At 39.7% G+C, this 72089-nt stretch overlaps 4 protein-coding genes across 4 annotated transcripts in view; 1 reads left to right on the top strand and 3 right to left on the bottom strand.

The window, feature by feature from the left end:
• Positions 1-11908, top strand: part of LOC147482060 (rhomboid protein-like protein) — a 13139-nt gene extending 1231 nt beyond the window's left edge. The window contains exons 3-8 of the mRNA XM_086576391.1: positions 9191-9251; positions 9378-9544; positions 10280-10394; positions 10506-10708; positions 10810-10947; positions 11580-11908. Of these exons, the coding sequence (XP_086432517.1) occupies positions 9191-9251; positions 9378-9544; positions 10280-10394; positions 10506-10708; positions 10810-10947; positions 11580-11685 (790 nt within the window). The 3' untranslated portion in view covers positions 11686-11908. The remainder of the gene's footprint in view (positions 1-9190; positions 9252-9377; positions 9545-10279; positions 10395-10505; positions 10709-10809; positions 10948-11579) is intronic.
• A 4835-nt stretch (positions 11909-16743) lies between these two features.
• LOC147482059 (mitochondrial import inner membrane translocase subunit TIM17-1-like) lies at positions 16744-17749 on the bottom strand. The gene has a single exon (XM_086578390.1). The coding sequence runs from the start codon at positions 17535-17537 to the stop codon at positions 16908-16910; it is 630 nt and encodes a 209-aa protein (XP_086434516.1). The 5' UTR covers positions 17538-17749; the 3' UTR covers positions 16744-16907.
• A 1502-nt stretch (positions 17750-19251) lies between these two features.
• On the bottom strand, positions 19252-46977 carry BGAL8 (beta-galactosidase 8). The gene is made up of 19 exons (XM_086576531.1): positions 46508-46977; positions 46317-46412; positions 46124-46236; positions 45978-46044; positions 45789-45881; positions 45553-45696; positions 45306-45394; positions 45063-45168; positions 44877-44964; positions 44516-44634; positions 23801-23965; positions 22403-22599; positions 22186-22295; positions 21862-21971; positions 21512-21625; positions 21208-21309; positions 20412-20623; positions 19999-20335; positions 19252-19623 (listed from the first exon to the last, which is right to left on the bottom strand). The coding sequence occupies exons 1-19, from the start codon at positions 46670-46672 to the stop codon at positions 19516-19518; spliced, it is 2535 nt and encodes an 844-aa protein (XP_086432657.1). The 5' UTR covers positions 46673-46977; the 3' UTR covers positions 19252-19515.
• Positions 46978-49934: 2957 nt separating this feature from the next.
• On the bottom strand, positions 49935-67512 carry LOC147482057 (uncharacterized). The gene is made up of 12 exons (XM_086576532.1): positions 67360-67512; positions 67038-67278; positions 66622-66963; positions 66406-66514; positions 66217-66310; positions 57706-57793; positions 57116-57199; positions 52274-52370; positions 52116-52203; positions 51918-52023; positions 51742-51834; positions 49935-50668 (listed from the first exon to the last, which is right to left on the bottom strand). Exons 2-12 carry the CDS (start codon positions 67236-67238, stop codon positions 50249-50251), a joined length of 1722 nt encoding a protein of 573 aa, XP_086432658.1. The 5' UTR covers positions 67239-67278; positions 67360-67512; the 3' UTR covers positions 49935-50248.
• Between the last annotated feature and the right edge of the window lie 4577 nt (positions 67513-72089).

Below are 72089 nucleotides of genomic sequence, written 5' to 3'. Positions count from 1 at the left end.
TGATTGGAGAGATGGCAAGCTATTCAGGTTAACTTCTTTCGGGAAATTTTGGAAACCCAAGAATTGTAGATAGTGTTGTTGTTCGAAAGTGGATTGGTGGTGACAAGTCTTTTACTGCTGGATCAATGTAGGAGCTATTAGAAGCCAAGAGAATTGCGGATCTTCAAATAACTTCATTTAATACCCCTCATAAGAAGGTGTGGTATTCCAAAGTCCTATCTACAGTATGTTTTTTCATGTGGACATTGGTTTTGGGGAGAACATTGACAGTTGAAATTCGGAAAAAAATATAGTACGGTTTTGGTTAATAGTTGTGCTCTTTGTCTTCTGGAGGGCGAGACATTTAGCATTTTTTTTTATTGACTAGCCAGTTTCGTGGGGTGTTTGGAGATTGTTCCTTGATTCACTCAGATCTAATTAGATGATGTCAGGTTTGCAGTAATTTATTGCCTTGCCAATTGGAAGTATGAATTTTTTTTGCTAATATAACTGCAAATCAGAAGAATTTCGGAACTATCTTCGGAATGAGGATATGACTCCTGGAGATGGTTTCGAATTTCTTTGGAGGTTTTCAAGAACCTGAATGTATTTACTATAACTTTTCTCCATTGAAAAATTCTTTACTAGGGCATCCTCTGGAGGTCATGTATCAGTTTTGTTAGTGGTGTATCTGAAAAGTGCTTCGCTTTGCTCTTTCCAGTGAGATATATTTCTGTGAGTTCTGTCCATTGCCGGTAATTAGAAACCTTTCCCATTTGACAGTAGTCATACCAGTAGAAAAAAACATTAGGGTTCTCAAACCCGATGTGTAGGGAACTACTTCTTCACATTCTCTACCATCTTAAAGATTATAATGGACAAACAAGAATTGCTAGATGTCAGCTAATCAAAATGCCTATCTTTTCTTTTCTTTTTCTATGCGAATGTAATGGAGGATATCTAATCCTTATGTATCTATCTTTAGTTATATTAATACAATTATACTTTACCGATAAAAAAAAATGTCTCTCCCGTGCTTTACGCATTTTGACTGTTGTAGGTTCAATATTCTTGTGCTATAATAGAGAGAGCAATAAAGAAACCAACAAGAAGAGAGAGAGAGAGAGATGTGTAGGGAACTACTTCTTCACATTCTCTACCATCTTAAAGATTATAATGGACTAACAAGAATTGCTAGATGTCAGCTAATCAAAATGCCTATCTTTTCTTTTCTTTTTCTATGCGTATGTAATGGAGGATATCTCATCCTTATGTATCTATCTTTAGTTATATTAATAAAATTATACTTTACCGATCAAAAAAAAATGAGAGAGAGAGAGAGAGAGAGAGAGAGAGAGCTAAATCAGTCTCTAACCCTAGCACTTACTTTATAATCAATTTAAAGAGAGGCAAATAGTAAAATAGCCTTTGGTAGTTACCAAGGGCGGATGCAGGAATTAAAATCAGGGTGGGCTGTACGAAGCATGGTGCAAACTCTTTGTTTATATTTTTGCATATATAGCTGTTAGAGCCTAAAGGGCATCTCCGGAGGGGATTTAGGGGGGCCACTGGCCCAGCTTGCCCCAAGGTATATCTTAGTAATGGGAAATGTGAACTTGGGAGAGTCATAGTGTGAGCAAAACTATGGTTACAGTGACCTTGGGAGGTCTGTTGGAATCCACAAGACTGCAGGGTCAATGCACTACAAAAAGAACTTCAAAGTCACAGTGGATGTATGTCTTAATAATGGGAGATGTTTTATGATGATAGTTGTGTATGGAAGTGGTGGGCTCAAGGAGAGGAAGAGTAATGTTTATAGACTGGTCTTGTAGAATCCAGTCACTGTGGATACTTCTGGGAGACTTTAACTCAATAATGAACTCACAAGAGAGGATGGGAGGGGACATGTATTCAGCCACATCACTTTGCAGAAATGTTACAGTGTATTACTATGTCCAACCTGACTGATCTCAGGTACAAAGGGAACCATTTAACATGGACTAATGAGCAAGAAGGCAGAATTTGTAGCAAGCTAGACAGGGGTTTGGTAAATGCAGAATTGATACAAGCATACTCTGAATATGAAGCTGAGTTCATGGACCCTGGGGCTACATCATACCACTCACCAATGGCTGTCTACTCAATGGTGCAAAAGAATCAGAAAAATAGAGCTTATAGTTTCTTTAACTTCTGAACTTGGCGGTGGATTTATGGTGGCTGCCTTTATCCAAAAATAAGAAAAAATAAATAAAAATTATGGTGTCTGTTGCAAAAGCTTGGGAAATTCCTATAGTGGGAAATCTGAGAGGTTAAAGAGGCCTTGATAAATGGAATAAGAACAAATTTGGAAGGGTGAATGAAAGGTAAAAGCTAGAATGATTGGTCAAAACAAACACCAAATTTCAGTTACCCCCTTTCAATCCAATTTTTAAGTATAATCACAAACTTTCTTCAAGTTTCTGGTTTCTGCAGGAAGCAATTTCCTTGAAATGACAAAACAAATAATAAATTTTCCTTTTAAACCATTCCATATGATCCATCACCTTTTTCAGTGCTGGATGAAACCTCACTTATATGTAGTGTTGTAGCTCTCTTCTAGGGCAGGTAATCGAGTCGGGTTCACCCGATATCCGGCGCAATCGAATCTAAAAATGTCGGGCTTGGTTATCGAAAAGTAGCTGAAGACATAATCGGGTTAGGAAATAGTGGAGGTGATCCGATTGGGCATCGGATCGGGTTTGGATAATACTTGTTACACATGATCCCTTTTCCACATGCCTAAGAGTGTTGTCGCTAAATTGGAGGCTATTATTAGAAATTTTCTTTGGGATGACAGTGAGGAGAGGCATAAGTTTCATTTGGTTAGTTGGGAGAAGGTGTGTCATTCCAGACAGGAAGATGGTTTAGGTATTAGAAGTTTACGAGAGTTTAATCTTGCTTTGCTAGGTAAATGGCTTTGGAGGTTCGGGGAGGAAAGGGAGAGCCTTTGGAGGAAAGTTATTGTGTCTAGGTTTGGAGAACATGGTTTGGGGTGGAAGAGTGGTCATGTGGCCATACCTTATGGTTGTGGTATTTGGAAAGGCGTTCAGAGAGTGGGAGAGGCGTTCTACAAACATATTAGATTTGCTTTAGGCAAAGGTGATAGCATCCGTTTTTGGGAGGATATATGGCTAGACGAGAGGCCTCTGTCACACGTTTTCCCTAGATTATATGTCGTTTTTTACTTAAGGATGCCAGTTCGATCATTCAAGAGGGGACACAATGGTTTTATTGCTTGGGACCTGGGTATTCATATTGCTCTCTCTGATAGGGATATAGTGAGTGTGGCTGCTCTCACGATGATGTTAGACTCTATTCCTGCCGGGAGACCGGACAGAGATAAGAGGCTTTGGTTTATTGACAAGAAAGGGAGATTTTCTTCTAGATCTTTTTACTTTAAGCTTCGTTCACTAATCTCCTGTTATGATCTTAATGCCCTTCCTAAATTTCCTAGTCATATTATCTGGGGTTCTAAAGTTCCGTCAAAAGTTGCCTTTTTTGTTTGGTGTGCATCTCTTGGTAAAATCTTGACTATTGACAATTTTAGAAAAAGACGTGTCAAAGAAGTTCTTGTCAACTTTTGTCCGTTGTGTTTAAGGGATGGGGAGTCTGTGAATCATATTCTTTTGCTTTGTCCTTTTTCATGACGGGTTTGGTGTCATTTTATTCTAGAGTCAGTGGTTTCTCGGGTTTGTCCGGTTTCGGTGATGATGTTATTAGCCTCATTGGACTTGAGAGTCCACTATGAGAAGGGGAGACGACTCTGGAGCATGTTGCCTTTTGCGATTCTGTGGGGCATTTGGTTGGAGAGGAATCAGAGACACTTTGAGGGAGCAACAACGCCTATGGAGAAAGTTGTGCTTGCAATCAAAGCTCTTTTATGTTTCTGGTCAAAGGTGCATATTGAGACACGAGACATACCTTTTGAGGCGTTTGTATTTCGATGGGAGTCCATAATGAGATGATCGGGATAAGAAACTTGTCACTTTATGTTTTTTCATTTCTTTTCTTTTATATAATGGAGGATTTCTCATCCTTATGTATTTATCTTTAATTATATTAATAAAATTATACTTTACCGATAAAAAAAAAACAATTTAAGATAGTGGTAAGGTTAGTATTGTAAAATTTGAACTTGAACACCTCTTTGAGATCTGTAGAGTGACGTGTCTTGAGATCTATAGAGTTGTTCTCACTTCTTTGAAGCCCTTATTTAGGCGATTTATGGTTGTTAGTTGGAATTTCTTAACATCTCTTTTCTTGATCTGAAAATCAACAATGAAATCCAGCAGTATTTCCACTTCTAAATCACATACTTATCTTTGAAGAAAAATCTCTGCTTTTATATTCTTCTTCATTTTCTCTATTTTCCCATATAGATCTAATGAAGATATGCAAAGGAAATTGCTTCCAAACTTTCTCTTTGTTGAAATTGTACATTTATATTGCTATACACTTTTGGTTTTTGTGATTTAATAACAAAATTTTAGGGATTTTGTGGAGATGAAAGACAGATATTGGTTTCAGTTTTGATTCGGTATGGAATATGTGAACTGGGTCGGGTTTGATTTTGGATTCAGATGTGCAAAAATCATTCTGGTTCGGAATTGGCTATACCTCAACCCGTGGCTTGAATGTCTTAGTCTCTTCATTCCTTTGATTTTTGACAACAAATTCAAACTGTTCCAGGTGGACATCTCTTTAGATGTTGTCAGAGTTCTAAGGGACACCCTAAGTCTTTTAGGATGTTTCTATTATGTATACCCTTTTCTGTTTTCTTATAAATAGATGTGTCAGAGAAGACCAAAACTAATTAAGGCTGTATAGTCTTTTCTCCTCTTTCTCCTGATTATTTTATTATTAATATTTATTAATTTAATTTTTCTCTTTTATATTCAATAGCCTAATTATAATTTTACTATAGCTAACCAGGTTGGAATTGTAAAAGACGCTATTGCGTTGCTTGCAGTACGTTGTGAACTTGTGATCATAGTTCATGATTTCAAACGGAATATCGGAATTCCGTTGAATATTTTATTTCGGTTTTTCGAAAAAACAAAACAGAATCGGAACGATATGTTTTGATATGTAGAGAGTGGCAATTTTGGTAAATATTTGGAAAACTGACGAAAATACTCTGAAATTTCATTAAACCCGAACTAATGTAGATTGAAGTGGCGGAAGCAACACTTAATCAAAATTTACACTTTATAAAACCCTAAGAGTCTCACATTTATTGATAATCACTTAATAGTTCATAAACACAAACACAACTAAACAACTCTAAGGAACCTTAACTATAAGCCCTTTATTTATATTAAACCTAGAAACAATAAACCAATAGTAACACGACATGTGTCAACAACCAAAATAGAATAACTAAACTAGTGGGCTCTCGACTTGGACTTGAGTTATAGGCGCACGCCTATAATATATGGAGACATAGGTGTGTCTTCAAAACAACAAACTCATGTTCTACATCACAAACTTTCCGGCGAAAATGGGATTACCACCACCGAAACAAAGATTCTCTACACCAACAACCACCTGATTTAACGAATTCTAACTGAAACCCTAGCTTTATGAACTTGTAAAAAACTAATAATGAAGAAGAAGATAATTGATGGAAAAGAGATCCAAAATAACATATTCCCCATTGAAATCATCCAATGATCCCACAAATATACATGTCATACTTATCACATAGCTCATGACATGCAAACTAATAGGACAGTACTCAAGTTGACAACCCACACCACTGATCCCAAGCCTAGTTGCCAGTAGGTTGCTTTCTCTGTTGCACAGGTACTTCATATTTTGTGTCGTGTTGGCGTGGCGGGCACCGACACACGACTCATATTCGACATCGACACTTTGAAATAAAGAGGTGGAGGAAAATGTAACTTCAATAAGATATGACTCAAATAAACATAAAATATTATAATTGAAATCCTGTGACTATTAACTCTTACATAAATTTTCTACAACCTTCTTGTCACATAACTTTTTCAACAAAAAATATTAAAATTCGATCATATATTAGCCGTTTCCCCGAATCTGATTGTTTAGACCATGCCGTGTCCGAATCTCCATACCAGTGTCTAAATCCAACACGGCAACACTCATACCCGTAGCCATGCAACACAGTTTACTCTGATGTTGGGAAAATTTAACAACTGCAAGTACATTAAGTACAGCCATGGACGAGAGAATCATTCCTCTAGAGCCCATATGTTATGCTACAAGTGGAACAGAGGTAGAGGCTGTTACTGGAACGGATGGAAGCAATAAAATGACGTAAATGTACAATAGGAGGTAGGTTCACTATTCCAACTTTTTTTTTTATCGGTAAAATGTGATGTGTGTGTGTATATATATATATATAATCATAAAGTCAAACTTCGTAGGATGAGATATCCCACTCATATACAACAAAAGGAAAAACAAATACAAAAGCGATACTAGAAAAAGTTACAACTGTGAGAGAAAACTAAAGCAAAAGGATGCAATCATGCATGGCCAAGCAAGGAACCCCATATGAACATAAAGTCCCCGAACGATGTATCTGTCCACTCCTCCCAAGACTTCGACCATATAAAGACGAATCCCTTGGTTGCTACAATCACCTGTGCCACTATTCCAACTTCATAGGTCTGGCTTGTCCTGCAACCTCAACCTTCAAAGTATTTCATTTTTACATTGGAGCAGCAGTTATGCCCCATAAGTTTTTCTTAAAGAAGTCTTATTCGTCCATGTTTTCCCTTTCACAGTAGGAATTAGCAAACCACCTGTTATTAAATTATAAAATACATCCAGTTCCGATCCGAATTATAATTGGATTAGTCGGACATTGGAATTTCGGAAATCGGAGCTTGAAAATTGTTTCCAAATTCAGAAAATTTTTGGATTGGATTTTGGAAGAATCAGAAGTTCGGAATAAAGTGGCACCCTACTCCTATTCTGTGTGCTTGGCTCAACTAGCTACTGGGAGGTTCAAACTTAATGCTGATGGGTCTGTGGGACAAAGGCCACTCAGGCATTGGTGGAGTTATTAGGGATAGGATGGGAGTGTGTGTGTGTGTGTGTGCTGGCTTACACTAGATACAACTCTAATGTATTAGTGATTTATCAAGAACTCCTAGGCATTATGGAGGGACTTCATGTTTGCAAACTGAAGTAGTACGAAGGGGTTTCTGTACAAGCTATCAAAAGAGTGGAGAAACCCCCCTGATTCTACATGAATGTGTTAGAAGCAATATTTCAATTGATTTCTTCATTTGAATATATTGAGTTTAAACATGTATATAGGGAGACTAAAAAGGCTGCGGATTAAACCTCCCTGCACTTGAGTGGTTGTAATAGTACTAGCCATATGATGATGGTCTATTATCCTTAAAATTGAGTAATATTGTGTTGGAGGATAGACTGGATACTATATATCAGAGGTTTATTAACAACCGAAAGCTAAAGATGCTGTAATCCTACTTAAAGTTCAAAAAAAAAAAAAAATTGGAAGGTTGGTTCCACGAGAAACTTTGCAGATTGGGAAGTGAATTCCATTTGGTAGTGGTTGGTGCTGGCAATGGGAGTTTGAACCTCCCTTGATTTATTCTGCAGTAAGGAAACTGTGTCAAGTCAAGAGAGGGATTGGATCAAGTTGCACTACGCCCCCTAATATTTTGGAAGATTTGTTCCTTTAGAAACTTCGGTGATTTGGAAGTGGATTCTATTCGATTGTGATCGGTGGCTGCTAATACTATCCCGTTTACTTAAGATGTCTTACTTCATCTTAAGATGTAGAACTTGGGCCTGAAAAAGGATAACTCTAGATATATTACTTCATTCTTAACCATCTATTGGGTTCCGACAACCATCTTTTGGGGTCATGTCCGCTTTTAAATAGCTTTCTTTACCTGGACATTCCAAAAATGAAAGATTATTTTTTTCCTATGTACAAAGCCAATGATGCTGCTACAGTTTCTACATCTGCGATATTACTTGGAGCATGTGTTCAGTTATCTGAAGGTTTGGTTGTTGCTGGTCCAGTAACCAAATTTGATATGGAACAAGAGACTCATTATGCTTTTTGCTTCACTTGAGCTCTTCTCTTCGCAGTTATGAAGCATGGACTCTGACATGGTACGACCCGACACAGACACGCGGATACAGCAATTTTTAGAAAATAAGGATACAGATAGATGGACACCTTTAAAAAAAAATCTGAATACATGTATAGAATTGAAAATTAACATTTCAGAAAATAGGAACGAGCTAGGTTACATGGACACACCATATTTTGAAAAAAATCCGTGTCGGACACATATTGCATGTAATTTACCTCGAATTTTGATATTTTGCCGTGTCCGACAATTCGTATCCGTGTCCGATACGGCGTGTCAATGTAACCTAGGGAACGAGGAAGAAGTTCAGGAAAATGAGTAATGAGAGAGAACAGAGATAGATTGAAGACTTACCAAGCTGAGAGATGGAGACGTGCTGCTGGTGTTTGGTGATTGAGGACAGTAAGTCAGGAATGAGGAGATGAAGAATTGGAAGAGAGTGGAGATGAACAGGAGAGCTGCTTTGTGTTGTAAACACTTTGTTTGCACGAGTGAATAATACCCTTAATGGGTCCTATTCTGTTTTAATCTTTTATTGTATATATCTCTTAAAACAAACATGCTCATGTCACGGGTGTATCCCAAACGTCTCCCCAGTGTGTCCAAAATTATAAAATGTATTAAATAAATTGGATACTCCAAATGGAGTACCTGACACATGTCCAAGGCGTATCCGTGTCGGATACAGATTCTTTGCGTTTGCTCAGTATCTGTGGTTCATAGCTTGACAGTGTAGAAAGGTCCTTGAACCCTTTCTGTATCCGTGGTTCATAATTTGACAGTGTAGAAAGATTCTTTGTCTCTACTGTCTAGATTTTGCATTTGGATAAAAATAGCTTTCTCTCACGTATACGTAGTTATGAACATATTGTTTTTGCTCATATCAGCAAATAATAACTTGTTTGTATGCGTGCAAAGATGCTCAGAGCCTCAGACACATTTAAGACAATATTTTTAGAATTATAGTAAAGATGTTTTACTATATCTTTAATCCCTACCATTTCATGTGCTATACTGCTTGAAAGTTAGTTTATTTGCAATTGATTGTGTAGGACAATTCCATTTGCTTGGAACCTCATAACAGCTGGATACATTGAGCAATCACTTATTGGGGTATGTATGTCTCGACTTATGAATATTGCAATTGTAGTCAGTTCTTTATATCTTTCAGCTGAAGTTTTGGTTATTATTATATGATTTCATTTATGATAGAACCCGATTGTTCATTTTTCTTTCCAGATGGTTACAAGCACACTTGGTCTTCTATTCATGGGAAGGCTGCTTGAACCCATATGGGGTTCTAGGGAATTCTTGAAGTTTATCCTTGTTGTCAACTTTCTTACTTCTGTTTGTGTTTTTGTCACTGCTATTGCCCTTTACTACATCACGATGCAGGAAACTTACCTGTAAGTCTTGTGCTCCATAAAATAGTTATTTGGCAGGTTTCATTGTTCTGATACCATTTCTTGTCTCGTGATTATAGGTAGTATTTGATACTAATGTTTTTCATTTTTCACAACATTTTCTAGATCTTCAAAAAGGCTTACTTAGTGTTACTGGATTTGTATGTTTGTTCATCAGTTATGTTTTAAAAACTGCATATCTGAGTTATGAAACTTTCAAGATCGGCTGACGAATAGACCCTTTAAGATTGGCTGAAGAATTACTTGATCTTGAAAGTTTTGACATGAACCACAAATATTACTTAATCTTTGGCTGAAATGGATCTACATGACGTGAAAATTTCACATTTGATCACTGATCTGACCATCGTTACACTGCATTATCACATGTCTGACAGAGTGACAGGAAGACCTAAAGCATAACAACTGGAATTGCAAAAAAAAAAAGAAAAAAGAAAGAAAGAAAAGTTCCACAATGCAGATGACCTGACAATATGAGGCAGGGAGCTCTCATCTTATCTCTTTAGAGGGTGTCCATTCGGGTCATCACTTCGTTAACTCCTTTGCAAAAATAATGTACTAAACTTTTCTCATATAAACTCAGATGGAGAAATGTTGAATTCGTTTTGCCAAAATAGAAATCGCTCTGATATGTGTCGCTATACTTTGATATATTGTTTAATACACTTTGGAAGATAACCTCTTATCGTTCTGATTTCCCCCCTTCTTTTTTGTTAGTTACATGCCTCTTTCTGGATTTTATGGAGTCCTTTTAGGATTCCTGGTGGGCATCAAGCAAATTTTACCAGATCAAGAATTTTCTATATTTCCTCAGTTAAAAATAAAAACAATGGTATGATGTATTGTGGCTTTTGTCAAACTTACTACCATTAAATCTGATTCTGTCAGATACATCATAAGAGAGTCCAATGCTTGACTTGGTTCTAATGTCTGTACAATGCAGTGGATGCCATCTCTCATGTTACTTTTGGCAATAGCCGTTAGCTTCTTTAGCACAGAAGCAGCGTCCAATCTTCCAACTTTAACATTTGGCACGTATATGAGTTGGATTTACCTACGGTATCTCCAGAGTAAACCAGAAACAGCGCTTAGGGGAGACCCAAGTGATGAGTTTGCTTTCTCTACATTCTTCCCCACTTTTTTGCGGTAATGTGCATCATATGATACTTATGTTTCATTATCGATCTCCTATCTTTACCAAGCCTCGATTTCTCATGGGTCATGCTTCTTTCCTTTGAAATTTTCAGACCACTTATTGATCCCGTTGCATCAGTATTTGATCGGCTGCTCTGTGGAAGATCCAGATTTTCTGATGACGCCAATGGGTATACCTTGGGTAGTGCTCCCTTACCTGGTTCTGACCCTGTTGAAGCATCCAGGAGGAGGCAAGTTTTTGAAGATTTATTACTATGTGGTATTCACAATATTGTTTAGTTAATGGCCATTTTCTTTTCTATTACGGGTCTCACCCCAAATCATCTTATCACTGGTTTTACCAAGTGAATACTCAGACACAACTGAAACAATTGTCTTTTTACTAGAAAACGAAACAAAACTTAATCCTGTTGAAGCATCCAGGAGGACGCAAGTTTTTTAAGATTTATTACTGGTATACACAATATTGTTTGATTAATGACTTAATGGCCATCTTCTGGTCTGTTCCGGGTCTCACCCCCAAAGAATCTTATCAGTGGTTTTACCAAGTGAATGCTTAGACACAACTGAAACAATTGTCTTTTTACTAGAAAAGAAACAAACCCCCAACACACAGACAGCCTCTGAACAGCATGTGAGCATGTCACGATCATAATCCGTAGCCACATAGGTCAGTAGTTCTATGCTGTGACCTTCATAGAGCTTCTTTGGCCCTGTGTTATTTTTACCTCTCCAGAATGATTATGTGGATCAATATAATAGTTTAAGCCTTAAATTACATACAGAGAGCAGCAGAGTACATAAATCAAGGCCAAACACAGTTGAAGTTAGAAGATTTAATGGTGGCTTTTGTAAATTGCAGGGAAAGGGGAGCACGGGCTCTGGAAGAAAGATTAGCGTCAGAGAAGTTGGTGCCAGGCTCAAACACAGAAGAACTGTCACATAGCGATGCAGCAGACAATGTTTGATTACTCGTGAACTTACCCCTGATAGACCTTTGTAATGTTTTTAGAGCACGGCAGTTTGCAGTTCCGGGAAGATTTTTTGTTCTTGTTTGGGGCGGGCCATGGTTTAAATATCTTTATGTAACATTATCAAATGTGTCGGTGTCCTACACTCCTACATATATGGAAAGAATCTATGGTTATCTGATTTCGTATATAGAAATACTTAAAAACGAAACTTTCTTGATGTTTGTCTGGCAATTTGATTTTGGGAAAACAAATATGTACGGTAAAGTTTCACAAATATCAACAGGACAATTTTTCTACAAAATCTGTACTGGAATTGTATTGCCACGTCAGTAGGTTAACTAATAACCACAAGGAAAAGGCAGTACACAATCTCAAATTGAAAAGAGATTTGCAATTCCGAATAAGTATGTGGTATATCTACAGGAATCGAAGTAAAGGAACTGGAACATGACATATTATGTATTGATTCTACTAATTAGGTTAATATTATAAAGTAAAGTTGAAATTTACGGAACATAATGACGTCTAGAATCTTTTCGAATTGCCTAAAAGATACAAGAAAGTTTGTTGAGTCTAGTTTCAATACTAAACTTGGCAATATTAAAAGACATAAAGCTAGATTTGTTCTAAAGATTTCACCAAAATGGAAGGTGTTAACTATGATATAAGTAATTATATGTATCCTAAAAGGACTCTATATAGAATCATCATGGTTAGGTGGCTCATTTTAATTTTGAGTTACACCAAATCTATGTAAAACCGCTTTTCTTAATAAAATTTATGTAAATATTGCAAACTTAATAGTCATATTATGAAATAAAACAAATTTCCCATAGTGATAGCTTATATCATTATTTCCTTCGGTTGCATATACTTGAAGGTCAATGGGAGTTAGTTTATAATTTCAGTGTTGTATGACTTTGACATTTACGCTAACCAACTGTAATTATGGTTTATTGTACAAAAGTAAGAATATTGAAGAAGCAAATTATGGAGTTGTCTCAAAAAACATATCTTGGTTTTTTATTTTTTATTTTTATTTTTTTATTTATATTAAATTGTTCAGCTAAACGTACTTTATATGAATATGTGACTATCTGCTCACATTTATGATGATTTATCACATAATCATGATTGAATGTTCAAACTCAGATCAAGCAAATTATATTGTTATTGCTTAGTTTGTGGTTTGCTTTGAGGCCACAATTTATGATTTCTAGGGTGTACTTTATTTTAGATCTTAGATTAGTTGTTAACATTACCCAAGATTTAGGTGTAAGACTGAATTTGGAGAAATTTTATGAATTGCATAAACATTGAGTGTCTATAGATGATATTAGTACCAACTTATGATAATTGATCAATGAACCATTCAGTTTATATCAAACACTATAATGAAATGTCGACAATATGAGTATTTGGTAAAACCCATGATGTTGTAATGGTTAATTGGATTGATATTTTATATTTATTTCATCGGACACCTAAAGAGCTCAATTATTATGTTTTTGTCATTCATGTGTCACTAGTGGGAGTACGTACTTATATTATGAATGAAACAGAATATTATTGTTGGACACTAATAGGCAATGAAATTTTTGCCTAATTTCTCACTTATAGATCATATTAAACAAGTTGCTAGTGACATGGTGCACGGAAGGAAAGGTGTCGCACACGTACATAATTGGCATAATACCGTTATAACTCACATTAGTAATTTGTTTAATAATGATATTATGATAACCAAATTATATAAAGACATGTATTGGATATATTTTCAAAATGCGATCGCAATTATGTTGTTTTATTGTTAACCCACACGAGTCATTTTATAAAATAATTAAAATAATTATTTAGTTTTGTCATATATACTAAGTGGGAGAATGTAAGATATGATATAATAGTCCAAAGATCACTGTATCATATCCTCCATAAAGTGGTCAACAAGACAAAACTTTATAAATTTTCGGTTTCTTAATTGATGACGTGGGTACTCCTTAAGTAAATATCTTATTACTCAACATGCCTTATTATGGGGATTAAGATAAGAACGTTATATTTTCTATTCCACCTATTATGGGGAGATAAAAAAGACTTAGAAGATTAACCACCGCCCTCTCTCTATCCTTTATAAAAGAGTGCGTAGAGAAACCCTATATTTCAACACTACACGTATTAACACATTAAAAAATATAAAGACTTGAAAGAGAAATGGTGTTTTACTATTCATTATCGGATTCAACATGTTTCCTAGTTCCTGAACATAAAACTATATATGGATCAAGATATGTATTTTGATATATAAATTATGTTGTGAAAATACATGTGATTCTAGGTCCTAAATAAAAATTTACCTCTGGTATCATAGCCATATTATTTTAGAACTATGGTGATGTGTAAACATGAAGTCTTAAAATTATTTAATAAGTAACTACTCACCACTTAATCCATGTTCTCACTTTCTTATTTATGAAAGCTTAATATGATCAAAATAAAACAAAGGCAGTATTGTTCCTAATACTATTACGTTAGACGAGATGGGTTGTTTAGTTCTTGTGTTCCTAAACATATAGTAGGTAATACTGATATCGACGTGTCATAAGAACGTCAGCTAGAGAACTTTGTAATAGGCATACCATTGATCTTAAATTTTAATCGTTAGAGAAAATAAATGCAATTCAAACTGTGCTCTAATACCAGATGTAAACTTTTATTTAGGATCTAGAATCACATTTATTTTCACAACATAAAATAGGAAACTAGAAAACGTGTTGAATCCAATAATGAATAGTAAAATACCGTTTATCTTCCAAGCATTTATATTCTTTAATGTGTTAATTGTTGTAGTGTTGAAATATAGGGTTTCTCCACTCTTTTATAAAGGATGGAGAGAGGACGGTGGTTAATCTTCTAAATCTTTTTATCTCCCCTTACCTATAATAGGTGGAATAGAAAATGTAACATTCTTCTCTTAATTAGCCAATGCAAATAATGCATGTGAGTAATATAATATTTACTTAAGAAGTAACCCACCCCATCAATTAAAAATTTATGAAGTTTTGTCTTGTTGACCACTTTATGGATGATATGATATAAGATACAATGGTCTTTAGACTATTATATCATATCTTACAGTTCTCTCAATACTCAATACTGGAGATAACTTTAATATACCAGTTGCTACATTTCAAAACATAAAACCCCGTTACAAGCGTATAGCTCATAAAAAAAAAAGACTCAAGTTTACCAATTTGAAGTGAGGATGATATTCATGTTGAGGAGGAAAACAGCGCAGATTCCCTAGGAAGTTTATATTAAATCATGTACAAGAATTATGTGTGTGTAATGTCAAAGAAGTGTCTTGATCGTGGCTTGAGCATGTATGATTGTGTCCCAGAAGTGTGCACGAGAACAAAAAGGGATATGAATTAACACCACTCCACTTAGAGAAGCTTCTTTGTTTGGACAACTCTTTTTCGAAACTCGATATCTATGGTGTGTTACCAGCCAACTTCTGGCCCTGGCAAGGCCTTAACACTTAGATCCTCTGGCAGAAACCTTCTCTAAACTCTCTTCAGAGCACTCCTAAGAAGCTTCCCAACCACTCCTGTTCCCTTTTGAGATCGTTGTGCACTTGTGCTATAGAGCTGGGGAACACATGGCTTCCGCAGTCTATCCAAACCCATTGAAGATCTCAACAACCTGAGGAAGATATTATAATTTCAGCTTCAGTTGGACATGCTCTCATACGCTAAATAGACCTTGGATTTTAACATTGAAAATTGCCCCCACTCAGCTGGGGTAGATGATTGGATCAAAGTTAAAAATTAAATGGGTAGAAAAGAGGTTGGCAGGCATGAGCACGGATTTTCAAATGGGGAACAGAGAGACTGAGAGTATAGGATGATGGAGGGACGAATAAGGTGGAAAGTGAAGGTAGACAATGCAGCAAGAGTGCAATGCAATGCTCAAAGAGATCATGGCAAAACGACAAATTCTCTGCTCTACTGCTCTTAAACTAATCAATGAATGAAGACCTCAGTGGTCTTGCTACGCCTCAGAAAACTGCAAACATAAAAGCAGCAGGAGAAGAGAGTAGAGCTATCGCTTGCAAGATAATCCAAGACCAACAGTCCTGACGAGTGTACAGAGATTGAGAAAAGTGGTAGCCCCTACCCTTTGAGAACCGAGGCTTCTTTCTTAGGGTGACTTGGAAGTGGAAGTAAGCACAGAAGATGAACAGGACTAGGGTATGAGACAGAGTAATGCGGATTGCCGAAGGTGTGTAGAAACTATAAAAGTTGGTAAATGTACAAATTGTGAAGCAATGAAACTTAAAACTAATGCTTGTGGTATGCAGGCTAGAAATGCCAAAAAAGAAGAAGCCAAACTCAACTCTTACAAGGAAAAAAAAAAACAGAAAATGCAGGAGGGAAGGAAAAAAATGTGGGATGGGGGGTGACTTACTACAATCTTGGAGTACGAAAATTGACAACGCAGGATAAGCTTATGCGATGGGGGGTAATACCGGAGCCTATGTGTGTTTGTGCATCAACTATCTTGTCAGACTCAGTCATGTACTCATACGTATCAAGACCCTACCAAACTTACAGAGATGTACCCTTTATGCAATATGATTCATACTATCAATTATATTACCATAATAAGCCAACAACATACTACTGGATCTTACTACCTTGGAGCGGAAGCACCCGCTAATGTCACCTATACTCCACATATTTCTCTATTATCTCCAACATTTGCAGCTCATCTTCCTTCGCTTTTTAGTTCTTTTCCACTGTCACCCTTGCATTGGCAACCTTGGTGTTTCCAATTCCTGGCTATCAATGCAAGGGAGTCACACTTTTCATACACTTCCACAGCTCCCAATGTTTTCATACCGTTACCATATAGTCCATATATATGGACTCAATACATTATGTCATTCTAAGATAAACCAAAACATAGACTAAGAACAATATGTAGAAAGGATACATAACAATTAGTCAATTAGCTCGTTAAGAACAACAAATTCATTTAATAAATTTAATCTTAATAAACAAACAAGTTAGCTCTGATTAATTTCATATGCATTGTGTTTTATCTTTTTTCCTATATTGTTACAATCACTACAAAATTTAAAGACCTTGTACTTAAAATACATAAAAACTTCAACTTTAAAACAAATCTTACCCCAGACGCTATTTCCTCAATTTCTAATCGAAAGAAGGAATAGGCACCACTGGTAAATCACACTCCAAAATCCCAGTCACACTTTCACTACTAGCATTCTCTTCCTTCTTTCCACCGCGAAATAATCTCCCAAACCAAGTAGAACCTCCTTGTTCCAAAGACGAAGAATCATTAGCCTCTTCCAAAGCAAACTGTGGCTCCCCTATACTTCCACCAAGACCACCACTATTATTCCTCATATTTTCCTCCATATCAATCCTCTTTTGCTCTTCTTGCAGCTGAGTCACAAAGCTATTAACAGCAATATTAACACCTTCAATCAAAGCAAGAAAAACTCCACCTACAACAGCACTTCCACACATAGGACGAAGACCACGACGAAGTTGAACAAAGGCACCAGTAGCAGCAGCAATGATAGAGTTATAATGGTCTTCCTTTTCACGTAAAAACACCATGTAACAGTCAAAACAGAAAACAAACCACCCCAAACTGAAACCACCTGTCCGTGGGGCGTTTATACGCATGTTTTGGAAAGCACCACTCATGCGATAACCGTTTGGAGGGTTTTTCATGCCTTTGAAGTAATGGAATATGCTACCACTGTACCCATTGCAAAAGCACCTCCACAGTCGTCTAGTATTCTGTCTGGACATGGTTGTCTATCTGTTTCATTCCTACTGCTCCCTCCCACCATTGTTTTCTCTATTGCAAACTCTTGAGTTTTGAGGTGCTGTCTGAAACAGAGGTTTATATATAACTTTACTTGACAAAAGAGTTTTAGAAGAAAAGGTTATGGGCCCAGAGGTTGGGTGGGGTAGGGAAGAAGTATAGGCCCGGCCCATGATTCAGTCATGCGCTCATGCCCCATCTCTAGGGATGTCCATTCTGCCCGAAATTCGAACCCTGCCCGAGCCCGACAAAATAAAACCCGAACCCGCGAAATACATAGGGTCGGGTTTGTCCCTATCTCTACGGATAATTTGGCCCTAAACCGGATTAAAGGGTTTAGGAAAACCATATCCGCACAAAACCCAACCCAAAACCCAGGTTATATAGGTAAAAATGCCCGACCAAAACCCAACCCGAACTGCGGACCATAATTCCCAACAACTATATTTTCATTTATTATCTATTTATCTTCAACAAACTTTTTTTAGTGCTTTTGCCATTCTATTTACTTTTGGTCTTCAAGACAAATTACCTTTGACCGACTTCTTTTTCCTCCAACAACTCTTGATTTTAAAATTTAAAAGACACCTCCTCAAAATCTTTCTAAATGCCAAATCTCGGATTTAACCGAAACTCCCAAAAGCCATCAATCTTATTTAATCAATCAGTCGATTCACACCACCACAAGAAGTCGAAACTCCCAAAACCATCAATCTTAATCAACTGCAACGGTTTGGTCTACTTTTTTTTTTTTCAAAAAATGCAAACAATGTGTTTTGAATCTTCACGATTGTTGGGTGGCTTTTACGATGTTAAAGTTAAACAGATCAAATCCAATAAAAGAAGAATTAAACTCTTTCTTTTTATTTCATATATTTCGGGTTTTACCATACCCCAAACCCGAACCCGAACCCGACGGGTACCGAATATAGGGTTAGGGTAGGGTTTGGTCACATGCATCCAACAAAAATAACCCAAACCCGACCAGAAAGTAAATAATAGGGTCCGGGCCCGTAACCCGATACCGCTCAAAAACCGAAAAATCGGGTTCGGGCCGGTAAAATTCGCTTGGACATCCCTACCCATCTCTACACTATATGATAGCCGGATCTTTAGGAAGAAAATTTCTCAACCGAACTGTGTATTTATAATCTCTTTATTTTATGATTTTAGAACCACCTCTTTTAATTATTCTAATCAACTCCCTCGATTTTTAAACAATTTACCAAAAACTCTCTCATTTTATTGAAATTAGAATTAGCTTCATATTATTTAAAATAATTTAGAAAACCTCATTCACGTCACTCAAATTATTTTTAACCCCTCCTAATGTTTTTATATTATTTTTTAGATTATAACTAGAATTCAAAAAATCATACTATCAGGCACGGTTCGCATACTCGTATCAGTATAATAACACATTGAGAGGTCTTTTCCATTTCGGCCTACGTGTCCTGTTCTTTTTCTTCCGAACGAGTGATAAACTGATATCTAGGTGAAATGTTTCACCTTGAAATCAACTGGGACTAAAGTCACCAGTTTTTCACTTCTGCATTGCACAACCATTTTCCAACAAAACTAGTGACTATAGTCACAAACCCCCTTTATTCACCTGCATTGCAAATGCTTTTAGCGATAAGGTTTAAGGAGTCAGATTTTGGGAATCAGCTGATAATTGTTGTTTCTGTTTAGAGATGGTGCAGGTGGAAGTATATATTTCACAATCATATTTTGATGATTCAAGTTGCGTAGCACTGGCGGTTTGGCACATCATAACAGATTTTAATTAGACATTTTTAATGCACTATTATACACTTCCAATCGTCGCCACTTGTGGTGTAAGGCTGTGTACATCTGACCCAGACTTAACTGCTAGGAGCCTCGTGCACTCTCCCTAAACCTTTATTCACTTCTTAGGGGCACTGAGCACTGCTTCGCTTATAATCCAACTAGCAAGAATTGTTATGTACACATTGCTTCTACTGCCAGGCTCTTTGGCACTCCCGTACACGGATCTCCAAAAGTAGAGATAGATACTCCAACGCTGCATCTTCTTAATCCAATGCAAGCCTGTCAGATTTCAGCTCATTAGAATAATAAATGATATTACTAAAGAAGGCACTGAAGCCATACTAGTGAACAAAATGTTCACTCCAGGAAACAAAACATGCGTCACTCATATAGTCATATGAACAACTTAACAGCATGTGGGCTCACAGACCATAGATCAAACAAGCATATATCCTAGTTATTTAGAAGTTCTTGCATTAAGCGAACTATTGTACAAATATATAATGTAAAATAAGAGAAATACATGTTCTTCCAAGATGTGACCATTGAAGATTGTGACCATCTCCAATTTAAGAGGCCATAGAGATAAAGGTGAGCTATTAGTGTGAAAAATAGAAAGCTGACTAAGATCAAGAGTAAAAAACCAAATGGTACCTCCTCAACAATAGCATGAGCACTTGTGCTGTTGCACCGCCCATGACTGAAAGTCCCACATGTACCACGAGGAGTTCCAAAACTAGCAAACTTGATCGCAGAAATTATTTGATCCGCTGATGAACACTCAAGTTGAACAGTTGGCTCTGATCTCCTTCCTATCTTTATGTCTGACTCCCACATGTCAAGAGAAGGTGGATGCAACTCCGACACATGCGAGCACAAGCTTCCTGCCTGTCGTGTACCAAAAGATATCTGAGTGGGATCCCCACCTAGCTCCTCAAACAACACCAGAACGTTACCACTTGGTTTGACCCATGAACGGGGAACGTGATACCTGTGACATTAACGGGGCAATAACTAAGATTGCCAGAAGAACGTTCACGGGAAAGTTCAAAGGAAAAAGCTCTCACAGTTTCTGAGATGGTTTTCCACAATTCTTGAGGCATTTGCTTGCACTATAAGCACCTCTGTAATTGCAGGAATCAGTGCAACCAGTCTGGGGAGAGATGTAAGTTGGCCAGTAACGACCAATGCTCTGCCCATTCACCCAAGCCACGCCTTTACTCATTCCCGTTAAGTCTAGGGCAACTGGTTCATTGCCTTCAGGAGCATCAAAGTTCGCCTGCAATATCAAGTTTATGACGGTAGCATTACAAGTGTAACCCTAACATGGCTCTCAGTGTAAGCCTAGATGTCAAGCACATGCATCCAACAGCAAAAAGAGACGACTACTTGGACCATTTTGTTTTCTTTAATTAGTATGCTCAATGTATTAGACACTCATAGAATACTTAGTTGATACCACTACATACTATCCGATAACTCTAGCCACACCTGACCATTGTACGATTTTCTAACTTTGTAATGTTTTAAGTTTTAACATACCATTTCTTTCATGACTAAGACCCATGTAACAAAGTGTATAATCCTAACAAAAGAGGTCTTAAAGAGAACAGATAGACGTTATTTTTTTATTTTATACCTGTTGGAGGTAAATTATGCAAAAGGGATCACAAAATTACGAGACCATGAAAATTGAAGTGTGTCGAACGTCAAGATCTATAGGAGGATAGGTACTGGTGTACTTCATTTTGAATGAAGAAGGAGACCATATGGAAGTGAGTATACAGTTGTACTTCAATGGAAGAACTTGACTTTTATCTCCAAAATTCTTAAGTAGAGATCAAGACTTGAGCTATTATTTACCTTGTACCATTTCAAGGGTTGGTTCTTGGGCAAGGTTGAAAGTGAGACCCACTGAGTAGAACTTCCATCAGAAAAACCTGAGTCTTCACCTTGCAACCCAATCTGCATTTCAGAAACTTCATATGAGGGAAGAGGCAGTATTTAGAAAACATGACATCATGTGCTGCTTCATTTCTCTCTCATTTTTTTTGAGTACTAATTTTGTATGCATTGAAGGACTGCAACTATGACATCATGTGCGAATTTTCTAGAAATGACTGCAACTATGCAGTCAATATGTAACTGTTAGAGACGAGAAAAGAACCTGATATGTCCACTGGTATGAGGACAGATCACTTGCAGTGCCATTTCTTAAACCTTTTAGCTTGACTGGGCCAGTGACTCCAGCACCCACTATGTCATAGAAGGCTCCATAATTCTGACCGAAAAGATAGAAAAAGAGAAGGGATTGTGTTAGTTATAACTTATAACTTATAAGAAATAAAAGAATGCAAGAACTTGTTCTTCCAATATTCCCCACCCACCCTCGCGCCAAAAAAACAGGAGAGAGATAAACATGGTTATGTGAGACATACTGTACAACGTGAATCATTAATACCATATCTGCTTCCCTTGCTAAGGAAATATAAGATTTAGTTTTGGATCAGGACGAACCTTCAGTCCCACGGTTAAACTCAAGAGATCAATAGTATTTTTCCCCGCCGTGAAAGTAACTGGTTTCTCCAAGGTCACCTTTGCATTGTCACTGTTTCCAGTTCCACTCCCTACATAAAAGACACCACACAATGAAGCAGAAGGATTAGGATTGGAGTATGAAACAATGTCTAGAGCCAGAGAATGCAAGAAATGTTAACTTTTTCTGCGTGCCCTCATGCAAAAGTCTTCTTGTTTAGTCATGTCCACAGCCACAACCAACATAATAGAAACAATAGTTCGACATTAATTCTAGGTTCACATGCATTATCCATTGTGCATCACCTGAAAGCTTCCCATTGACAAAAGCATGAAGGGCATGGCCACTTGATTCCACATGAATAAGAGGTTGAGTTCCACCTTGAAGAAGTGGCTCGTCTTCTTGGATTTGAAGGCTGTGGAATTATGAAGCAAGAAAAAGTTTAATTTGATAGTGAGCACATTAAGGCTATCGGAGATCAAAGCAACAATGTTGTTCTCAGAAAGCAATAGGTTCCCATACCTCAGAGAATACCACAAGTAATCACTAACATCAGCTGTGGTATTTATTTGCTCCAATAACCCAGGTTTCACAAATGCACTGCTCTTTGATATACCTACAGGTTCATCTATCCAACTCCAGTCTGATTGGAAAGATTCACCACTAGTTTCTTCCGAGGAAAGACTTCTAAACTTCACATTCATAACCTGAGAATTAACCTGTAAAGGAACAAGCATCCTTTTTGTTTTAGCACTACAATTCAGAAAGATTTTCGTAATAGTGGTAGTTGTTTTGTTTTTGCATTTGGTTACATATGAGAAGAGATGATAAAGGTCATGTACTTCAACAGTTACATGTCGATTTTCAAGAACTAACTGAGTGAAAGACACAATGATACATACACCACTATGACACATACTCAAAAGAGTTTCAAGTTAATTATGTGAAGAGTGAACCAGATATTCACTTACTAAAACCAATATTCAATAACTGGTAGGTTGTTTTGTTTAGCAAAAGACTGGAACTATACAACTCGAGATCTGTAACCAAAATTTCCTCGTGGAACTGAGACTAGAAGCAGATGATGACTAAACTATTTTTTGAATAATCTGCAAATGCATAAATGATTGGGAATTTAAGGTGGCTGGTCCTGGTTGGAATTGACCCACCTGAAACTCACTTACATCGAGATGATATGCAGGTTATAAGAGAAATGAGGACTTGAAGTTTGTTACAAATGCAATTAGAGTTTGTTGCATGAAACTTCTAGTACAGTTGGAATTACTGAATCATTTTGTGTGGAGTTAAAACTCTATAGTCTGTAAGTATATAAGACAAGGGAATGTAATTTGCAACTCATTTTTCTATAGCGTGAAATTCATCTTTCTTCGCCTGCTTCTGTCATGCTCTCCATTGATGAACTTCTAATATTCTTCACAGGTGAGATCTGACAAAACAAGTCCCAGATCTTGGATTCCACTCTCAGCGATCGATTATGGGGTCTTCTCGAGGGCTTAGGTTCCTTCCAAAATTATCTTCTTTACGGTTGATAATCTCAGTAGAAGGAATCGGCGTTCCCTCAAGAAGACTCCACTGACTATGTAGAGAATCAATCACATAACTATTCTACGTCTCAAATGAAACCTAAGCAAAGTGCGACTAAACTACAGGCAACACCTTAGCTCCTCTGGACATCACATTTTTTTTTCCTTTAAAAAAAAATAAGAACTTTATTTCTTATCCCCTTAAATCCGCTTTTCCTAAGAAAGTGACTATCTTTTCACCAAAAAAAAAAGAAAGAAAAAACAGGGAAAAGTTGTTGGTAAAACCATGCACACCTTATTTTCTATATCAACATTGCCTTGAAAACATCATGCTATTTCGTGATAACTATGGCATTCGTAATAAGTATAGACAAACCTTTGCAGTGTTGAATGCCACATTTTTACAGTCAGGTAGAATGCTCACAGACCAAGCAGGTAAATGATATGAGTTCCCATTGAAACTCACAGTTGCATCCGACTGAGTACCAATATTAGCAAGAAAAGCAGCACATATTCCTGAATCTGTTTTGTACACATGTGCCTGAAATGAAGACAGATTTAAGGCATATAGGACCAAACGCCTTACAACATTATATTAGACTTCTCTAAAGAAGAATAGTAATTCAAACAATGGTTATTAGTACTATTGCTAAAGCAAATGAATACAACTCCTTTTTTCAAATGGGATGGATGCCAGATATACATTCATGAAATGTCAAAGTTCATATCCCCACTCTAGATTCTATCTTCGGAATGAGTAAATCAACTGGAAGATGCCAGCCATTTGGATTCCCCAGCGGATCATAAAGTAAAAAGTACTGACAAGTAAAAACAGTTAATTGTTTGGCAGTGTTGTAAACTTCAGTCTTGCAGTCGGTAAGGATACTAACAGACCAAGCAGGCACAAAAAACTTTCCGTCGCCTTGCAAATCAACATTGGCATCATTTGACCTGTTAAGAAATTCTGATCCTAACTGGTGAAAAAGAGCGATTGAGAGAGCGAGGGTAGTCTAGTCTTTTTCTTTTCTGATATCTTTTTTTAGTTCGAAAACAGATCTTGGAGGGAAGATTGCCATTTTTGGCAACTTTGACCGATGCTCTCTGGAGGGGGTCAACCGTTGACTTGATAATAGAAGTAACATGGTTGAGGTGGGGAGCATAGATCCACCGGCTATCCTCAATTCTGAGGTGGTGGTGGCAGATCCTGCAAACCCCATCTCTTCTGGTTTTAGGTCGTGGAGCTCTTTATTCAACTCTAGCAAGAATTCTAAGCTTCAACCTAACCTAAAGAAGGTATCCCCTAAGTTTACTAATGGCATAGCTGAAGTTCCTCCTGAAATAGTGGAGGAAGGGGTTAGCATCTGGAAGGAATATGTGGTTGGGTATTTTGTAGAGAAAAGATTATCCTATCCATTTGTTAAGGAGGCTGTGAGCAAACAATTGAAATTAAAGGGTAGCTTTGATATGCTTGCTGATAGAGAACTATTTTACTTCAAGTTCATCAATGATGAAGATCGTCAGTTCGTTATTGAACATGGTCCTCTATTCTTAGCTGGTAGAATTTTTGTTGTAAGGCCGTGGTCGGAGTCCATTGAACTACACAGGAAAAAATCAACTCCGTCCCAATTTGGGTTAAGGCTGACATTCCAAAACAGTTGTGGACTGACAATGGTATTGGCTTTATCTCAAGTATAATTGGTGAACCCATTTGCACAGATGATGCTACTGCAAACAGGGTAAGGTTAAACTATGCTCGTTTTTGTGTTGTTGTCAATACAGACTTTAAATTTCCCGCGTCGATTACGGTCAATATGGGGAATGGAGATAATGCTGATATTAGCTTAGACTATGATTGGATTCCATCAGTTTGCGAGCACTGTAATACATTTGGTCATACTGATGCAAAATGCTCGAGGAACAAGGATGTACAACCCTCTAAACAGGGACCACTAATCAAGACAAAAAAGAAACCACAGCAGAGATGGACACCTAAGAAGAACATGCAGCAAAGGTCAATCTAGTTGTGTGAAAAGTGCGAAGGTATCCCACTACAAGATGGTGAGGAAGAAAACCACTGTCATAGTGGTAGAGGACCAACAAGCTGTAGAAATACAAGCTGAAAAGGGCACTGAAGAGACTGAAAATGTGGTATTTTCGGAGCAAGACGCTCTTGAGTTGGTGGTTCATAGTGATGAACCTCTCCTCCAAGGGGATGCGAACCTTGAGATAAGGTTGCCAAGTGAAGAAGCCGGCATTGTGACTAATGCTACACCCAGTAGAATTGAGTTACCTGAAGCTACACCCATATATTTGGGCATAGATGTCGGTCACGGATTAGATGTCACTAGTCCTTTTATCGCGTGCAATATAAAAGAAAGAGTAAAGATAGAGGCAAAGAATGTGCTCAAGGCACGCACCAAATGTTTATGTCTCAGCTGAGAAATCCCTTGTTGCAAAGAACACAAACTCCTTTGCCCTTCTCGATGAAGTAGATGAGACAAATAATTCAAAACTCCCACACACCGAACTGACAACATACCCAGTCGAAGGGGTGGATATGGATGACGAGGAACAGCTGAATTATGACCTAGAAAAAGGAATGCACTTGTTGATTCAAGAAGGTATAGACCCTGATGAGGATGACATCTCAGACAATGAGGTGATTGAGCAGTTTAAAGACCATGTAGCCAAAGAGAATGAACCTCAGAGTAGTCCTGATTCTCTGAACAGGGTTGTCAAGACAAAGTGCAGCACAAGCTCTTATGGTGGGGTCGTGAGAAAACCAAGAGGGAGGCCTAAAGGGGCGAGGAATAACAAGCACAACTCCGGTAAGAGATGAGTATTGCATCTTTGGAATACAAAGGGGTTGAATGATATTAATAAAGCAAAGGAAGTGCACAAAGCTATTTGAAAAATAACTTATGCATAGTCGCTCTTTTGGAAACAAAGGTTAGGCAAGACAACTTTAGTTTCTTCAGTCAGATTGCTTGTCCTAGCTGGGAGTATTTGAATAATTATGATAGCCACTTTAGTGGTAGGATATTGCTAGCATGGGATCCTAAGCGTGCCAGGATCCTGAAACTTTTTGAATCTGAACAAATTTTGCATGTTAAGGTATGTCATATGCCTTTAAACACTGAATTCTTCTTAACTATTGTCTATGCCAGTAATACTTTTACTGAAAGATTGGATTGCTAGAGACAAATAGTTACTTTGGCTACAAATGTAATTGGCCCGTGGTGCTCTTTTGGAGACTTTAACAATGTGTTGTTTTCTCATGAGAGAATTGGATGCGTTGCTGTTCATCCAAGAGAAACTGTGGACTTCTCCAATTGTTTGAACTCTTGTGGTTTATCTGATCTCAAGGCTCATGGATGCTTTTACACATGGACAAATAACAGTGATTATGTAAGAAAGTGGTCTAAAATTGATCGGTGTCTAGTGAATTCTTGCTGGAACTCTCAGTTTCACAACTCCTCAGTCACTTTTTTCACTCAAGGAGTATCTGACCACTCCCTCTTTGTAGTTTCATGGCATGACAATTATTAGTATCATCCACCTTTTAGATTCTGTAATTTTTGGTGCCTTCACCCTGATTTCAAGGATACTTTGTTGGAGGCCTGGGAGTCTAGCTTCATTGGTAATCCTCTTTTTATCCTTACTCAAAAGCTTAAGGTGCTTAAACCTCAACTTAAGAATTGGGCAAGAAGTCAGTGTTCTAACATTAAGTCAAGAGTATTAGAGGCCAGAAAATTCCTCTTTGAAGTTCAAACTAAAATGCACCTCTCCCCTCTTGATGTGAGCTTGTATTATCAGGAAAAACAAGCAAGACTTCTCTATACTTCTCTTGTCAGCATGGAAGAGGTGGACCTCAAACAAAGGAGTCATTGTGACTATATGCAGTATGGTGACAGATGTAATGCCTTTTTTCATAAATCTATACAAGAAAAGAAAGGTAGAAACTCTATATGGTCTGTGGAGGATAACTCAGGGATTAAGTCTACTACAGCTGATGTTGCAGACTCCTTTATAAAGTACTACTCTGAAATTCTTGGGGTCGATTATCACATCAACGCTGACATGGACTTTTTCAACAATATTGTTGTGAAGAATACTCTTTCACGTTACCTGGCGCCCTTACTTATAGCACCTATCTCGGATCTTGAAGTAAAGGAGGCCCCGCTCAATATGGAAGACAACAAAGCTCTTGGGCGGATGGTTTCAATGCATACTTTTTCAAGCATAATTGGAGTTAATCGTGAGTAGAGATTTTATTAAAGCGCTTAAATATGTCTTTCATATCTCACATGTGCATAAGAGTGTCAACTCTACCTTTCTATGTTTAGTGCCAAAAGTTGCCAACCCCACAAAAGTTGATGAGTTTAGGCCTATACTTTGTTGTAATGTGATTTATAAATGCATTTCCAAAGTCCTAACGAAACGTTGAAGCCTTATATCTCTACACTTGTGGAAGACCGCCAATCAAAGATTTATACCGAGAGGCGAGACATCCGGGACAACCTTCTTATGGCTCATGAACTACTCAGAAGTTATGTAAGGACTCATATATCATCAAGGTGTGCCATAAAGATCGACATAAAAAAAGCTTATGACTCTGTCAGCTGGTCCGCCCTGATTATGGTGATGAAAAGGTTTAACTTCCCCCAGCAATTCATAGATTGGTGCATCATGTGTTTTGCCTCCCCTCATTACTCTATCCTTAGTAATGGTTGCCCTCATGGGTATTTTGAAGGAAAGAGAGGTTTGAGACAGGGAGATCCACTATCTCCCTACCTGTTTGTGTTGATTATGGAAGTCTTTGGTGGCCTTCTCAAGCATGGTTTGTGCAGTAGAAGACTTAAACCCCACTCGAAGTGCAAGAAACTCTCTATTACACATCTAAGCTTTGCTGATGATGTTCTTATCTTCTCAAAAGGGGATGTTGACTCTATAAGGGCTATTAAGACTATCCTAGTCACTTTCACTGAAGCTACAGGCCTTGGTATTAGTCTCAACAAGTCCACTATACTTACTGGTGGTATGAGCATAGTGGAATCTCAAGCTCTTGCAGATGTTCTTGGTGTTGTTGTGGTACATCCTCCTGTGAAGTATCTTGGCCTTCCTCTCTTTGCGTCTAGACTTGGAGTAAAAGACTGCTTACCTCTCATTGAGAGTATCACAAGTAGAATCTCCAATTGGAAGAATAGAGTTCTCTCTCATGCCGGAAGACTACAGCTGATTCACTCTGTTCTTTCTTCCTTCCACACTTATTGGTCTAGGAGTTTTTTGTCTTGCCCTAAAACCGTGTGCTCGACAAGGTTAGTAAAATTTGCAACATGATTCCTCCTGGGTCCGGCCCATCTCTAACTAAGTGTTTACAAGGCTAGTCATGAGCTACTCCGATTCTCTAAGGATGAAGGGGGTTGAACATGATTGATCTCCACACATGGAATATAGTCACAGTATTGTGGACTTGTTCAAACTTGCATCAAGAGAGAATTCTTTATGGAGTGGCGGGTGTGGACTCATAGCATCAAAACAAACATTTCGGACTATGGAAGCTCCTAAGGACTTGCTCATGGGTATGGAGAGGCATCTTAGAGCATAGGAAGATCTGCTATGAAGTTTATGAGAAACATCATTGCTAATGGAGATGACACTTTCATCTGGCACGACTTGTGGTGTACAGAGACACCCCTCCTATGGGATAACAATGCTAGACAAATGCTACAGCTTGGTGAGGAAGCCAAAGTTAGTGAACTGATCTCAAATGGCAGGTGGAATGACATAGTTCTTTCTCTTCCAGAGTGTGACTTGAAGACCAAGATACTAAGAACGGATATATATGATCTCATGAACAAGGATCAAGTAGTTTGGTCTCTAACTCATTCAGGAAAATTCAGTGCTTTCGACCGCTTATATAGCACTAAAGAAGGTTAAGAACAAAGTCAAATGGTCCAAGCTTGTTTGGGGAAAATTGGTGATCCCTAAACATTCCTTTTGCACTTGGCAACTATTCTCTGGTAGTCTCTCCACTCAAGACAGGTTGGTTAACAAAGGTATAATCAATCATTCAAAATGTAGTTTGTGTGGAACAACAGCAAGAGAAAACTCCAAACACTTATTTTTTGAGTGTTCTTACACAAAGAGAGGGTGGAGTGGGGTCAAAGCAAAGATTGGTATGGGTTTCTGAGTAGCAGACTCTAACAATGAGTGGCATAGTATCTTGCGCGGACTAGCGTAAATAGTTCTATGGAAGGTGATATCGAGGAGCATATATCCGTGCTACCGTAAGTGCTATTTCAATTGAGAGGAACACTAGAATCTTCGAGAAAAAGTATCGTCCCCTCATTTGGTCATGGTGAGAATACTAGAAGATATGAAGCTATACATACAAAGGGTTGTAAAGGATATACCGATTCCACATCGGTGAGAGTCCTTCTTCAAAACCTTGGTATAGATGCAAACTACCATGCAAAGGAACCTATTTATCGCCAATGGCGAACCCGATCCGAGCCATGTTAAGTTAAACACGGATGGGTCTTTGACTCCTTCGCACCAAGGATTGGTGGTATTGCAAGAAAAGAAGATGGCACAAAGTGCATTTTGCTTACATGGGCTCTAACCCAAAGAGGTCTATACTTCAACAGGAGCTAATGGCTATTGATGCGAGGGGATAGAGGGTGTAATCAAAACATGGAATTACCAAAGTACATGTGTACTCGACTCTATGATTCTTTGTGAGTATAGTTAATGGCTTGACTACATCACCATGGTATTGTCGTAATATTGTACTATCTATCGGGAGCAAAAGGAAGAAACTTCGGTTATAGTAGTGTCAACCATTGCTATAGGGGAGACCAACAAGGCTGCAGATTTATTAGCTAAGTGTGTAAAAGACTCTCTCGAGACTCTTTTGTATTTTATACCCCCTCCAGATGAACAATTGACTAAAATCATTGAGGAGGATGCAAGAGGAACAATCTATGTAAGATTTTGATTAAGGAATGCAGGTAGGGGTCCGTCTAACCCCATAGCTATCATTCAAAAAAAAAAAAAAGATTAATTGTATTGGAAGGTTATATCAGCCTGACGGATACTAATATGTCAGTCTTAGCTCTACCTTAACTAAACTTTGATGAAGAGTAGTATATGGCCCCATTCCTGGCAAGTTTTGTGTTCTTTCTATCTTCCTCTGGTCTTTTGTGGTGTGTCCATGTTTGATGAAGGAGCAATGTATTGTACTGCATGGTTACCGCCTAATGGTTCTTGAGAATCCTCTTTATGGGTGGAAGTCATACATGCAGTCTTGTTCCTTTTGCCTAGTGCAAAGTTTGCTTTGAGAGGAACAAATGACACAAGTATCAATCTAACAGGAACAAATGACACGGGTATCAGCTTAACAGGATGATTGTCGAGGGATCATCCTAATGTTTTGGAGAAATTTTTTTTCAGGTGGGAGTTCATTGTGTTCAGACCTCATAGGCACTTTGTTTTCAGGTGGGCTGTATTCTGTATACTGTAGGTGTTTGCTCTTGTTTATTGTTACTCCTTTTATGAAAATTACCTATATCTACATCTTCTTTTCTTATTAGTTTTACTCAAGTGTTAGCCTCTACGATCAAAGAAAATAATTCTCCTTATATAGCACAATGTGGTAGAAACTGTAGATGTGCTATTGCTCTTTACCCTGAAGAAAATTTGTACGTCTGGCGTTTAACTCAACTTATTGACCAGCAGCAGTTGGGTAGCTTGTAAAGGTGTGATATGGTTTTCCCTTACAAACAGTCACTGGGGGACTGGGATAGATTTATTGGATGAGACCGAGTTCGACTTGAGAGCGAACTGCCTACGTATCTTACTCTGGGTTATCTGGGGGAGAGTAGAATTAGGTCTGGCGTAGTTCATATGAGAGGTATTTATAGAGATTGAGAGTGTATCCTTGCTCTCCACGTGTAAAGGATGTCCTAAACGAGGGTGGAGATCGGGATAAAGACGGAGAGAACTATTCTCATAGGTCCGTTTGTAATGATGTGGGAGTGGCACGGTACAAGTAGCTTGGCGGCCGTGACCCGATGGTCGACGGTCAAGATATGTACAAGTACCCTTTAGTCATGATTGCTTATGGATAGGGTCCGTGGTCACTTCCTAGCGAAGTTCGCATGATATTGCGATCGTATGTAGCGTTCTCATCGCTCATGGATGCGAATGCGTATCCATAGGTCGATGTGTTATTTCCACCATGTTAGGCGTCTTTGGATAGAGAATATCACTCCCCCTACACAGCCCCTCTCGGTAGGTTGTGAGAACGACCGCGAGAGATCGATAGAAGCGTGGAGTATGTGAGAGGTGGAAATCTCCAACGACGCGAGGAATGGCTCGTGTTAACCATGTGAGCTAGTGGGTGCTTAACGCGTTTGACGCGCGTGCAAAGACGCGACGGTGATCCGGCGATTCGCAGAGAAGAAAAACGTGGGCCCCATTTTTGGGGATGTGAAAAAGACAGGGCAGTTGGTTGGAAGTCGTGGGCAGCTAGGGCTAGGGTGTAATCATGATGCCTTGGAAACTAGAGGGGCGGTTGCTCAAAAATTTCACTTGCTCTGCTGATACTTCATTTGGCTGCTTCGCCTGGTAGACATAACTTCATTACCGCATCATCCTTCAGGTTAGTTCTCTGCTATTTTTGAACCTCTTCTTCTTGTTTGGTGCTAAACCTCTGTGCTAGAGTTGTTAGGATATCCTGTTAGATACTAGTAGCTAGATTTGTTAGGTTTAGAAGAGAAAATGTCGGACTCCGATGATACTCGATCTAATGAGGTTCACGAAGTTTCTCTTGGCTGGGATGACGAAGGTGATGAGAAAGATGAATCTGTGTGTGAGATGGTTGAGAGTGATAATGAAGGTGAGGCGGCTGAGGGGGCTAGCAGTGAGGAAGATGTGGCTCGATCTGCGTCTGTAGCTGCTGAGGCTAGCACTTCAGTCGCTGGGGAGGGTCGTCGTCTTCTGCCCGCCCGCCTAAGTATCGTGGATAAACGTGCTTTGAGGTTCCCATATCCGGAGAAAGAAATATGGGATAACCATAAGTTTATCCGGAGATCCATGAGCCCGATCGAACGCCCGGTTTTAGTGATAGGTACACCCCACCAAATCATGGGGTAATAATGCGTGAGGGGACCGAGGGGCACATGACGATACCGTTCTCCAAGTTGGTTTGCGAAGTTCCCCGAACCGTTGTGGCAAGCTGTTCGGTTTATGGGGAACACGGCGATTATTTAAGGTTTTGACCTCTTGAACGCCAGATGGTGAGTACCGAATCGAGGTCGCCGATGTGATCGAAAGCACTACCTCGCGGAAGTGATCTAGGTCGGTGAACTTTAGCCCGCAAACGCGAAGATCTTTGTCGGGCGCTCGACGGTAAAGAGTAACGAAGTCGTGGGACAAACGACCGCCGCTCCTTGTAGGACGCGCCATGTGCTAAGCGGGTTCGGTGAACCATAAAATATGCAACTTCACCGGGTGGGTAGCGGTAGCGTTACGATTAGGTTAACTTGGTTTTGTTGAACTTTTATCGAAAATGTTGTCTTGTTGCCTATGCAGATATCCGCTGAAAAAGGAGTCAAGTCGACAAGTGATCGAAGTTCGCTAGCTTGTCGCGAGACTAAAACAAAGCTAAGCTACCGGTTCGCGATTTCTTTGAAGAGCGCGAGGACCTCGCCATCCGAAAAAAAAAGAGTAGAGTAGAAGGCCGGCGGGGTAACTTGAGTGGGAATACGCCGAAGAAAGCCGTGATGGAGAAGCGTAAAGAGCGATCCGGTGATTGGGGAAGACAGCAACGGGGGCGCATTGGGGTGAAAGCGACTACCGGAAGTCTTCCGGGCTTCGGGTCCGAGCGGGTAAAGGGCGAGAGGACGCTCCTTCGATCCGGATGACGCCTCTTTGACGCCCTAGAGTATCGACCGCTGGGCGCCGTATGTCGCGGATTGAAATTTGGACCGACCGCGGGTGGTGAAGTGCGAATCTGGGGAAGCGGCGGCTCGCAACCCGGAGGGTATGCAGGCCGATGCCGACTTCACCGCCCTAGGTGAGGGCGCCCGGAAGCCCCGGGAGGTCGCCGACCTGGGGTTGTTGGAGATCCCTCCGGCAAGATGAAGCGGAAAGGTGGGGCGCAAGAGAGACCGGTAAGGCGGCTGATCCAAGATCTTGGGAAGGACGAAGCGCTAAAACCCGATGTACATTGATGAGGTAACTGGGAAGAAACGTTATGTGAGGAGATCCGATCGCAGCTACAAATCCGCCCTATACCGCTTGCCTGTTAGAGGGGATGACCCTCGACGGTGATAGGAAAGACTTGGATGCCAAGGAGCTCGAGTCGAACCTTAAGGGGATGGACAAGGCGATGTGCCTGGTAAGACACCTTTGCACTCTACTTGACTGTGTTATTGTGCTACATGCTGTTGTTTGATAATAACGTGATATGTGGTGCGATCCGCTATACCGATCACCGGGTACCGAAGTTGAAAGACGGCCGCTTGAGATCACCGAACCGAGAAAGCGCGGACGTTGAGTCACTAAGGGACAAGCTGTCGAATCTGCGAGCGGTACAAAGAGGTCGGAGGCGCCGAACCGATGCTCGAGGCCGCATTTCACCGCCTCTAACTCGAGAAGACCTCTGGCTGCGGAACAAGTCGATCGAGTTGAAGCATGAAATGGAAGTGTTGAGGGGCCAACTAGCCGCGGCGAACACTTATGCTGAACGATGTAAGACTTCCACTCGCAAGCCAAAAAGCTATCTATCTCGCCATCCGTGCTGAGGTGGAGGAGCTGGAAAGGAAGATGGACGACCTGCAGGAGGAGCGGGAACGCCGGGCGTCGGGCGATCTCGAACGTGCCCCGCCAAGAAGAGGCCGCCCGTTCTCAGAAGTCGTGCCATCTCCCTCACCGGGTTTGATGAGCGAAAGTTCCTTCGATCTTCCAGCCGATTCCCCCGTGGTTGGTGCTAATGCAGTTGTGGCGTCCTCCGGTGATCCAAGCTCCGTCTCTGTTTTGAATGTTATTCTTGGAGAAGGTTTAGGCGAAAATGTTTAGAACATCTGTTTATTATCTGCTGTTGTAATGGGCCTCTGGCCGTAAACAATAGAGCTGGTTTCCTAGGTTGACCTGGGCAGCTCGCTTGTCTTCTTTGTTATTGATTATGATACTGAATGTTTTAATCGTGTTTGATTTTCTGAGTATTCTCAACAGCATGGTTAATCTGTGAACTGGGGCGTCCTTCTTATCGTTAGGTCGCTCTTTGTATGAATGTGAATCTTGTTGCTCTTTCCCTTTATGGCTGGCCTTGTGAATGAGAGGAATATTTATATTTGTAAGCGTGTGCCTGCTGTTATGAACTAATTGGTGCAGGTCGCTCGCCATTTTGATGAGGTCGCCGGGCGTTTCTCTGGCGGCACGAGCTATAGCCCGAATATGCGCGTGTCGGGCACGGCTCTGGATGTGTCGGGGGGGGTGAAATGATAGCCGGGTTGGTCGGGTTTTGCGTCTCGATGCCATAATGGTGTGCCTTGGTAAGAGGCGTTTCGCGGAGTATAAATCTGACCGGGTCTAGGGAGAGCAAACGACATTGCTTTTTTTCTTGTTCTTCCCATCAAGGGCCGCTCTCCTTCCTACCGCTTCTTCTCGCTTTCCCTTTTACTCGTATGTTTTTCTTGCTTTCGTTTAGATTGTGAACGTAGAAGTTACGGGGTCGCCCGACCATCTTCGCTTTGTTTCCGTGGTTCACTTTCATTATGGCTCGGTGTGTGCCCTACGCCGAGGAGAAAGGAATTGTCGAGCGAAGTTCCCTCCGCTTCATGGAGGAGATGGAGTTCCGCCCTCATGTGCATGGGGACCGCGTAAAGAGGAAAGCTCGTTGTGGTCCGGTGGCAAGAAGAGCAAACGATCGGCGGGTCGGGTCGAAGGGCGGCATTGTATTAGTCGCCCCGCCCAGCGCGGAATGCTCCCATCGTCCGCCGAGGGAAGCGACGACACGGATCAAAGGTCGCCACGTCGCTGTGAGGGTTGGCTCCCTCGTGTTGGGGACGGGTTTTTAATTCTACCACGGGGAGAACGGGAAGAAGCGCGGCCGTAAAACGTTCGATTGCGGCTTCCACTTTCTACGCCCATAGCGACTAGCCCGCTGAAGGGGATCGTGTTAGATGGGGGACCGAGCTGAAGTCAAGGATGAAGACATGGACACGCTGCTGGGGACTATGGATATGGCGAGTTGTTTGGTGAGTATTCCTCTATCAGCTTCGTCGCTTTGTTTCTTAAGTGATTCTGATTATGACTCCGTCCTTGTAGTTTCTGGCAGGGTATGATAAACTCAAGAACGCCAGGTAACAACGGTCGACATCGATGTTAACTCCCGGGTCGGTGGGATGTTTGAGCACACGGGGCCGACAAGAGAAACTGGACGCGATGACTGCGAAGCACCGTGCTGCTGAGGATGAGAACGCTAGACTGGTCGCTGCGATGGCTGAGCTGCAGATGGAGGTGGCAGAAGTCACTGAGTATGCTAAGCGATGTCAGCGGGTTGCTCGCAAAGCTCAAAGCGCCAGATACCCGCGCTGGCCTCAGTGAGTATGCCAAAGTTTGGGAAGTATTGTCACCGGTGACTAAAGGCGGATGGGGCTCGCGGGCGGATCGGTATGCCGTTGTTCTCGCGGTCTCGCGAGGCATGTTCCTTCGACCCAGCTCCCGGGACAAACATGTGGTTGGTGCTCCGTGATGCTGATTCTGCTTCTTGGTAAGAACTTTGGTTCGTGTTGAAATGATATGTCTGTTCTTTGCCCCTACGAGGGTTAAACATTAGATCTGTGTTTTCAGTCGGCCCCGAAAGCGATTCGCTTTTCGATCGTGAGAACCGGTCTCCATGAAAGTGGCGATTCGTTAATTAATTTTTTTCGCGTCGCTCGTCCGATCTGGATTTCCTAGGTAAACCCAGCAGATCGGCGGGCTTGAACTGGTTATCGGAAACTAGCTATATAGCTCCATGGTACTTGTATGTTTGACATTTATCTTATGCTTGACCGCTCGTAGGTATTACTTCCTTACTTATTTCATTGAACTTGTTTCTGAGATGTGTTCTCGTAAAGTGTTATGCTTGTTTAATATTGGTAGGGAGAGCGATCTAGGAGATGTAAGTGTTTGACTAGCGTAGGCTTAGGGGGAACGGGCCTCTCTAAGTTCCTGAGGTCGTGTTGCTCGCTGAGAGCGTTCTTTCGTAGGTTTTAAGAGTATAGGTTCTCACCGAGTAAAACTCGGAGGGGCGAGGAGCCCGGTCCGTTTCGACAAACCGTTCGCTTTCGCTTCGAGCGTGTGTAGCCCCCGAGGGCGTCTTCGCTCCGAGAAAGCGTTTCGGCCGAAGTTGATCCTAGGAGTGTAGGTTCTCGACTTAGCGAGACTCGGAGAGGCGATGAGCCTGTAAGCTCCCCGGAGATCGCTCGCCGCGTTTGAGAGCGTGTGTAGCCCCCGAGCGTCTTCGCCTCGAGAGCGTTCTTTGCCGAAGTTGATCCTAGGAGTGTAAGTTCTCAACTTAGCGAGACTCGGAGAGGCGATGAGCCTGTAAGCTCCTGAGAGCGTGTGTAGCCCCTGAGGGCATGCTGCTCCTGAGAGCGTTCTCACTGAGTTGATCCTAGGAGTATAGGTCCTCAACTTAGCGAGACTTCGAGAGGCGATGAGCCCGTAAGCCCCGAGGCGCTCGCCGCTGAGAGCGTGTAGCCCCCCGAGGGTCTTCGCCTCGGAGAGCGTTTCGCCGAGTTGATCCTAGGAGTGTAGGTTCTCAACTTAGCGAGACTTCTGAGAGGCGATGAGCTGTAAGCTCCCGAGAGCATTCGCCGCTTGGAGAGAGCATGTGTAGCGTCGAGGCGTCGCGGTCGCTCCGAGAGCGTTCTCGGCCGAAGTTGATCCTAGGAGTATAGGTCCTCAACTTAGCGAGACTCGGAGAGGCGATGAGCCTGTAAGCCCTCGAGGCGCGTCTCTCGCGGGCTGAGAGCGTGTGTAGCCCCCGAAGGCGTAGCCGCTCCCCGAAGTTGATCCTAGGAGTATAGGTCCTCAACTTAGCGAGACTCGGAGAGGCGATGAGCCTGTAAGCTCCCCGAGAGCGTTCGCCGCTTGAGAGCGTGTAGCCCCCGAGGGCGTGTTTGCCTCTGAGCGTTCTCGCCGAAGTTGATCCTAGGAATATAGGTCCTCAACTTAGCGAGACTCGGAAAGGCGATGAGCCCGTAAGCTCCTCGAGAGCGCTCTGCTCTCTTGAGAGCGTGTGTAGCCCCCGAGGGGGCGGTCGCCTCGAGCGTTCTCGGCCGAAGTTGATCCTAGGAGTATAGGTCCTCAACTTAGCGAGACTTCGAGAGGCGATGAGCCCCGTAAGCTCCCGGTAGGCGTTTGTAGCCCCGGAGGCATGCTTTACTCGAGAGCGTTCACCGAGTTGATCCTAGGAGTATAGGTCCTCAACTTAGCGAGACTCAGAGAGGCGATGAGCCTGTAAGGGCGCAGTGCATATGGAGCTTGCGGTGCGAGCGATGTGGTTTGGAGATGCGCGTAGACCCGCAACTTCTAATAACAATCTTGAGTGTCTTACACATGAGCTTGTAGTGCATGGAAACATGAATTACAATACATAATGCGACTATTGGTAAAATTGCTTTAGCAAGTATGTGTTCCAGGGTCGTGGTAACAACTTCCCTTCCTGGGTTTTAATCCAATACGCTCCATTGCCAACGACACGTTCCACTATGTACGGGCCTTCCCACGTTGGTGCTAGCTTAGAGTCATCTTGAGTTTTCTTCAAAACTAGATCCCCCGGTTGAAAGGATCGAGGATGTACTCGTTTGTTGTAGGATCGCTTTTGGACCTGCTGGTAGGATGCTACTCTGATGGCTGCTAGATCGCGCCGTTCCTCAAGGAGGTCGACCTCTCGGGCTAAAACTGAGTCATTAAGGCCTGACTCGACAAGCTCAGATCGGGTTGTCGTAATTGTCAGCTCGGTAGGGATGACGGCTTCTGTACCATAGCATAAGGAAAATGGTGATTCGCCGGTGCTGGAGCGAGCTGTGGTGCGGTGAGCCCATAGTATGTTTTCGAGCTGATTTGGCCATTGGCTCTTGTTCTTTTCAATCTTTTTCTTCAAATTCTCTAGAATAGCTTTGTTGCTGGCCTCCGCTTGTCCATTGCTTTGGGCGTACTGGGGCGTAGAGAAGGCATGAACGATATTCCACTTGGCCAAAAACTCTTTGACTGTTCTTCCTTTGAACTGGGAGCCATTGTCCATCACCAATGTGTGTGGCAAGCCAAACCGGGTGATGATATGAGTCCAAATGAAATTCCTGACATGTGATTCTTTGACGCGGTGCCAACGGAATTGCCGACCCAATTTAGTGAAATAATGCGGGCAACAAGGACGAAGCGAAGCCGGTGCTCTTCTCGAGGATGAATGGTCCCATAATGTCCATGCCCCACATGTGAAACGCCGCGGCTCGCGGATGTCGATCAATTCGCTGGCCGGTCAGATGATGTTGTGACCAAATGTTTGACATTTGACACACTTGAGGACATAACGATTTGGCATCGACCGCATACGGGGCCGAAGTATCCTTTGGGAGATCGCTTTGTGGGCCAATGAGTTTACCTCCGACATGGTTGCCACACACTCGCCTTCGATGGATTGGCTAAAAATTAACCGACTTTGCTCGATCGATGCACCTCGGGATGAGGTCCTCCCGCGGACTTCATGGAATAACCCGCCATTCAACAAACAATAGCTACGTTAGCGGTGTGGGACCTTTTCGCTTTGGCACGCTTCATCCGAAAAGTGTGGACGGCCGGATGTATTGTATAATAGGCTGCATCCATGTTTGACTCACCTGCTCTTCAGAGAGTGGGCATAGGTCGCTGATTGCCAAGACATGGTCCACTTGGTAAGCTGGTCGATCGACCACTTCAATGGTCAGTTGTCTAGGGGCACAATTCGCGTCCGGGTCGCTAGGTATGTTAAGTTATCCGCGTGATTCGTTCTCGTCACGCAAAAAATGGTGTATCGTAGCTCTGCTAAAAGAAAGAAACAGATCATTAACAATTTGAAGGTACTTGGAAAGGTTACCTTCGCTGGTAGTGTACTCTTTTGCGACCTGGCGAACGACCAGTTGCGAGTCACTAAAGATTTGGATCTCCTTACACCGAAGTTGGATTGCCGCGACGATTCCCATTATTAACGCCAGATTCTGGGCTTCGTTATTGGAGTTCATAAGTCTACGCGGGACCGCTTTCTATCATAGCTCCCTCAGGGGATACTAAAACGACTCCGATGCCGCTACCTCCTAGGTTACTGGAACCATCGACGTAGAGAGACCAAACTGTTTTTATGTTCGCTTTTGTGGGTGCGACCTCTGTTTCTTCTTCCCAATTAGGGTCGTCGATTGGAAAATTTGCTAGGAAATCTGCGACGACTTGACCCTTCTGCGACGTGCGGGGGACGAAGTCCATGTGGTGCTCGCCCAATTCTTCTGCCCATATTGCCATCCTAGTGGTCTTATTTTCTTTGTGAAGGATCCTCTTCAACGGGAGATCGCTAAGTACTTTGATTGGATGGGCTTGAAAGTAAAGTCTGAATTTTCTTGCCGAAAGTATAACAAAGCAAGGATCTCTCTCTATGTGGGAGTAATTCCTCTCACGTTTGGAGTGAGTGTCTTATCGGTGAAGTAGATCGGCTTTTTCCGAAGTCAGGTTCCTCTTTGAATAGGACCGAACCGATGGCTAAATCGATAACGCCCGGATAAAGCCCAGAGAGTTTCTCCGCCTGTCGGCTTTAGCTAAGGCGGGGTGTTGTCAGGTATTCCTTAAGAGTGGAGAATGCTTGGTGGCATTGATCGTTCCATGAAAACTGCTCGCCTTTATTTAGTATTTGTAAGAACGGTCGGCATTTGTCTGATGCTCTCGATATGAATCGGTTGAGTGCAGCGACCATACCTGACAACTTTTGTATCTGTTTCTTTGTTTGCGGGTCAGGCATGTCGATGAACGCCCGAATTTGGTCTGGATTTGCTTCGATACCTCGCTGCAAGACCTGATAACCGAGAAATTTTCTGGAGGACGCTCCAAAAAGGCACTTCTCTGGGTTCAGCTTCATTCTGGTTCGTCGTAGTCTGGAGAACGCTTGCTCGAGGTGAGTGAGGTGGTCGTCTGCTTTCTTGCTTTTGACAACCATGTCGTCGATGTAGACCTCCATGGTATCGCCTAACATGTCCTGGAATATGTCAGTGACAAGTCGTTGATATGTCGCCCAAAGATTTTTCAACCGACGGAGAACATTGTAACAATAAATTCCTTGCTCGATGATGAATGAGGTCTTCTCGATCTTCTTCAAAGAAGTGGTATTTGGTTGTACCCACTATATACATCCATGAATGATAGCAGCTCGTGCCCACAAGTCTGGTCGACTAGTTGGTCAATTCTGGGTAGTGGGAAGCTGTCTTTTGGAGTTTCTTGGTTGACGTTGGTGAAGTCGACACACGCCGGATCGGTATTATTCATTTTTCGGACCGCCACTATGTTTGCGACCCACTCTGGGTAATCGATCTTCCGGATGAAACCTACTTGTTTGAGTTTATCTACCTCATCGTTGATTGCTTTTTGAAAGCGTAATGACAGTCTCCTAGGTCGTTGTCGAATTGGTTTGGCACCAGGGTTGACGTTTAACCGGTGGCATGCCACGCCAGTGGTCTATATGCGTGCACGCCGATATACGACCAAGCTTAACACATCTTTATTCATGGACAGAAAATTTACAAGATGAGCTTTAAGTGTGGGGTCGAGGTTAGCCCCGACATAGACGAAGTTTAGTGGTCGTCTTCGCCCCCGTGATTCACTTGTTGCTTTTCTGGAGTCGGTGTTTGGTTCTGCGCGTTCTGAGTGCTCTCTGGAGGATTGCACTTTGCCGATGCTGGGCTGGTCTGATGACTGGCTAGAATAGTCATAGGAGCTAGAGCGCCGCGCGTGGTTACGACAAACGAGGTCGAAGTGGCCGCATTCGCCGCGACAACGTAAACCGGGTGGTTTGCTACAACTCCGCTGGTTGTATGAGAGCTGGTGGTGCGACCTCGAGACTTTGTTTGCACACGATGTTTTGCCCTGGGGCGACCTCAAGGATTTGCAATTCTGGTATGACAGCTGCCTTGGTAGCAGTTGGGATCCGGGCTTGTGAGAGGAAATTCTTGCTGGAGGCCCCGGCGTTCTGTTTTGGTGCGCGGGCTCTCACCTCAGCCACTAAGTCTTTAGCCATCGTATAGCTGGTGGGCTCGTTGCTAACGGTGATGGGAGGTTCAGCGATCTTGTTTGCTGCGATGACCTGATTACAATGATGGGCCTCGAGCTGGTTGCTTCGAAGCTCCATCATTCCCGCTAGGCCTGGAAAACGGAGCACTTGGTACAAAGTGGATGGTACTGCCTGCATTTGATGGATCCACCGTCGTCCTAGAATGGCGTTGTAGGACGACTTGGTATCTAGGACGTGAAAACGTCATCGAAGCCGACCTTTGTCTTCGGGGAGCCCACCGAGACGGGAGTATGATGTCTCCTATTGGATCGGCCCCGAGCCATTGAATCCGAAGAGGGTGCGATGGGGTCTATGAAGACCGACTTTGGCAAGTTCATCTTGGATCGTGGTGGTAGAATAAAATATCGCAAGAGTCGCGGGATCGATCAAAACTTCGCTGGACGGTCCCATCCACCGATTTTGACGTGGACTACGAGCGTCGTTATGCGGGGAGGCGCACCTTGTTCGAGGTCGGCCTCCGGAAGGTGATGTCTCCCCGTTTACATACGACTGCGGTAAAAGCGCGGCTTGTGAAGAAAAGTTGTACACTTCATGGAGGGCACCGACGCCTTTTTCCCGCTGAACTCAAGACGGAATCATCCGGAGTGTGATCATGTGGATGGTTCGCTGCGGCTCGCGAATCTCTTGATGTCTAACGGCGATCTTGACGGACGCGTTCTCGAACGCCCTTTCTTCGTGAGGGCGACTTTGGGACCGCAGACGCTCCGTCCGGGTGGGGACCCCGCTTCAGATTCTCATGGGCCATGAGTTTGTGGCGCAGTCACCGCCAGTTTATTGTGTATATCTTGATGATGCCCCGGCTTTGACCAGTCTTGCAAGTAATGCTTGAGCCCCCAACACACGCCGGTCTCATATAATTGGCGCCGATGGAACGCCAGTGATCGGAATTTGGTTGGGCGATCCGCCGCCCTTTATCTTCGGTCCAGAAAAGGCGGTACCGCTTTGATCTTCTCTAGTATGTAACTAGGAGATCCGTGAGCACGGCTAATTCTCGATCATTTCTTGGTTTGGGTTTGGAGGGTTGCCCTTGTTGTCGGGTCATTTCTTAGAGGATGATGCTACCTCGTAAACCTCTCCTTCTTCTATTTCTTCTTCTTCTTGGTTTCGCTTTTTCGGACCCTCTTTGCGCCTTTTGATATATTTATCAACTCGAAGGCGATCTTATTTCGGCCAGCGCTTCGGGCCGGTCTTCGGGAGCGATCCGGTTAGGGTCGGTATCATGGGTGCGGCAGAAAGGCGGTTGGAAAGCCATCTGCGCAAATGACTCTTTGAGGCCGCTTCCATGTCCAAGAGTTCGTTTTGAACCGGCCAGGAAGGAGTTGTAGGTTTCCTCCTTGCCAAGAGCGAGCCGGAAGAGTGAATCGAGATCACCCTTTTACGCCCGGTTGTGGACGATCGCTTCGCGGAACGTGTCGGTGAGCCGCTCAAGCTTTTATGGAGTCCGCCTCGGAGGGAGAAGAACCAATCGAGTGGGCCATCCTTTAGACTTCGCGGAAATAGTCCGCAGTGGAGATGGTCGAACTCCCGTATTTGTAGAGAGGCAAGACTTTAAACATATCTTGCTATATCGGCCCGGGCATGCGCCGTCGGCCGCATATCCGGGAATCGTGGTTGGACAAAGTCCGGAGGAGAGACTTTGTGAAGTATTTCAGCAAAGAAATGGAGATGCGGTAGGTTTTCAACATCTTTTGCACGATCGTGGTGGAATCTTTCTTGACCGCTTTTTGTCGAGCCTTTGGTTCAAATTTCTGATTCATTGATGACGCCGTCCCTCTCGCGGTGACTCCTAGTGGGTTCGCGGTGTCCACCCGCACGCGGAGTGTGATGTTTTCTTGCCCGAGCTCGCCTATTTGCTCGCTTCATCGTCCCTAGTTGCCCCGCTAAAAGGTGGAGTTGAGCTTCGAGGCTTGCCATGCTTCGTGGGCTTGAGAGAGTTTCGCTACGATTTGTTTGGAAATGGTTTGGTTACTCAAGTAATCGGAGACCACGACGGCCAATGTAAAGGTGTGATATGGTTTTCCTTACAAACATCCATTGGGGGATGGGATAGATTTATTGGATGAGACCGAAGTTCGACTTGAGAGCTTAACCGCCCACGATCTTTACTCGGGTTATCCGGGGAGAGTAGAATCAGTCCGGGCGAAGTTCATAGGAGAGGTATTTATAGAGATTGAGAGTGTATCCTTGTTTCCACGCGGTAAAGGATGTCCTAAACGAGGGGTGGAGATCGATATAGCACGCGGAGAACCGTTCTTATAGGTCCGGCCAGAATGATGTGGAGTGGCAATCCAGACAAGTAGCTTTGCGGCCGCGACCGATGGTATCGACGGTCAAGATATGTACAAGTACCCTTTAGTCATGATTGCTTATGGATAGGGGGTCTGTGTCACTTCCTAGCGTAGTTCGCATGATATTGCGATCTATATGTAGCGTTCTACTGGCTCATGGATGCGACCTGTATCCATAGGTCGATGTGTTATTTCCACCATATTAGGCGCGTGCTGGATAGAGAATATCACTCCCCTACATAGCTCTAATAAGCCCCCAATTACTTATTTGTAATGTTTACAAAAGCATTCACACCTAAGCTACCTGTGCTGATTATTCCTTTGCAGTCAATACCTTATATATTATCTTAAATGTCAAAACTGGCATCTGTTTTGTAATCACACGGCGTTATATTGGATCGTGAAAGTCAAGTACGTAGTCAAACCAAATAGCTATTACCTCTAAATTTGGGCCAGGAGAACTGGATGTTGGGTTAGTGGCTATCAATGCTTTTTCACAAAGCTTTATGGCCTTGTGCAGATCCTTTAAATGGCCCCATTTAGGTTGTCTAACAAGTCCTGCAACGAATACAAAATTCTTGTTAACATGAAGGACATTGTTCGAATATCAATTAGCAAGGGTTAATACTAGATTTCTTTAGAACAAACTAAAAAAGGACACATGATATTTATTAAAATACCTAGCCATTTTGGGTTGCAAAAAAATTAGGAGTGCGTGTATTATCATGGCATCTGAGACCTGGCACACCATTCAAAAGGGAAATTTTCTGATATGTACCGGAGAGTTGATCAAGGCATACCATATTCATCAATTGGAGCATCATAGTCATAGCTAGTGGCGATAAAGGGTCCGCCTGTAGTTCTCCCAAAGTTGGTCCCACCATGGTACTGCACAGATAAGAGTTTTAGCTTTAGTTCCAAGAGCAACACTCAATTCCGACAAACAATTTAGCTAAGTATTCTAAATCTGAGAAACTAAACAACACCATGTAGTAATTCTGAAACGTCCCTCCTCTCTGAAAAAAGCGCGCAACAGAAAAGGCAAGGTCCTCCACTGGTCTATATGGCACCGCGCCACCAAAGGAAAGAAACCTATCACCAACAAAAAGATGAAACACTAATGTAAAACTTCAAAAAATATGAGGAAAATCTGCAATGAAGTATAAACTATAGGATATCATTTTGTCAAACAATTAAGATAATCAATTTCATAAAAGCAGACATCTTACCATCCACTCCAGTTTTCAGTCCACATCTTGGGTTTCTTGTCAGAATTCGGAGTAAACTGGTCGCAGTAAAATCCGTTGCATGTGTTAATCTGTAAGATTTTACTTTTAACATCAAGATAACTAATCACTAAAAGGGATACTAGATGGAAAACAGTTCGAAAGAAGGTACGTACAATGACTAACTCATACTGCATACAATTATTTGATAAGCACATCATAATCTGACTGAGACTAGAAAGCAACTCACTATTGGGTCAGGTGCGTCTGCCTGCTGGCACATTACCCATGGCACCCCTGTCTCTAAAGATGTGGCCATGGCTGCCGACCAATTTATATAGGGCTTGGCAGCGGAACCATATGCACTCTGGACATTTCCATACTCATTTTCAATCTGCCACAAAACCCAAACTGTCAAGATTAAGAAGAAGAAAACCTTTGTTAATAAACAAAGAATTAACTGAATTTCAACAACAAATTATCAACCTGTGAAAGAATTATTGGCCCCCCTTGAGATGCATATAGTTTATCTTGTTTCATCAAATCCACGATTTTTGCTGTGAACCTTTTCATTTCCATCTAAAACAAGACAAATGGTATCACAACAGTGTAAAATTGGTAAAGGTAATCAATTATAAAGGGAATACACAAAAATGAAGACAGAAGTAAATTAACCTTAAAGGGTTCATTATCCGTCCTAAATTTGATGCCGGGAATAAAATGCAACCAAAGAGGAAATCCTCTGTATCAAAATAAACCAAATATTAGAGCAGATATCTCAATCAAGAAGTCAAAATAAACTAAGTCAAAAATGATCATACCCATAATTCCACTCAGCACAAACATAAGGACCAATTCGAAGATGAACAAGTAAACCAGCTTCCCCAACATACTTAATAAACTGAACCAAATCATTTCTCCCATCAAAATTATACTGCACAATAACCAACCAACAAAATTACATTAATTTAGTATTCAAAATGCAGTATAGAGAGAATGCAAGATAGACAGTACCTGGTTTCGAACAGGCTCATGTAAGTTCCAAAAAACATAAGTCTCAATAACATCAAGACCACCATCTTTTGATTTCTGAATTAAATCAGGCCACATCTGTAAATGAACACAAACAATCAAAACACAAACTGATGAGCAACAACAAAATAAAATAAATGGACATGTATGAAAATGCAAGAACTAATAATTACCTCAGGAGTGCTACGAGGATAATGAATAGAACCAGATATCAAAACTCTACGCGTCCCGTCTATAACCAACGCTCTATGATCATATGTCACAGTAGTGCACAGTACCACTGATGACATGGTAAGTAACGACGACACTAGAAATGCAACAAGTATCATCATCCTCATTGCTAGCTAGCTAGCTTTTCTTCTTCTTTTTGGTCTTAGTCCCTTATCTGTATTTATTTATTTTTGTTGTTTGTAGTACTTGTTTGCTTTGAGTTGATCCTTTGTGTTACTTTGAGGTAATGAAAAGAAATAACGTACACGAATCAACAGAAAGAGAGAGAGTACGTGAAGTATACAATACTTAAATATTCTACCATGGTGAAACACGCCACCTAGCTTCTGTATTTGGCTTTCTTTCTTCTTCTTCTTCTTCTTTTTGTTCTTGTTTTATGTTTTGTCGTTGTTCTTGTTCTGCATTTCATCATTTACTGTTTTTTTTTTTGTAGTTTATAGAAAATGTGGAGGGAAGAAGAAGACAAAGGAATAGTTTTACAGTGGCAATAAAATCTATCTATGGTGAATGTGGGCCAGAGGGGGGAGAAGAAAACAGTAATGGTGTCGGTGGGGTGGTGGAACTGGTGTACGTGTGTTGATTACTTATTTATATAGGTGTTATCTTCTTCCATGAAAAACGTGGCGTAGTACTGCCGTACTTGTTCCACTCTTGGAATATTTTGAAGTCTGGACTACGGCGACCAATCTAACATATATCGCCTCATATAATACGCACCGATGTTTGACCTGTTGACGCATGCCACCTACTGGTCTTGGAGAAAGTAAGGTAGTTCCAATTTGGCCATTTAATTCCTGAAAACTTAAAATTGACGTGGCGGAAGTGGAACTGGTGTGTGTTAATGCGTGATCATCGGCGTTATCTGTTCAATATTTGTTCTGTGATAAATGTGGCATTCTTCCAAGTGAAATGTCCCTACTCCCTAGTATATACTTCAAAATCTGTCAGCAACGTGGGGCAAAAGATCTTATATGCCGGAAAAAATTGGCAACATATCTAAAATAAATAATTTACCCCAACAAAAATCGATATCCAAAACCAATATCTATGCGACTAGCGGACTATGTGCGGATTTTTGCCCGATGAGGCTAAAATATCGATTTCCAATTTCCTAATATATATATATATATATATATATATATATCAGAAAATCAGAGGTAATGGACCCTTGTTCTTGCCTCTTGGTTGTGATTTTTATTTTGTTTTTTGTCATCTGGAATGCAGTATCTAATATTTCAATGCGAAAGCCTGCGCCTGCTCAAAACACTTATTCCACTAGTCCACTACTAGCCTACCACCCACTCACTCACTCACCTGTAGATTCTCTTCTAAATTAATAGACCAAAATGGTGAAACTACCAAATTCAATATTTCAATGTGATATAGTATTAGGCTGTCTTTAGAAAACGATGAAAATATTGACCCAATCAAATCTAATAACAAAGTATTCTGATGTTGTCAAAAAAAAAAATTAATACATATACATCAGGATGACTTTTAATTTGAGGGTAGTATATTGTACATTTTGTTTTCGTATTTTAGTTTGGTTCGTCTTATTAGGTCTTTGTTGGACTTAAAATTTAATTTATTGTGTGTCATTCATTTTAGATAGGTGGAGTTTTGGACTAGATATAATAAGCGTAATGATATAGAAGAAGGATCAATATGAACTCATTCCTTATCCAAAAAATAAATTAAAATGCAAATGTGAATCGTATTTAATGTCCCGGCCATAGAAGGAAAATATCACACAAAAAACTGCCGATCATTAATTCACCTTTCATTTTAGTCTATGTAATCTCAGGACATATTCCAAATGGCTAAACATAAATAGATCGCTATTAAGGATTCGCACCAAGATAACAATTGCCAAAGACCTGTGACCACCTAGGCTAGCTGCAAGCCCTTTGTATGCATGACAGCATGAGAATATGTGATTCACATATTATGCAAATCGTTTTCATAGTTTCATACTAGCTTCGTTGGTGCCCACACGCTTTAGTTGTAAATGTTGGAAAATTGAGTAGTTGTACGTGTGTCACTATCTTGCATACTTGTATGTTTAGAGCTCCTCGACACTATCACATGATAGGGTTGAATGCTAAAATAAATTCGTACCGATGCCTCCAATAAAGATGGTAAATATCATGATAAGAACTAGTAAATGACAACTTAGTATGAGCAAATGACAGCTTAGTATGGCGCACTACTACAGTACAATAATAATGTAATAATGCGTTCAGTTTGGACGTGGAAGCTACTTAGCAATGAGGCATTGAGGATTTGAGGGACAGATAATGGAGGAAGCATTATATGCAAGACATTTCGGTGGTACTTACACGTTCGACCGTGTCGTATACTCGGGATTGCTGAACCTTAAAGTGCACATTGACATTAGAATTTTCGTATCATGGTACGGGATGGATATTTTAACTTTTGTTATCAACTCTTCATAATCAATTTCAACTTTCGTGCAAGTGCTTCTGGTAACTAGACTGATAGTTTGTCACTTCTGTAATATCCTTCGCTTTCAGTTTCCATATAACAAATTAACAATGGTGTTCACGCATTCCAAGTGGTAGCAGTTTCTTATTTCTCAATCTAGAAGCGTTCTTTTGAAAAGAAAAAGGAACAGAAGTCCAATTCTTTGAGTGGTAACAAATGGTGGTTCTGTGTATTGGCACTTCGGACGGTGTGGCCTTCAAGTTCCTTTATCTATATAACAAAAAAAGGAAGTGTAGGGTTGGTAGGGCTTCCATTCTACAGCTCTAACAGTCTAACTCTATTTTCTGAGCTTATGAGTCATCACCGTATCTATGGGCACGGACAAATACTAGTAAAAAAATAAGACGTGAGCTCTTCACTGTTGAAACTTTGAATGCGCTGACATCAGTGACATGCTTGGGTAAAATTCAAAAATTAAAAGTTACATTAGTTTTCCAAATCCTCACACCATTAAACCTGATTGTCTTAAACCTTCGGACTTTGCTTAGGATTTTTTGGGCCCATATATAGCTAAGGTCGTAAAAATGATGTTTTGCTCTCATGTGTGCAAATAAAAAGTGGCGTGAACGGTAAAACAGTAAAACACCCATTGGGGTTGGCTATCTGCTCCCTTTTCTCTCTACATGGATTTAACCTGGTACAAACTACAAAGAGGCCTTCCAAAACTACAGCAAACTGATGGAAAAGAAAATAAAAAGCAATCCTCTCCCTGCCAACCCCCAACAATTACATTGTATTTTTCCTTTCAGGAATCACTTCACCAAATATGTGATAGCTGAAAATCACTCTTTCCTGATAAAGTACGGAGTAGTGACCCATCAGAACGCTGAAAAATGCAAAAAGAACGGGCTGTACACTTGTCCATGCATCCAATGAGAACATATATATCTATTGCGAAGTAACACCCATTGAGCACGTCAGCCAATATCATTAACAGTTTTTAGGTTACAGAACCCTTTTGCATAACCAGATACAAACAATAAATATTTGCCTACAACTTGGACCTTTACTTTCAGTATCATCACTGGCATATTATCCCTAGGAATATACAAAAATGCGGCTGCTAAACTCCTGGCAAGCTCAGAGTGGCAATGACCGAACAACCATAAAAGTCCAATCCAGCCCAAAAAAAAACCCTTGAACAAAGGTTGGTTTGATTCTCCATGGAATAGTGCAAGTCATGTTGGATGACTGATTGACTGTTGTTTGTAACTTGAGCTGCCAACTTTATTTAGTATTAGAGGTTTCTCCTTCGAACTGCTAATTAGTGCGCTCTCGGAGTTCCCAGAGTGGCTTTCACCATAACCTGGTCTCATCCATATCTTTACATGTCCTTCTCGGCATGCGGTAAGAACTGACTCCTGGGTGAATACCAAACCAGAGAGGGGTTCATTGTGGACCCGGTGAGCAACTAGTGGAGAGAGTTTTGGCACGTCTCGCATACTAGGTGCAGGCTGTAGAGTACCCACAGGACAAATGTTATCCCAATGGGAAGACTGGCTTCCAGTGCTGAACGTAGGGGAACCACCAGGAGGGCCTCGACGGAGTGGCACCACAAGCTCATCCATTACCAGGTCCCACAGCAACAATTGTGTATCCTGCTTACGGATTAGTTGACAGATAATGTAATATAAACTGTAACAGGAAATACACGTAAAAAAAGGAAATACATGTAAACAGTATGAACAAAAGGAGGAATGATGCTATCATAAGAAACATGATTCATGTAAGAGATCCTTCAGAAAATAAACCAAAGACTATCAGGTCGGCAACCAGCGCCTCTAATTCCCAAGTGCCCTGCAGTTGGTTCACAATTGGGGCACCAGATAACGCAACAGTTCAAAGTTCACTTTCATCCAACCAAAAACATTTGTACATAAGCAAAAACACAACAAATAGTTATGTTTTGATGTCAAGTGTCAACACTTTTCACGAGCTCGACTTTTACAATTTTCAATACATTGGGTCTATTTTACTAGAAAAGTTTTAGAATTTTTCGAGATTTAGAAGAAGCAATTTTTACTAGGGATATAGATTTTCAGGAAGTCCATTCAGTTGAGAAATTCTATCTGGATGCATTTCGATACACTTTGTTGAATTGAAGTGACTGTAAAACAATTTGGCGTCCAGAGAATATGCATAAAATAAACAAAGAATGTCTCGAGTGTATCTCAGAGAACAGAGCCAAACCAAATAGAACAAAAGTAGGACACCAAGCAACACTATACGAGTGTACGCCTTCCAAATAGGTGAAGGATGGAAAACAATATGATAAAAACTAATTTGAATGAAAGTCTTGCGTAAAATACACAACCATCACAGGGCCTTTTATAAATTAACACTCTGCATGAGCATTTCATGTAAATGCAGCATGGGAAGAGCCTTGAGGAGAAGTGTCCAGAAGTCCAGATGTGGGCGTAGTTGACCAAGGATAGATGTTGTTTTACTTCAAAATTGCCTACCAGAAATAATCTGTTAAGCTCCCCAAACACTCTGAAGTATCCTTTAAAATTATATTTGTACTCTTAAGTTACTCCAATGATACTGTAGGATATCAACAAGCATTCACATTTCAAAAGTGATTGATAGATAATTGTATCTATATTCAAATTATAAATTACGATTTATCAGCATAAATGAAATAAGATGCCATAAAAGAAAATAAGCACACCTGCCCAACAGAACCAAAACGGTACATGACATTCTCCTCTGTCCCATCTGAAGTTGGAGATGTCCAATACGAGTCGAAAGCAACGCCACTCACCTGCAAGTACCCAGCTTGAATTGTTTTTGGATGTTAAATCAAAGATGTCAAACAAGTACAAACATATATATTAAAGAACTAACCCATGAGTTGTGACCCTCTCCCCATGCTACTACCTTCCGATCATCCATACTCCAAACTTGTACCAAGTCATCTTCCCCTCCAGTCAAAATATATTTCCCATCCATGCTGAGAAGCACATTGAACAAATCATTATTTTTTACTTCACAGAAGGAGAGAATGAATTTCATCAAATAAAAAACAATAAGCCAGTATTTTACCTCCAAGCACAACATAATAGGGCACCATAATAGCTTTTCCCGCCACATATTAGTTGTTCCTTCAAGTAGTCAAATACTCTTAAGTAACCTGCATGTGGCACTTGATCTCAGTAAGGTAACAGAATCAATAAAATGTAAGGTATCAGATAGTGCAGTACCATCTCTTCCAACAGTTGCCAAATAGGTTCCATCAGTTGAGAAAGATATGCTATTAATTGAACCCTGGCAAATATGCCATCTGGCAATTGGGTTACTCTGCAAGTTAAGGGAGAAAAAAGTCAGCATCCAGGACAAGATTAGTCACTGCTATGTGTAGAGGAGTTTAATGCAAAGATGATTCTAATGGAGCCCCAAATACGTCTGGTCCTTAATAAGTTAATAGCACTTAGTATTTAGGAAGGTGTATGAGACATAACCTTGAGGCAAGGTATACCATATACGAGCTAAACCTGACAGGCTTAACTTTGCTTAGGTGTAGGCAAGGCTTAGACCTAGAACAACGAGGCGAAAGCCTCAAGGCTGTCTGATTATTAAGGCCAATGTAGCAGCGTTAATGGACCGTAGCATCCAGATAGAAAACAATTCAGTTTTCTTTTTCTTCTACCTTTTTTCTATTCAAAAAAATTAAAACGTGAGTCTTTTTTACTCCTTTTCTCACATTGGCCCATTAACATTCTTGTATGACTGGAAACAGCCCTAAGCGTTATAGGAAGCTCTTCTCCTCAATGCTCTTACCAATTTTTCTCTAAGCTCCCAAGAATCTAACAAAAGATTTAGAGAAATCATCATAAGTTCCACAGAATTTCTAGTGTTACTTACAAAATAATGCAAGAATCTCAGTAATTGGTTTTTATTTGAGGTATGTGGATGTTTTCAGGCTGTTATTGATTCTAGTTAACACCAGATATTATATTGGACGTTTTCAATGCATAGTCAAGTAGGCATATACAAGAAATAGATTAGTTCTCTTTTATTTTCAATTTGCAAAATATGTTTTGCTTAACTGAAAGTTTTTCCTGATAGTTTTCAACAAAACAGGATTTGATTTCCAAGCAGTTGGTCGGTGTTTCCACACTAAAAATCTACCAAAATAGATGCAAATCTAGCAAAAACTTTGCTGCCATTTCAAAATTGCATGATTTTACCCATCCTGCATCCGGGAAATCCCTACTCTAGCTCAAAATCATCTCCCTGCCCTAGCACAAATCTATGTGGTAAACAAGCATATCAACAATAGTGTTATTTGTATATTTCGGGTTAGTTTATCTGTTGTATTGCTCTTGATGCTGAAACGTGTGGGAGTTCATGCTGTTAACACTTAAGATGGTAATTAGGGTTTATTTGGAGAATTTTGCTTAGGTGGGACTCATCTGCTCTCCTTATCCCTTAGTGCCTCGCCATCATATGTTACATATCTATTGCTAAGGGTGTCAGCCTACAGTAGTTGCCAATTTGTATGTCAAAGTTCCACAATAATTACTAATGTATACCTTATACCTCTTTGGGATACACACATTAAGAAATGAATTGTTTTGGATCCAGCTAGCACGAGTATTTTGGTTCATTTGATGTATATTTTTGGCCCATCTCACCAGGGGAATAGCATCCAGTATTTCTGTGAGGGCGGCTGCACTCACTATGTCCATGTCCGATAGAGCAACATGAATTCCTAAGTCTCAAGCACATAATCGGGGAAAAACACGGAATAGAGGTCTCTCACCCAGCCATGCATCCTCCTAGAACCAGATCCTCTCACCAATACCCAAAATGAATTTGGTGTTCTACACAAATAACTCCTTGTCCTTTCCAAACCCCACAACCATAAGGAACGGACACCGGACCACTAATCCACCCCATTTGGTCACCAAACCTACAGGTAATCACCTTCCTACACAGACATCTCTCTCCTCCCAAACTACCATAAGCATTTACCTAACAAAGCAAGTTTGAACTCACGTAAACTCCTAACACCCAAACCACCAGATTGCTTCAACAAATAAAGCGTCTTTCATCCACCAGGTGGAACCTATGTCTTTCCTGACATCCCAAAGAAAGTTCCTAAAAATCGCTTCCAACTTATGCCCTACACTCAATGACATGTGAAAAAGAGGCATGTCGTAAACATGCATTCTAGAGAGAGGCTCTTGATTAAGATAACATGGTCGCTTTTGGAGAGGAAGCTTCCTTTGTTAACTGCAATCTTCTTGCTAAAAATCTCTACAACCAGGTCCCAAATAGCTTTAGACCTATAATCCACCACCATACGAAGACCTAAGTATCTAGAAGGAAGAACCCTAGGTGTACAATCTATAGCAGAGGTCATACCCCCTTGCCCACTCCAAAAGTAGAACTCTTGCCTCTTAGGCTCGTAGCCATATTAACCATCAAACCAGAGACGACCTTGAAGCAACACAGGTACCCCTAAGGATTCTGAGATGTTCAATATCATTCCTCAGAAACACCAGCTTCTCATTTACAAACTAGACATGAGAAATAAGGATATTATCCTGGCCCACTTGAAAACCTTCAAGAACTCCTAAACTTGGCTTTATCAATCATTTTACTAAACACCTCGACTACCATAAGGGGGAGTGGGGGCAAAGGATCCCCTTGCCGAATGCCCCTGTCAAGATGTCCCAAAGTTGAAGAGATGGCTTAGCCATCGCAAAGCAGTCAACGAATGTTTCAAGCATCAACCCAATCTCTATGTTTCACACCATGAGGCGCAAATGTCTATCCTTAAACTTTTAGTTAGACAGCTTTGGCCTCCTGACTTGTGATGAGAAGGGAAGGTTTTCTACTGAGTCCTTTACTTTTGGCTTCGTTCTATAAATTCCCCCTTTTAAATCTAGATCTGGACCAATTCCTACTTTCCATGGCACAATCATCTGGGGTTCCAAAGCACCTTCAAAAGTTGCAATTCTTTGAGTAGTGAGCCTCTTTAAACCGTATCACCATAAAAAACCTTGGGATGAGATTGTTAGGGAAATTGTTGCTATTTATTTTCTGTCAACTTTGTTTGAATGAGCGCGAGTCTGTGAGTATACCCTTTGTGGTGTCCATTCTCTTGGGGTATTTGCAGTATATTTATTTGCATGTCATGGAATTTCTTGATGTGTTGAGTAAGGACCTTTGCTTTGTAGTTTCTCGTTTTTATTTTTTGTCTTTCTTTTGGCTTTTTGGTCGTTGTACTAGTAGGACACCTAATCCTAATTTCTTTTGATTGGTTTCATATTAATATATAAATTATATTTTCCAATCAAAATTTTAAAAACTTGGGGGCATCCAACTCAAAACCAATTTGGTGGTGAGTGGAGAGGCCCGGGACCTTTTATACTATATTTCAAAGCTTTAAAATCCCATGTGGGAACTAAACATCTCAACATGCCCTACACGTGTGGCATTACTTGAACCCAACACATTGACAACACACTTGACTTGAGGGACGTGGAGTCAACGGGGCTGTTTGGGCAAACACAATAGCCTGCTCTAATACCATCTTAAACTTTAGGGCATCCGGCTCAAAACCAAATGTGATGAGTGGAGATGCCCAAGAAATTGTATACTATACTGCAAGGTTTTGAACATCACATGTGGAACTATACTAAACATCTCCCCACCATCCTTAGACGATGAGTGGCTTGTGGTTTCTAATCCCCAAGACAGTCAAATACAACCCAGAATCCTCCATCAAGTAGAAAACAAAAAGGTGTCACATAATTCATTTAATAAGTTTAATGTCAACTTGATGGAGTTTAAAGAACTAGGGTCATAGATATTGATTAGTGATGATATTAGGTATGCTGGTGTGAGAAGTGAAGAAAAGATCTAGCACCACCACTACACCAACAACACACACAGTAGAGAAAGCCTTAGCAGCAGGTAACTACACAAGTTCACGCAGCTCCTCCTGGGAAGAAAAGGAAAAGGCCCTATTCAGTTACCCAGGCGAAATGAGGACCACAACTCTGAGGAATAATCTCTAGAGTTGGATATCTGTGAAAAAGAATTACACCAATGTGAACTACTACGTCTTGACTCTTGATTCCATACATTTCTCATCCTTCGAGTTTGTTATCATCCCAATGGTTTACACAAGTAAAACCCTCCCTCCACATCAAAGTCTTGATATGATGACCACTGATCTGGTTCTTAAGATATCCTCTTCCTATACTTCAATATCTTTTAATCACATGGCAATAATCTTGGTTTAAATTTTCATTTCACAGTGGCCCTCCTGAAACTCAGCAACTGACATCAAAGTCTCTCAAGTAATAGGCAAACCTCAGTTATGTTGAACCTGAAGCTGAGTTTAATCTTCTATTCACTAACGAAAATAAAAAATCTAAATCCTCTTAGGAGAGACAAGGGAGCTATTAAAAAATGTGGTGCAATTCAATCCTGAAGCCTGAAGGTAGTTAACACATCACACGTTGACAATCTTAATTTTAATCTTCATTTCATACAGTTGACCCCTATAATTCAAAACCTTTACATCAAAGTTGCTCAAAATGATAGGAAGAAACCTCAATTACGTCAAATACGAAGCGATCTGGGTAGGATCTTATATCCATCAAACAAAAATCCTCTTAGTAAGTTAGTAGAAATATAGGAAGTAAACCAGAAATATAATGCAATACAAATCAGTCTACTACACACATCATATACATACAGAGTATACAGTAAAGTTATATTATTGCTAATGAAGAAGAAAGTTGAGATAGAAAAGAGAGTTTGGCTTAGTTAGTTTCGGCCTTCTCTCACTAATCTTATATAGGAAAATAGTCTCCCACCTATCTAATGACTTACAAAGCCCTCAAACATATACTTTCTACATTTTTCTTTTGTTTCTTCAGAAAGGAAAGCATGTAGAAACAAAATTCAAACTAAAATCATTGATCAAATAAAACAGAAATAATGGACAGAATAAAAAATGAGAAAATAGTAAAAAAGTGCTAGAGGATACAAAAAAATAAACAGCAAATAAAATAAACAAATACCTTACTGGACTTTGCATGCGCAACAGAAAATTGAGTTTGATCCTTGATAACAGGAAATGAAGAATCGCCACTACCATCCTTGCTCTACAAGGAATATAAAGCAACTTAAATTTTATTCGGTTTGTGCAGCATCAGAAACAACAAAAGGAAGCTCAAATTGCACTTACGCTGCACTTGGTCTAGAAACAAAATACGTACAAGCATGCTACGCAAGATATTATAAGTAAAAAATGTGGTTCGACTTTTGAAGCCTTTTGCGGCATATTTTTCTTCTGGTTTATTTCTTTTTTCTCTTTTATGATTGGCAAAATTCACTTTGAATTGATAATAACAATGATAAAGTTGGCAAAGCTTTGGCGGCGTCTTGGTAATTTACCTGCTACCAAACTACAGAAGTTGACCAAATTTGCACTCAATGCCATTACTTTCAAGCGAGATTTATATTAAGACAGGCTGTCAGGTCACACCCTATCCCTCTCATAGTATTCTCATTAACGTAAATTAACAAAAATTTGCTCTGCGGTCATTTGTTTAAACCAAGAACCATCTCAATTTTTCTCAGTAATATTTAATAGAAATTTGAGGCTGACCTTTTCATACACATACAAGTTTCCATCTGCATGAGCAACGATGAAAGCACCATCACCTTCAGGAACCCATGCAACGCTAGCACATCGACTGAAATAAACTAAAAGTTTGTTATAACCACACTACTAACCAACTGGTATGCTATAAAGTCCATAAAAGTGAGAACATACACACAAATATAAATCCATCTTATATTCATAATTCAATAAACAATTATGAGTTCCCAGGTTTTTATTTTGTCAACGTATGTATTTATTCTTTTATAAAAGTCAATCATTCACATATCAGAAGTTACAAATATTCGAGTGTCACCAAATGGGATGTGTAATTTGACACATCCACATAGGCTCCACACAGGAGCCACATGTGAATTCAAAAGACAGCTAGACATTGGCTCTCACGTAAAACACACATCCAGCGACGAACCCATGGAAACTTTTTGGAAAACTTTTAAAAACAATTTGGACTCCAAAAGTATTGGCTTCCCATTGGGTCTTCTAGATGGACCCTGGTTTGAATAGGAAAATGGGATGGCACATGAAATGAAGTCTCACTTTTTTAAAAAAATTACTTTTACTTTTATCGGTAAAATTCATTCAATGGTTCAAAGTTTACAAAAGTTTACAAATATTGGTTCTCATAGCAAGATACTACAAGCATCCCTTCCCAATTAGGTAATTACTAACCCATTTCACGATACTAGAGTGTCCAAGTTACAAACAAAATATTGATATGTCATTCCTTTAAAGTAAGTACTAGCACATGCTCAATCATGTATCTCCTCTTTAACCTCTTCCACAACCTTGTACATATCCTCTTCCACTTGCCCAAAGAACATTGTATATCTCTGTTCCACAAGATCCAAACAATAGCACTAGGGAAGTGCTCCGGTATCCATGTGGCCTTGTAGAAAGCGGTTGAGAAATAGCATTCCTACTAAGCGCCTCCTTGATGTTAGTCGGTAACCTCCAAGGTTTTTGAAAAGATAAATACAATAGCTCCTATGCCCCCTTTGAGAAGGCACATGTGAGAAGAATATGAGCCACATTCTCCTCTTCCTCTTTGCATAGTTTCACATAGTGAACAAACATTTTGGAATCCCATACCTTTTCTATTCAAGACATCTATGGTTTTTATTGCCAACAAAAGAAAGACACTTAAAATGGAATTGAGCTCTTTCATATCTCCTTGTATGGAAAGTTATGAATCACCTCATGACCTCTAAGATTTTTCAAACAAAACTTCGACAAAACCTGGTAAAAAAAATTCATCAAGAACTCTTCCTTATTGTCTCAAACCCATCTTTTCCTATCAATTTCCCCAAATTTCTCCCCCTCTTGGTAAATGGTAGTCCAGAAGATTAAGAAGATTCAAACTCCCAATCATTCAAGCCCTTTCTTAATGTCGCATTCCACTCCACTCCATTCACCCTTCTAATCATGTAGTCCGCTACCCATTGGCCAACATATACATGCCACCAAACTGCTCCCTCAAAGGTGACTCCCACATCCAAATATCATCTGAAACAGAAATACTCTCCAGTGCCAGGTGAAAAAACAAAAATTTCGGGAAAATCACTCCACCCACTAACAATGCCTCTCTAAAATGTTATCCCTTGTGGATTTTCTAACAGGTTGTGTTAATTTCATCATCATCTAGACATCTACTCAAATCACTTCTAAAGATTGTACGATAACAGATGTAGTACGAGTAATGAAGTTTCCAGAAACAGAGTTCTTCAAGACAACATATGTCAACCTTTAATCAAAATGATCTATCTTTAGCAATTTGAGATATGTAATTAAAAACACATGAATGTTACTTAGTTTACTTTAAAATTTATCGTTCTTTTTTGTGCCATAATGCATAATCTGATATTCAAATACAGTAGTCTCTACTTTCGACAGGATCTAGATTGTAAGTTTGTTATACTTGTTTTTTTTTCCTTTTTTTTCATTCGAGGTAAAGATATATTTCATTCATTTCCATAAATAGCGAAAGTACATAATACATACCTCTACTTAGTAAGGCACTAAGTTAGGAGGTTCTAGCATCCCATCTGCAAGGAGTAATACACCAATACAATACAACACCCTACAACACAAATGACTCACAATGAACCAAAAAGTCTTGGAACCTCAACTCCTACAAAGTTGCCCCTAGACCATTCGTACAGTGTTCCCTCGACTTCCAACAAGGCTTTGTATATTTCTTATGTCTTGTGTTCGAAGATTCTTCGGTTCCTTTGCTTCCAAAGAACCCAACTTATAGCTCTAGGTAGATGCTCTGCTATCCACCTTGCCTTAAGAGAAAGAACATGTGGGATTATGTCCCCTACCAAGCACATCCTCAACCCTATCCTGTGAGATCCAAGGCTTGTTCAAAGATTGAAATAATAGTTCCCACACCCTGTTGGCAAATAGACATCGAAGAACATGGTCCACATCCACTGTACTCGTCCTACACAAGACACTCATCCACAATATCCATACCTATGGCATTAAGCTTATCTATGGTGTATTCTTCTTAGATAAACCATCCAAGTCAAGAACGCGGCCCTAAAAGGAATGGAAAGCATTCATATCCTTCTGTGGAAAATTGACCATAATCTCTTGTGGCTTTAAACTCAAGATCGCTTCATTTTTTCGCTAGTACCTCAACGACAGATTTAACAATGAACTCGCTGCTCTTATCCCTCAAACTTTTGCCCCTTCTTGATAAATGGTTGCCATCATGTCGGTGATGATAGTGACCTCCCAATGGTAAGTCTACTCTTACCATATAATCACCCCATACATTTCTATTCTCCACTCTTACCATATAATCACCAACTCTAGCATTGTTATTCGATGTTATTTTCAAAAATAGGGGTGTATTGCTCTTTAAATGTTTAACCTCGATTCCGTATGTCATGGCAAAAAGATAATGAAGTTGCCCCAACCTTTCATGCTGCCCCTCCATAGTGTAATCTCATAGGGACCCTGAGGAATTTTTTGGCTTCCACACACTTCCACCCTCACCATATTTATCCACCATGACCCTCCGCCAAAGAAATTCTTTTTCCACTCCATATCACCACAACCATTTTGCTAACAAAGCTTCCCCCAAGGCCTCTTGTTCCTTGCTAAGACTAAGTCTATCCCACCTCATCCAATGAATCTTCCTCCTCTCTTCACTACAACCCCATACTAACCTCCTATATCCCATCTCAAGTAGCTCTATCACTCCTTTAGGAATAGGAAAAAGTACAAGAAAGTAGTTGGGACATGGGATTGTTATACTTATTCTATTTGTACACGATTAGTCATATGGATCTTATATTCTTTGCTTTCTATTCGAAAAAGACTAAGAAATTCAAGTTTAATAAGTTAGTTATCACCAATGCACTCTTTGTAACAAAATTATTATAAAGTCCTGATCCATCATTATTTTTTCATATTACGTAAACAAATGACTATTGATTTTTTTTTCATAAGGTTTTCTACTTTTATTGTCAAAAAGTAGTAAATAAGTATGTGGTTCTGAATGCCATTTCCTTCATCTCAATTTCTAATATTATCCTCGTTAACATTATGTCTTTTATTATTATTTTATTTATAGAAAATCCACTAATGTTAACTTATAAAAAAAACAAAGAAAAAAAATATATATATAAAATATAAAACTTCAATTTATTTGCTTGGTGCAACCGATGTGAACCATGGGTATCCAACGCTTGTATCCCTTAAAGCACAATAATATCCAAATTATACATTAATTCTACAAATCTCAACCCCTAAAACTAGGTGATTGTTGTCCTAATCAACTAGTGTTTCCTTGACCTCTCCCACTGTCTTTTCAATCTCCTTTTCTTATTTCTTAAAGACCCTCAAGTTTTTTTCCTTCCATAATGTCCACATGGTAACTTATGGAAGATGCTCCAGACACAAACACACACACGCACGCACAAAAGAAAAACAAAAAAAGCCTTAGCTTGGATGTGGTAGCAGTATAATCTCCTTCGCCAATGCCTCCCTAACTTTCGTGGTGCCGTTCAAGGGGAAGAAGAAGAGAAAGAAGGAGATAAGAATCACTGGAAATATAGGACGAAAAAGAAAACAACAAGGTGCAGAAAGAAGGGACAAAGGGGAAGGAGATAAGAAGGAAAGATGGAGAATGAGATGAGAAGGGTAAGGCTTACCTATTTTCCATACAGTAAGTCATCCTTCATCTTCCTTTTTCCCTTTTTAGAGTTAAAAAGAGCAATGTACTTTATCAATGAAAATGAGAAAAACTGTACGGTGAGGAAACCTACGTACAACTAAGAAGCAAAAGCCAATACTACAAAACACAAGAAGCCCAACCAGAAAACCACAACTCAGCAACCTACCCTCTGCACTTTCTATCAGTGAGTCCTATCAGAACACAAAGCTCCCAAACAGGGTATTTCTCCACTCCTCCCAAACCTCAACCAAGTAAATATCAGGCCTTCATTGCAACGAAGTTTCTTTGGAGGACAATAATTTATTATCAAAATTTCACCTATTCCTCTCCAACTAGATGGCCCATAAGATGGAAAAGGAAAAATGTTACATTATCTGTTAGCCACAGAGGAATGGAGTTGAGAACCCAAGCAGCTAATAATTCCTTTACAGAACGGGGGACAGCCCACACAACCATATAGATTGATGAACACAATACACCAGCCAAGAATACTTGCACTTAATAAGAGTATAGCAGACTGATCTTCATCTGACACACAAAGGACAAAAGTTGACAACGGGTTCCTTCCTCTTTTTAAAGTTATCCATTAATCAATGGAAGGATCTTACTAGGTGTTACTACGCCACATGCAAAAGAGACTTGGGAGAGAACTTTGAATGTCTCGCAAATGTATCAGGAGACTGTAAAAGGGAATAAAGATATAGGTTCAGGAAGCCAGGAGCAAAGGAAAAAAAATCCAGAAGAGAAGCGCACATTCTTGCTTAATAATCCACAGAAGACTATCTTTGCTTGGTCTGACAAATCACAATAACCCAATCCCTCCACGCAGCTGGGGTCTTCTCCTCCCAAGTCTCGTTCAAGGATAATACCTATATCTGCTAAGTTAACAACATGTTTTGATGCGGACATCAGTATGGTCAAAGCCCATGGGTTGTGAGCCCACTAGTTTAGTTATTATATTTTAGTTGCTGACACGTGTCGTGTTACTATTGGTTTATAGTTTTTAGGATTAGTATAAATAATGGATTTGTAATTAGGGTTCAGGGAGAATTGTGTTATTGAGAATATTTCAAAGAGAAATAAAGATTTGTTTTAGTTTTAGTTGTTTTGTTTAATTCAAGAGTAGATTTGATAAACTGAAGCTTCCGCCAGTTTAATCTACATCATTTGGTATCGGAGCACGAATCGTTCCTGAGTAAAATCCAATGTTCCTTTTTCTTATTCGTTTTTAATTTTCCGTGTTACTGTTCATCGGAAACACTATTCACGCATTACTATTCATCGCGTTACTGTTCATCCGAAAATTGATTTTCTGTCTGTCTTCTTTCAAGATCAATGTTTTAATTTTTATGCCGTATATCAAGAAACCAGAGATGGAACACCTAGAAGAAAATTATCAGGGCTTGAATGCCAAGTTTGAAGCTATGCAAGAAACCTTGAATGCACTTCTAGCCGCCCAACAACAAAATTCTAGGGTTTCTCCAGAAGTTAGTTTACCTTTTCAGCAGCCGTCACAAGTTCCACTATTAATGGCGCCTTCTCAAAGTTTTCAGACACTGCCATTTTCTATATCATTCGGCTATTATCCAGATCTCTATCAGCAGCAGATGATGTATCAAGATTATTCTCCTTATTATCAGTCTTGGAATCCTAGTCAGTATCAATATGTGCCATAGTATGTGCCTAACCCTAATCTGGGATATGTGCCTATGCCAAGCTATCCTCAACAAGAATTTTCTATGTGCCTATGCCAAGCTATCCTCAACAAACTGCTCCAGCGCCGCAGGGTCTTGAAGTGGTGGGTGCGCTTATTGTGACTACAGTACTCTCGCCTCCTACCTTGGTCACTACTACTGCACCAGCAGACACTACAGTACTTCCAGCACCCACAGATACTATCTTGCTAGAACAAGTTGCAGACCAGTACCAACCACTGCGTCCTTTTGATGTTCGGTCTGGTCACTCGACTCCTCACCCAGATGTTACTGGCTGCAATAGCAGGCCAGAAACGAGTTGAACAATGGCTCTAGCATGACCATCCAGTCGAGGTTCCTCCATTAGTTCGTGAACCTTTTAATCACGTTGTGTCATGTTTTGAGCGTGATAACAAACAAAATCAGCAGGTTCATCACCTTCCATTGCAACAAAGACGTCCTGCTGACCAGATCTATGAAGGTCTTGTTCATCCAACTCAGCAAGCACAACGTGGTGGTTATAACGATCCTTTTCTAACCAATTTTGAGAAGGTTTTTGCTCGCTGCCACAAAACACTTCAACGCATACTTCGTGACTTCCAGTATTCGTTGTGTTTCAAGAAAGGAGTACTAGCAACATTGTGGTATCATGTTATTTGTTTGCTAGGTTACATGGACACGGCACTTTTGAAAAAAATGTGTGTCGACACCGTGTCGACACGGATACGTGTGTCGACACACCTAAAAACGGCAAAATTCGGCAGATCTAGAAGAGAAGAAGAAAAAATTGAAAACAATAGAAAAAGAAATAAAGAAATAAATAAAGAAAGAAAGAAAAGAAGATTAGAAGAAGAGTTAGTGGGTTACCTGTTTTAGCTTCGTCTTATTTATTCCTCTTGACTTTTGAGGTGGTGGCGTCTGAGTTCTTGTTGCAGATCTAGATCTAGGGTTTGTGTTTGAGGTGGATATTGGGTAATGACTAAAAAGTCTAACTAAACATTGGACTGTATGCCCTGCTCAAAACTTGGGCTTGTATACAAAACAATTCCCATTGGGCTTCTCTTACTTGGGCCGTATTTTATGTCTAACTAAACATTGCAAATAGGCTTAATTTTTATTAGGCTTCTCTTATATGGGCTTTGTTTTATGTCTAACTAAACATTGCAAATAGGCTTAATTTTTATTGGGCTTTTCTTACATGGGCCGTGTCCCCGTGTCGATCTCCAACAGCTCGCCGTATCCGACACCCCGTATCCGTGTCGGACACCGACACACGTGCCCGTGTCAATGTAACTTAGTTTGTTTGAGCCGATATTTGGGCAAGATTCGAGGTCGAATTCCTCATAACCTCAAGAGGATAACGTATACAAGTTTGAAGAGCTTTTGCATATTGGTGGGTTTTTATGTCAACAAACTTGTGGACAAGCTTCTTCAACATGGGGAGAGTGATGCGGATATCAGTACGGTCAAAGCCCATGGGTTGTGAGCCCACTAGTTTAGTTATTCTATTTTAGTTGTTGACACGTGTCGTGTTACTATTGGTTTATAGTTTTTAGGATTAGTATAAATAATGGGCTTGTAATTAGGGTTTAAGGAGAGTTGTGTTATTGAGAATATTTCAGAGAGAAATAAAGATTTGTTTTAGTTTTAGTTGTTTTGTTTAATTCAAGAGTAGATTTGATAAACTGAATTTGATAAACTGAAGCTTCCGCCAGTTTAATTTACATCACGTTTACTCTACATAGTCTTGTAGGATAATCCTTAAATTTGTAGTTGCTGGGTCCAGAAAAAGGAGAACCCAACACAAGTCAATATCAATGCAACATTGCTCTAGCATTCAAAAGAAGGTAGGTATGGAAACACTTATTTAATGACTTCTCTAATTACTCGCCCTTGCTTCGTAGAGGATATCCTCCCATATCCTTCAAAAAGCACAAGCACACTGAATAAAGGCAAGCACACAAGAAAGTAATGAACCATCAATTTAAGAAGGTCCAGATCTGTTTGATGCTAGCACTCAACACAGAATGGAAGAATGGACACCTCACATCATGAGAGGATGTCATAGATCTCTCTCTCTCTCTAAAATCCTAATATCTTGTTTCAGGGACAACACAAAGATCATATATCTGTAAGTTATCTAATAGATCCATGTGGTTCATCACTTCATATGGGTCTCTAATGAATCAAGCCGTTTTGTGTTTCCTAATTCAAATGTATATTAGCTAATTGAAATACAAAACGGGCAAACATATATACAGATAGAGCAAATATGTGCGTAAGCATTATTTTTGGATATAAGAAAAATATTAGGGAAGTCAAAAATCTGTGTGTGACATTGTTCACCCAAAATAAACTCGCTCATAAAACACAAAGGTGGTTCTGAATATAAAAAAAGAATGAGAAACCATTATCACTTTAAAGTAAAAACATAGAATCTCCTCCACAATTCATACGTCCATCATTTGGTCTTACAAGGTTTACAAATAACTAGGTCAAATTAATAGATTTTTTCAGAAAATAAAGTTATCACATATTCAATATGAAATACTATAGATTTCAAAGTATTGTGTAGAAACTATACATACAAAAAGCATTAAAAATGACAATGCTTGCCTGCTATTAACTGAACAATCTTTGTTGTAATGTTGTGCTCCAACCAGCTTCTTCCCGACATCTTGCAATTGTTGCCTCAACGACACCGAGTAAACTAGAAAGAAGACACTAACATATGAGAAAACAAACTCAAAAATCGAGAAAATCTCAAAAAAGTCTCGCAAACTAAATCCGGAAAAGGAGCATTACCATCTCCAGAATTCAATCCAATAACCAAGTCATGCCCATCTTTTGCCTCCGGATCAAATGCATGACAAACAGGATTGGAAGTGCTAAAATGTATGGACTTAATAGGATCCTACAAATGAAAACACAAACTTCTCAAACTCAAAATTCATTACTAAGATTACCATAAATGTGACAAAAAATGCGTGCTAAACATTACCAAAAAAAAAAAGAAGGTACCTTATCTTGCGAACTATAATCACTTATATAAATAGTATCACCAACATTGAAAATCAAATAAGTCCCCTTTCCATCGAAATTGGAACTACTCAACATATTACTCGCACTCGAACCTCCCGAAGAAGAATTAATCCGATTATGACTATACGGATTAAACCCACTGCCGGCTTTACTAGTCCCATTACCTCCAACAAAGCTAAGCGCACGACTCCCATTAGCACTACCTAATAACCTGGCCGCCGCAGACCTCACTCCACCACCACCACTACTAGTAGAGCTTGAGCTGGACGTCGGGGTAAGTGGTAATTGCGCAGATTTCTCCTTGAGATACGCAATAGTCACCTAACAATAATATAAAACAGTTAAAAATGAATTAGCATATATAATTTGTTAGAAGTAGTATTAATTGTTTTTACCTGAGTGACAGTTTTCCCATGGGCATAGTGAAGCAAACCGGGCGGGTGAGTTTTTTCATATTGAAGCTTATAACGACCTTCTGGGGTTTTGAAATATGCTTTTAAACTACCGTTTGATTGACCGTTGTTGGCGTTGTTATTATTATTCGTCGTGCTGGTTGACATCAACCCGTTGCTGTTTCCAGTGCTGTGTTGCATCATTTTCTTGGAAACTATATATCATATCATGCCAATCCTCCTTCTAATAAAGTGAACAATATTTGTTAATCGATTTGAAATAATATTTGTTTCTATCAAATGAAATATATCGATAAATAAATACCTGAAGAAGAGAGAGAGAATTTTAGATTATTAAGGTTGGTCGTCGATTGATTGTTATGGTTCATCTTTTGGGGTCCGGTCTTGTGGGTGTGATTATAAATTCGGGCATGGACTGTTTAGATTTTGGTGGGACTCTTTTTAAGTTGCGGCGACTGACTGGTGAGTACTGACCATTTCTTTCAAATTGGATATCCGGTTCGAAACCGTTGACCAATTTAGATGGTGTGTTTAACTGGAGTGCAGAGTCCTAACAGATGATGTACATTTGGACATAAAAACGCTATAAATGTTATTTTGTTGGTGGGAGTTTCAACAATCGATAAATATCAAATAATTATAACAAAATAAATATTTAAATCCAAAATTTATACTTTTAAAAAGAGAAGATAAAAATCATCTAACAATAAAGGCCTAGATGTCTTATTGTCTTTCTATTTAACCATTGTTTGTAATTCTAATTGGAAACTAAAATAGAAACCTTACAAAATATATATATACCTTATAAACAATGGTTAAATAGAAAGACAATAAGACATCCAGGCCTTCATTGTTAGATGATATATATATATAGTAGTTTGTAGGCATGTACATACGCATCGGCTCTTTTGAAAATATTTTGATTTTTTTTTAGAAAATTGGGACTACCGTTTTAGTCGCTAACCGTTTTAATTTTACAATAAATTGTTTTAATTAAGTTTTAAAAACCTGTTTTTTTTCAATTGGGAGAGAGATCATGTTTTAATAGGAGAATAATTTCCGTTTTAATTAGATATGCTAGATTCTCCCTTTTCAATAGAGGAGAAAATCCTATTTTAATAGGAAAATGATTCCCGCTTTAATTATAAGTGTTAGAATTTGTTTTAATAGGATATGAATTCTCGTTATAATAGGAGAAGAACTCCCGTTTTAATAGGAGATGACGTGAAATTTTAATAGAGCTCGAAAAATACCCCTTGTGGGAGCTTTAATATTAAGATTAGAAAGTAGACTCGTGCATACGTACCAGCTCTTTTAAAAATTTGCTCAATAATCATAACTATACATATATAAATTTTCTAACAAATTGTGATTCATGTTTTTGTCGTTAAAGCGTTTTAATTTCCTAATAAATTGGTTTAATTAAGTTTTAAAAACCCGTTTTTTAATTTGGGGAGAGATTCCGTTTTAATTTAAAAGTGTGATTCCCGTTTTTAATATGAAAATGATTTCCGTTTTAATTAGAAGTGTTATATTTTTCTTTTTCTATAGGGAGAAATTTCCATTATAATAGGAGAAAGGTTCTCGTTTTAATTATAAGTGCTAAAATTTCTCTTTTCAATAGAAGAGAAATTCCCATTTTACTAGGAGTTGATGAGGTGGAATTTTAAGAGAACCAGAAAAATACCATTTATGGGAGCTTTAAAATATACTAGCTTGTAGGCCCGTGCATATGCATCGGCTCTTTTGAAAACATGTAGATTTTTTTTAGAAAATTGGGACTACCGTTTTAGTCGCTAACCCGTTTTAATTTTCTAACAAATTATTTTTAATTAAGTTTTAAAAACCCATTTTTTAAATTGGGTGAGACATTCTATTTTAATAGGAGAAAGATTTCTGCTTTAATTAAAAGTGTTAAAATTTGTTTAATAGGAGAATAATTCTCGTTATAATAGGAGAATAATTCCCATTGTAAAAAAGGATTTCCGTTTTCAAATATGAGAAAAATTTATGTTTTAATAGGAGATGACGTGGAATTTTAATAGAGCTCGAAAAATACCCCTTGTGGGAGCTTTAATATTAAGATATAGATATATATATATATATATATACTAAAACCAATAAAAACTAATGAAATAGAAACTACCTACTAATTCTTAAACTAATAACTATAATTGGAATAAGTAAAGAACAAATTTCCTATGAACAACTGTTATAACTTGGAAGAAGAAGTCGATGGGACAGATTTCATCGCCATGAACAAATTTTATCCATTCTTGTTTGTTATTGTTAATGTTTATTTGTTATTGCACCAATGTATTTTCATCTTTAAATCTACAAACAATACTAAATGTGAACAACCAATACAAATATAAGGTACTAAATGATAAGATATTGGACTACAATATTCATGGAGCAATACGACATTGCACTCTCACTGAATTAATCATAGTCATAGTGATTGAGTACATCCGGCAAGTTGAGTGTTTCGACCATATATGATCAAAACACTAAGTGGTGACGAAAGAGATGAATTTTGTAGAAAAAAAGTGAGAAAAATGATGGTGATCGAGAAAATGATGAGACTATACCTTTCGGTTGCCTACGTACCCAAATTATCGATGAGATCAAGTATTAAGAACGTAGTTATTTGTGAAAAATAGTTTTGTATTTATATGCGTATAATAGAGATCTATTGTAGCTCAAGTAATTGTAATGGAGTATGACTCTAAGTTGATGATTATCTTTTTGCTAAGTAACAAATATGTACATAAATTAATGTACGTAAGTGGTAAGTCATGTGCCTAGGGTTCAACCCTAGACACATGATTGAGTTAATGGGTATGTACATTCAACCCTAGACACATGATTGAGTTAATGGGTATGTACATTTATATATGATATTACAAATTGGGTTTGAGCCATGTCGATTAAACGAATAAAGTAGAGACTCCTACCAATGGATGTTTGTCACGTAGGTGGGGGTCAAAACATTGAGCATACTTTCAACACCGTGAACTGCCATATTCCCAATAGTGTAGACGTTACTGAAAACAAGCGGAATTCCATTTATCTCTAAGACATCACCAGATTTAGTGATATTTATGGTAAAATCTGGTAAAAAGTTGGTAAAATACGTTGATCATCCTCTACAGTAAGCAAATTAACTCATTTTTTGTAAAGTTTGGGCAATATGTCGATGTGTTGTAGAAGCAAAGTTGTTTAAAAACATTTTTTTTTAACTTATATTCAAAATAATTGTCGTCATGAGTGAAAACTATAGTTTTACTTCAGGAACAATTTGTAACGCTAAGAACTCAATCAAAGATAAATATGAATTCGCTAGTGTGTCGTAGACTTGATCATACCCATCCACCTTAATTTGAACAATATTTTTGTTTATCATATCATTTTCAGCAAGACTCTTTTGGATGCTAGTGAGAAAATCTTACGTAAATTTGTGATGAGCTGATAAGGACAGTGAAGCTCCCGTTGTTGCTACTAACTAGTTTACAAGTGAGGAAACAAATGTTAGCTTACGGACAATGATCGATACATGTTAAGAGTCACTTTTGAAGTTGTTGTTGCTTAGACTATTTTCTACCTCTAGAAATAGATTTTATTGATGAAAGTCTAAGCCAAAGTGAAATTTGCACTATTAGCCATATGATACATGTCAAATTGAAAAAGTGATTTAACCTACTAGTGAACTAGAATAAGAATATAGAGACTTAACCCGTGAGACTTGAGCCTTTGAATTGAATTTCTTAGAGTGTCTTTAAATAAATTATGAGTCCGAGTTGACTCAATCATTCTTTCGTGCTTTAAAAGTCGTTGTATAGTTTCATTTATTATTGATTTGGTTGATCACGGAATAACATCAACTGAGGAGATAGCCATTAGGTCTTGTAGTATATTTAAAGTGAATATCATATTGGTAAGTCAAATAGTAAGCCAATTAGCCTTTATCCCACCTAGTAGGATCATCATGTTAACCACTTTTGAGCTTTATATTATTAAGCCTTGTCTTCTTAAACCAATTATCCTTAACCTAACTCCAAATAAGGAGTGTAGACCCATATTATTAGCCTTGCCCATATTTATGATGATTTCTAAAGGACTAAGGAGAAAGCTATAAGAAAGAAGATTCAGAAGGAAAATTTACCAAAGTCAAATGAAGAAAATCATTCATTTTGCTCAGAGGGATTCAGTTGAAAAAATTGAATAAATAAAGAAAAAAAAAGTATTGAAAAATGAAAAAGAAAAGGAGAAATAATTGAGCAAAAGTGGGGAGAAATTCCAAGTATTGTGGTCTACACAAAGTGAAGAAAATTTTCCAAGAAGGTCAAGTACAAGATGGTCTTTAGTTTATTCTCATAAATTTTTGAATCCTTTTTACTCTATTCTTGTTAACCTATCTTAAGCCCCATCTTAATACCCAAACTTATCACAAAAATATGATATGAAGTGTAGAATAGGTGAAAGGATGCTAAAGTGAAGGACCCGACACTTCACATGTGATTGACATTCTTTCCATGAGACTAATTTGTTTTTGAAATTTCATAAGTCCGTCTTTCTGGCTAAGTATGTGGGATGTTCTATTATTTTACTCACTTCCCTACATACAGAGGTAAAATTGAAAACTTATTTGAGGGAGAGACTTTCTTGTGAGTGTATGAATGGTGAGTATTGAAGTTGATATGTTCTCTGGATAGCAAGTTAGGAATTTAGTTACTTGGATAGGAGAATGTACTAGTTTGGCTACACACACGCTTTGGTTTAGGAAAGTAGTAAATGATTTCTATCTTTGGAAGTAGCGATGTGTCTTGGTGACAAATGATGTAAACTATGGTTACGTTATTGATAATTTTTTAACTTTTTTATCAGTTGGCAAAAACTTTTATCTTTGAGAAAATTATATCACCATATATCATGCTATGTCAATGTTTGTGGGTACCATTTCTAAAAACCTTCACAAGACTAAACTCGTCCACTAGGGGTAACCAAGAGGTTTAAAAGACTTGTTACACGTGC

The sequence above is a fragment of the Coptis chinensis genome, chromosome 8 (genome assembly GCF_015680905.1).
Source record: "Coptis chinensis isolate HL-2020 chromosome 8, ASM1568090v1, whole genome shotgun sequence".
NCBI classification, from domain to species: domain Eukaryota; kingdom Viridiplantae; phylum Streptophyta; class Magnoliopsida; order Ranunculales; family Ranunculaceae; genus Coptis; species Coptis chinensis.
This window is presented reverse-complemented; position numbering and strand designations above follow the sequence as displayed.

Bases quoted from the DNA above. Each gene is read 5' to 3' on its own strand.
- LOC147482057 (XM_086576532.1), bottom strand. From the start codon at position 67,238: ATGATGCAACACAGCACTGGAAACAGCAACGGGTTGATGTCAACCAGC. The intron at 52,371-57,115 runs GTATTTGTTTAT...CTTAACTTGCAG, and splicing joins CGCATGCAAAGTCCAGTAAG to AGTAACCCAATTGCCAGATG. The intron at 52,024-52,115 runs GTAAAATACTGG...TGTGCTTCTCAG, and splicing joins CTATTATGTTGTGCTTGGAG to CATGGATGGGAAATATATTT.
- BGAL8 (XM_086576531.1), bottom strand. From the start codon at position 46,672: ATGAGGATGATGATACTTGTTGCATTTCTAGTGTCGTCGTTACTTACC. The intron at 46,237-46,316 runs GTACTGTCTATC...GTTATTGTGCAG, and splicing joins ATGAGCCTGTTCGAAACCAG to TATAATTTTGATGGGAGAAA. The intron at 19,624-19,998 runs GTACCATTTGGT...GAAATCTGACAG, and splicing joins CTCATGCTATTGTTGAGGAG to GCTTGCATTGGATTAAGAAG.
- LOC147482059 (XM_086578390.1), bottom strand. From the start codon at position 17,537: ATGTCCAGACAGAATACTAGACGACTGTGGAGGTGCTTTTGCAATGGG.